Source organism: Vipera berus (assembly GCF_964194415.1).
Source record: "Vipera berus genome assembly, chromosome: Z".
In the NCBI taxonomy this organism is placed as follows: Eukaryota; Metazoa; Chordata; class Lepidosauria; order Squamata; family Viperidae; genus Vipera; species Vipera berus.
Genome location: NC_138205.1, coordinates 26,680,373 through 26,752,461, shown reverse-complemented (window position 1 = coordinate 26,752,461; position 72,089 = coordinate 26,680,373). Strand labels below are relative to the sequence as shown.

The following is a 72,089-nucleotide window of genomic DNA, read 5'->3' as shown; positions in this document are numbered from 1 at the left end:
CATACTACAATTGTCAGTTAGCCAGTTGATCTTGGTTTTTTTCAAGGCCAAGGTGACATCTATAGCCAACCAAGGTAGATCACCACTCTCCCTCTATGACCTTATCAGAGAAAAGGAAAACCTAACCAACAGGTATGGGAGAAGGAGAGACTGACATTCAATGTAGAATTGGGTGTCCAATTCCATAAGGACACTGTAGCACCAACAGTAACTCAGTAGGGCTGCTAGGATCAAAGATCATGAAAACCTGTCACAATTTTTATTTATTCCTACATGGACCTTGGCTTGGGACCTCAGCTTAATGTTCAGCAGCAATCCTGCTTGAAGGTTGGCTGGAGCTTGGCAGCAGTTCTGTCCTGCAGCTTGATATAACATATAATTATTTTTTTTTGCCCAAGATGGCGGCGACCATGGGTGGCATTCGCTGAGCTCCGCGGTGACCCGACACAATGGGTGGCTGGGAGGTTCACGAAAGCCCAGCCGAGGGACATATTCGGAGGGGGGGTGCAGGAACAATAGGCTAGCACCATTTCACGGTGTGGAGCCTTTCCCCCCCAGAGAAGTAGCAGCGGCTGCGGCAGCAGCCAGCCGGCTTGTAACCTGCCGCTGATCAGCTGGTGCTCGGAATCAGTTGTCGGGCGCTCTACTGGCTTGAATCATCTCTCGCTTTAACTGGCCTTGGGCACTAGGGAGCCTCGTCAGATTGGAATGGCTCGGCAGCCTAGGATACTGCTGCGGACCCCTGGATGGACTATCTGGCACCTGAACTTAATTGGAGGGCACTGTTCGCAGCCGCATGGATCTCTCTACCCCTGACTGTTACTCTTGGCCTTTCGGCTTATAAAATGGCTGCGGATCATCATTTTCTAGAGTTTGCTGTTAGGTGCCATTTTGGCGTGGAGGCTATGGGGGAGGCTTTTTTGTCTCCTTTTTCTCAGAGGATGATGGAGATTTGGCTGCTGGAATCTGAACATTTGACATTCATGACTGAGTTCCCTGCTGCCCTAGGGATGGATTTAGCGTGTTTGGATGGCCTCTGCTTTGTTACTTCTCAAGATGGGTTGGAGGCTGGAACAGGATTTGGGACATTTTGAAATTTTCCTGTTCCCATGACCTCCCTGTGATGTCCCGGAAGGAGTCTGGGACAGGTCGTGGCGAGAGGGTGGCCCTGGACTGGCTATCAACCCCCTGCTTGTGTGAGAGACTAGCAGGGGAGATTTTTGCTTCCCCAGCAATGCTGCCCTTACCCACCCCAGGCTGGATCTCATGGCTAGGTGAGAGGACAGTTATGGGCTCTTGTCTGGACCGGCTCAGGTGAGAGCAGAGCCGGATTGCTGGATTGCTGGATGAAGACATGTTCCAGACTCAATGTTTTTACATCTTAACTAACATCTTATAATCTTAATAACATCTGATCCCATTTGTGAACAATGGCTCATACGGACAGTTCCATTTCATGGCTCGAGTACAATATTCTAGATTGGACTTGTACGCCCTCAGGGGGGGTTTCCCTCCTGGATATGACCAGCCTCCCTTTCTAACATTTCCCTTGATGATGGGCCCAATTGTTGGGACCCCGAGAGGTGGCTGAGCTTAACTAGGGGCCTCTGGTGGAGACATATTAAGAGGCCCCTGATACATTTTTAGCTAGGTATTTTAAAGGGTTAGGGAAGGGGAGGGACAGTAGGGTGGGGAGGGAATTTTTAATTAGTACTCAGTCTGGGCCTATGAAGGGTCCCGGCAAGTTTGGGTTGGGGTGGAGACTGTGTGTGCTGGGGTGGGGCTGGGGTGGGGCTGCAAATCCCCACGATGATAGGGAATGGCAGCAGGTGGTTGCCCTTGAGGACCATGCGGAGGCTTCAACTGGTGCAGAATGCAGCTGCGCGAGTTGTTATGGGAGTTTCCCGATACTCCCGTGTAACACCTCTTCTCCGTGAGCTGCATTGGCTTCCGGTTGCCCTCCGGGTGAGATTCAAGGTGCTGGTAATGACCTATAAAGCTCTGAATGGCTTGGGTCCGGATTATCTAAGGGAGCACCTGCTGCCGGCATCAACTTCCCATCGTCCTGTACGCTCCCACAGGGAGGGCCTTCTCAGGGTGCCGACGGTTAAGGAGTGCCGTCGGGTGATCCCCAGGGGGAGGGCATTCTCTGTGGGTGCGCCTGCCCTTTGGAATGATTTACCGGTAGAACTTCAGACCGCCCCCAATCTGCGTACATTTCGCCGGGATCTGAAAACTTGGTTTTTTGATCTATCAGGCCTGGACTGAAGGGGTTTTAGCTTTTAATATTGTTTTAATTGTTGGGCTTATGTAATTTAATCTATTTTAATTTATACTATTTTTATATCATATTTTATGTTGCCCTGTAAACTCCTTCGGGAATAGGGCGGTATAAAAATTTAATTAATTAATTAATGAAATAAATAAATATCAACATCTGGGATTGCGCCCCTGCTGTCTTCGAGCGGTGGCGCGCTCCAACCCTCTGGTTAGCACCCTCTTGCCCGAGGGTCAGGGTGATCAGGTCCCTGAGCTTAGGCTGGTTTATTTTAACCATGCTGATGATACCCAACTTTTTTTCTCCACCCCGAACCAACCCAGTGATGCCCTCACCGTGATGTCCCATTGCCTGGAAGCGGTCCGGGTCTGGATGGGGAGAAACAGGCTTTGTCTCAATCCTGCCAAGACTGAGTGGCTGTGCATACCGGCATCTCGGGTCAACAAGATTATTCCATCTCTAATGATGGGGTTGAGGTGTTACCCCCCGTTGATAGGGCTCGCAACTTGGGCGTCCTCCTGGATTCACGGCTCAATTTTCAAGATCACATAGGAGCCATGACCAGGGGGGCTTTTGCCCAGGTTCACCTGGTGTGCCAGTTGCGACCCTATCTGGACCAAGATGCCCTACGCACAGTCACTCATGCGCTCATGACCTCCCATTTAGATTACTGCAACGCTCTCTACATGGGGCTGCCCTTGAGGACCACCTGGAGGCTTCAGCTGGTGCAGAATGCGGCCGTGCGAGTTGTGATGGGGGCTTCCCGATACTCCCATGTAACACCTCTACTCCGCGAGCTGCATTGGCCTCCGGTTGCCCTTCGGGTGAGATTCAAGGTGCTGGTGATGACCTATAAAGCCCTAAATGGTGAGGGTCCGGGATATCTGAGGGAACACCTGCTGCCAGCATCAAGCTCCCTTCGTCCACTGTGCTCTCACAGGGAGGGTCTTCTCAGGGTGCCGCTGGTTAAAGATTGCCGGCGGGTAACACCCAGGGGTAGGGCCTTCTCAGTGGTTGCGCCTGCCCTTTGGAACCAGCTGCCCACGGAACTTAGGACTGCCCCCGACCTCCGTTCATTCCGCCGGGACCTAAAGACCTGGCTCTTTGAGCTCTCTGGCCCAGGCTGAGAATTTTTTAACTTTAACTGGGGTTTTTATTTTTTCTCAGGGAATGATGTAATCTTTTTAAATTGTTTTTAGCTTTTGTATTGATTTTTTAAAATATCCTGTAAACCGCCCTGAGTCCTTCGGGAAAGGGCGGTATATAAATATAAATAAATAAATAAATAACATCAAGTATTATAAATCTGAAGCTGTACAATATCCTTATTTGGGCAAGAAACTAGGCTATATAACATTTTAAATAGGCAGAAAAAAATTGAGTAAGCCAAAGACCCAAGACTTAGTTTCAGGACTACACCTGTCCAGTATAACTGGGAAACTGAAATTAACCAAGTGCAGGTTGGACAAGTGTAAAAAAAAATACTATAAAGTCTTGTGCATAGCTTCATACAGTTTGTGGCGTGTGTCCAATTTCAATCAAAAGAACCCCATAAGCCCCTTCAGCCTAGTCAGCATTGTTCACTATAAATAACATCCAAAATCTTTTTTTTAATTTATTAAAATGGTCATACCTACAAGAATCCTATTGAAGTATGTATAGCAAATACTTTTTTTTATTAGATTGCCTATAACTGCACATGGTATCCAGAGGCTTTAAAATAGGAATAAATCTAGAGGATAGTAGTTTCAGCATCCCAATTTTCCATCGTCTTTCACTCTTTCTTTCTTAAAGTAAAAATTGTCAGGTGAATCAGGAAAACTAGCCATCAATAAGAGTTTGCTTGTATGTGAGCATGTTTCCATCTCACAGGATTCTTATAACAAGTGTGTCAGAACACACTACTTATTATCTGGAATGAAGTTCCATAACCAATTAGCTTCTCAGGCACAAGGAGGGAAATCGTGTTAAAACAACAGTCTATCATAACTAGTGAAGTTAGCTTCACTATCTGTAGTCTAGATTTCTGCTCTTTCTGATTGATAAAAACCTGCAGTAGGCCAACGGGAACTGCATAAAAGTGGTGGTTAAAGCCACATTGGGTGGCTTTGAAGGAAGGGCTGATTTCCCATCCCTCAAGAGGTCATATCCTGACTCTATAACTTTGGAAATCTATTAGCATTGGTCAACCTGCCCATTGTAGAAGCACTGAGTTTAAATGATCGAGTTTAAATGATCGCAGTAAAAATAGGGGAGGCTAAAAGAAGTGATTTACTTTAGATGCTTTTCTATATAAGAGAAGGAAGAAAAGGAAATAAATATAGATTCTTACCGCAAAGACAACAAACCAGAATTGTGGAGGTTTCATGTCACAGCAAAAGAATTTCCCAGCTTTTAGCTTTTACATATGCTTGCTAAGGCAGAATACATTTTTTTGCATGGAAATAGATAAATAAGAACCATGTTTCTGATTTGAAGAGAAAAGATGAATAAAATGTCCTTATCAGCTTGTGCAGAGTTCTGATTTTGAAGTTCATTGTTACATGGCTCCTCCAATAATTGGAAGGGAAGAAAGGACAAACTTGTTATATATATAGATATTAACCCAATCTGTCATTGTTTACTAAAAAATCAGCCATTAGCAATGCAAATTGGAAATGTGGAGAGGGTATGTGCACCAACTTAGCTTATTTTATTCTGGGGTCCTTGTTATGATTATTTTTATTCCATCCTGTTAGTAAAGCCACTGAATGCAAGATGTGTTTGAAGGAACTTTAGAACATTTCAAATGACACATTCTGATCAACTTCTTCTAAGGCATAAGGGTATCAGTTATGTCTGAAAAAAGGGAAACGTTTCCCTGGAGTTAATGTTTCTTACTTTAATTATAATACTAAGTTTGTTGAGGTCCTGAGCTAAGTCATGGGTACAGTGTAGAATGGGGAGACTGAACATAAATCACATTCAGGCCTGGCCATGGTGCCAAAAATCAAACTGATTATTCTTGTAGATGATTTGTGGCAAGATGAGTATCTACTGAAAATTCTAATTTTGCAAAAATGATCATGTTTGCACATTTTTATCGGAACAATGTTCCTACATTTACATATTGTGTTCCAGTCTCTGTCACAAGTATGCCAGTTTCAAGAAGCAGCTATGCCAATATCTGCCTTCTCCTAACATGAGAATGTTTTCCTGATTTGTGCTGTAATGCAAATCACATTTGGTCTTTGAATCTAGATCTCTACACAACTGTAGTTCTTATTGGATGATATTTGGATACATTTACATGTTTATGAATGTTACTTCTGAAGTATCATTTGTTTGTTTGTTTGTTTGTTTCATACATTTATCAATCTGCCCAACTCAAGAAATGTTAAAAACTAATCAAAATCAATGATTTTGTCATCTTTGTGGCTTTACAGATGTTATAGAAATGAGAGTGTACAGGACACCAAATGTCTTTCCTCAATGGTAATGTTTATTTATTCAGTAATCTATTATATTTATGGCATTCTTGAAATATATAATAGGCATTTGCAAGCTGAGGATTCCAGGTTTAATTTTTCTTTTAACAATGGATAACTTCCTCCTCAATATTTGAGGAGAATGGAGAAAGGTAAAGGCTATCAAACAACTTGCAAAGCCAATCACTATCTTGCCCCCGTTTCGAAAATAGATTAAGATTTAAACTGCTATGACCCCAATTCCCTTTTGACTTACCAGAAAAACTAAGCATAAAGCATCCGTAGCATCCCCAGACTATAAAATATCCACCATAAGAATTAAAAAGGAATAAAATGAACATTATAAATAAACTCCCAAATCAAAACTGTTCCTATATTATAAATATTGGATTAGGCTTAAATAATTATTAGCTGGGAACAATCTCACAATAAATACACAACAACCACAGTCAGTCACCAAAGAATTTCTAGAATAATTTGTTTTTTACTGTTTTTTCATAGATCATCATACCATGACTAATCTAATGTCCATAGGAATGTGTTCTACAATTTGGGGATTATACAGTAACTGAGAAAGGCTGCTCCATGTCTTCACATGTATTCTTTGCCTAAACAGCATTCAGACTTATTAGACTGTAGAGAATTCACTAATAACAGCTAGAAAATTATTACCACTACTTTCCAGGAACTGATGTCTGAGTGGTTTTATTCAGTGCTTTTTTTGTAAAAAAACAAACAAACCAAATAGGGGCCGGAACTCATACACGTCATACAACCTGCCTTGCCTACCTGATAAGGCTTTCCTTTGAAGTTGAAAAAAAAACAACCTACAATTTTTAGTGTATATAAAAGACTAGACCTCATATGTAGGTTATCTTTACATCTGACCAATACATAATTAATATATATTATTATTAATAATATATCCAAATCCCAAGACATTGGCTTTATTCTTATCCTTCCCCTCTACAGTTTGAATATAAAGTATAAAAGACTAAAACAAGATTTTCGTAGACATCTCGGCATTTGAACTACCCAAGGAACCGAAAAGGCAAATTTTTGCTGTTGGGCAAGATTCCACGGCAGCCATCTTTCTTTCCTCTCACTTCGCCTCTTTTTAACCTCACACCCCACCTTCCGTAAGCGATTGCAAAAAGCTCACTCATCCTCTTATTTATTTATTTATTTATTTAATTAAATTTTTATACCGCCCTTCTCCCGAAGGACTCAGGGCGGTGAACAGGGCATATCTTAAAACTACAAAAGTACAAAAGTTAAAAAAGAATTAAATTATTGCCCACAATAAAAACAATAAAAAATATATATAAATATTAAAACCCTAAGTAATTCCCCATCAGGCCAGGCCAGCTTGTTCAAATAAATGGGTCTTTAACCCGCGCCGGAAGGAGCGGAGATCCGGTGCCATCCGGAGCTCAACCGGCAGCTGATTCCACATCTTATGAAAGATGGCCTCCATATTTATGTGTCTCCGACACATAAATTGATGTTTAATTCCTTGCTACATCACTATTTCTTTATACTTCCAGGAAAGAATAAGACAAAACAAAAACAAAACAAAACAAAGAAAAACAACTCTTGAGGTTGTTCTCTTAATGAGGAGTCAATATTGAAATATTTCATAAAAGCCTTCCTATTATTTGTAATCTGTATAATAACCACAGTGATGACTTGGACAATTCAGCACTAAATATCAGCTCATAGGAAATGTGTCATAGATACATTTGGTTTTGAATATTATTATTTTGAACTGAAATATAGTAGGGCTGTAAGTGATATTTTGTATGGAAAAGATCTTGCAGTTTTCATATTACTGAAACCCCATTTGGCAAAGTTAAGAAAGAAGATTACTACTAAGCAAACACTAAGTGGAATATAAGCAAGTAATATTGCTTCATAAGATGGCAGAGACCAGCATGTTTGTTTCTTTCAGTTCTAAGTCACAGTTTATTTACAGATTTTTCTTACTTTTATTTGAATTTATAATGTGCAAGACAAAAATGTGAGACTCCTCTATCAAATTCTCATCAGAGACTGAAGATCCATTAGTCTTCTAGAAAATGTCTTTGTTTTGCCTTAGAAAACATTTTAAGTGTCTTCATATGAGAAAGTTTTTCATCAGATGAAACACATCTGAGAATACTTACATTTAAAAAAATACTTTCATTGCTATTACTGCAGGCTATTTTCCTCTTTTTCTTCTTCTGCCCATTCTGTAATACTGGACCAAATGTCCATAATTGTATTATCTCATTCCTCCACACAAATGAAGGACTAAATAAGTAAAAATGTAAATATATAGGTGACTGATAAAAGTATTATTTTGGTACAAGCTTTGATAAACAGGAAGCTTTTCTTTCTTTCTTTCTTTCTTTCTTTCTTTCTTTCTTTCTTTCTTTCTTTCTTTCTTTCTTTCTTCTGCTCAAGAACTTTGTTGTGTTTAAAATTGTTTAATACTCTTAAAGTATAGGCTGTATACTGTCACCCTGCCTATTTAACTTATATGCAGAGCACATCATGAGAAAGGCAGGGCTAGATGAATCAAAAGTTGGAATTAAGATTGCCGGAAGAAACATCAACAACCTAAGATATGCAGATGATACCACTCTAATGGCAGAAAGTGAAGAAGAACTAAAGAGCCTCTTGTTGCGGGTGAAGAAGGAGAGTGCAAAACTTGAATTGAAATTAAACATTAAGAAAACCAAGATCATGGCATCTGGCCCTCTCAATTCCTGGCAAATAGATGGGGAAGAAATGGAGGTAGTGACAGATTTTATTTTCCTGGGCTCCAAGATCACTGCAGATGGGGACTGTAGCCAAGAAATTAAAAGACGCTTGCTCCTTGGGAGGAAAGCCATGGCAAATCTAGACAGCACACTAAAAAGCAGAGACATCACCCTGTCAACAAAAGTGCGTATAGTCAAGTCTATGGTCTTCCCAGTTGCAACGTATGGCAGTGAAAGTTGGACCATAAGAAAGGCTGAGCGCCAAAGAATTGAAGCCTTTGAACTATGGTACTGGAGAAGACTCCTGAGAGTTCCTTAGACTGCAAGGCGATCAAACCGGTCAGTCCTAGAGGAGATCAACCCTGACTGCTCTTTAGAAGGCCAGATCCTGAAGCTAAAACTCAAATACTTTGGCCACCTAATGAGAAGGAAGGACTCACTGGAGAAGAGCCTAATGCTGGGAAAGATTGAGGGCAATAGAAGAAGGGGACGACAGAGAATGAGGTGGCTGGATGGAGTCACTGAAGCAGTAGGCGTGAGCTTAAATGGACTCCAGAAGATGGTAGAGGACAGGAAGGCCTGGAGGAACATTGTCCATAGGGTCGCGATGGGTCGGACACGACTTCGCAACTAACAACAACAACAACTCTTACTTTTATTTTCATCAAAAAGTACCCTTTTGAACTGAAAACCATTTTGACCACCATTTGAGAGCTGAAAGCTGGAATATAAATATGATAACCAATGAGAGATCAGATGATGTGTTATTATTTCAATACCAATAAATTTATATCCCTCCTGCTTCCGTACTCCAGTGTTTGAGAAAATACCTACCAGATTTTAACAAGAGCCCTGTGTCTGAAACATTTGCTGGCAAAGAAATGACTTCCATCTGTCACACAATTCAAATTACTTTTTTTCCTCCTTTAGGCCCTAATTTACCAGTGGTGGGTTGACCTTTTATCTCATTCATAGTGATGTAATTAGATTTTTGCTTTGGAGGTGATATGAGATGCCAAAATCAAGAACTGGGGGAAGAACCGGTCAAAGATGTCTTTCTACATGTTCTTATTTCTTTATTTTTATATGATTGTTATCAGCATGCAGTCCCACAAAAGACATTTGCCAGTGAAATCCAATTTTTCCCCTATGACCTTTCAACATATTTGTCTAATAAGTATGTTGTGAAATACTAATATGAACAAAAGTGCTGTATGAATGGATTCTTAGAATTCAGTCTAAATTAGTTCAATAATGTGTATAAGGCTGCAGTGAAAGCAGTTCTTTTCTTTATTTCATTTACTAAGATAAGAAGACAAAAATCTTTAGGCACAAAGAACTAAAGTTTATTACCTCATTTCATCCCTATTCCCATCCTATTCTGCTCAATATAGAGAAATACATTACTATGAATAGAATTTGTTAACATCATATAACCTGACATTTGTCCTTAATTTTGAAATTGAAATTATTGTTTAAAATGAAAATAATTATGTATTATTAAATTTAGATCACTTGTTATATTTACTTAAACAAAATTGGTATAAATATGGTGACTTGTTCCCACCATTTCTAAATTTCTCATCTCTTTCTACATGTACTTATTTCTTTATTTTTCTATAATTTAACACTGACTGTTATCGGTATGCAGTCCCACAAAAGACATTTGCCAGCGAAATCCAATTTTCTCCTATGAATTTTCAACATTTTTTTCTACTAAGTACATTGTGGAATACACATATGCAAAAAAATGAAAAGTTATTCTTTTTGCCTGCTGAAATAAATCCATTAGTCACCAGTCTAATGATCATTAATCATGTTCTCAAGACTGAAGCTGCAAAATGTTTTTTTTAGTGCTTCCTTGACATCCTGATTCCTTAAACAATAAATGCATGGATTCAGCATGGGAGTAACAATAGTGTACACAACTGACACAAGCTTATTGATATTGAAAGAAAGGATTCTCCTTGGTCTTGCATACATGAAGAGTGTGGCTGAGTAGAAGATAGTAACCACTGTGAGGTGGGAGGTACAAGTAGAAAAAGCTTTTCTTTTTCCTTGGCTTGTAGGGATATTTAAAATGGTGCCTATGATAAATGCATAGGAGCCCATTGTGACAGAAAGTGGAATTAAAAGGATAAGAAGAGCAAATACAAAGTCAACCATTTCAGCCACAGTTCGGTCAGTACAGGAGAGATTGAGCAAAGGGGAGATGTCACAGAAGAAGTGGTTGATGACATTTGGCCCACAAAAAATCAAATGTGAAATGAAAAAGACTTTGAGCATAGAAATTAGGAAACCAGTGAACCAGGAACCTACTGCGAGCTGCAAGCAAAACTGGGATGTCATGATAACAGGATAGCGTAGTGGGTGACAGATGGCAACATAACGATCATAAGCCATAACAGCCAGCAGGGCACATTCAGTGGAGCCTAGGGATATAAAAAAATACAGCTGAGCCAAGCAGCCTGCATAGGAAATGCTTTTATCTGTTGCTAAGAAGTTAATCAGGAGCTTTGGAACAGTCACAGAAATATACCAAGTCTCAAGGAAAGACAAGTGACTGAGGAAGAGATACATGGGTTTTTGGAGGTGACTATTTGTCCTGATGAGGATGATGATCATACTGTTCTCCACAAGAGTGAGGATGTAGATACAAAGAAATACTACAAATAGTAGTCTCTGAAGTTCTAGAACACTGGGAAAACCCAGAAGGATAAACATCTGGACCTTGGTTTGGTTGTTCACTTCCATGCCTTATACACCAATCTGCAAGATGAAAGGATAACAGAAAAATGATAAATTTACAAGATAAATGAAAAAAAACCTTTTAGGAAGAGAGCTTTCTGGATATATGGTGGGGAAAATTCAGGATATGTGAAAGGATGAATGGAAATGTCAATAAATGGAGCAAAAGTTTTTTGCAGTTATTCATCTCTGAGTCTGCTAAATATTCAAAACATGGATAATGCAGTTACTGGATTCCTGAAAAGGCAATGTTATACTCAATGAAACAAAATCAATATACAAATTATACAATCAGAAATAATAATTATAATTAAGGAGTCAGTTACACTTTTAAATGTGAGGGTATCCTACACTGCCAATCCTAATCTGGTACAGTCTGTCTGCTACAGTTGGAGCTGCCAAATCTATTGATTTTTTAAAATCTTTTGATTGAAAACATGCTAATTTTAAAATGAATACAGCATTTCCTTGGTTGCTGTCATTTATATTGTTTTTTTAATAAGAAATCCAGTGTGAAACATACATATGCTCACAACACACACACACAAAAAAACAAAACCAAATTGGGCTTGTCTGTAAAATGCTTGTGGTCAATTATTTACATTTTTATTCGGGGTTTTGAATAGCCACTTTTTCTCACTCTATCCTACTTTTGTAATTACAATTCTGGACTCTGGATTACTAATATAGAAAATATTACATATTTTGTGGCTGCATTGAATTCTTTATTGTAGAACATTTGACAAATATAAGGCAGGCTGGCAGGAAGGAAGGAAGGAAGGAAGGAAGGAAGGAAGGAAGGAAGGAAGGAAGGAAGGAAGGAAGGAAGGAAGGAAGGAAGGAAGAAAGGAAGGAAGGAAGGAAGGAAGGATGTTTTTTTTTACCTGAACACTTAATGAAGTTCAGGAAAAATATGAAAGATGGTGTATGTATATATATATATTCATGTATCTAGGTCTATATCATGTCTGAATAACCAAGCTGAGTAGTATGCAAAATAAAAGTTAAAATTATAACATTAAATAAAAAATAGTAATAATTATGTAAAAATAATAATAATTAAGAAAGAAGAAAATACAAAGATTTAAATTAAATTTAAATCATTAGAAGGATAAAAATCAATTAAATTCTAACAGGCAGATATTATATTCTGCTATTTCCAAATTACAATGAAAACATATTGAAATAAATCTTACCTGCTTTTCATTCATTTGCATTACATATTTTAGATTAACTAATATGATTGTATATCTTGTTCCCAAACAAATAAACAAAATATAAATCAGGAGGAAAAGTAAATATGCAATATCTAAATATAATCTGTCAGATTCCCATGAATACTAGAAAGTGATCTAAGGAAATAAAAATGTGTATATTAACCATATGAAGAGGAGATAAATTTAGGGAATTTCCCTTCCTAGAATTTATTAAAAAGATATTATTCGCTGAAAGAAAATAGAGAAAGTTCATCAGAAATGAGAAAATCACAAGATTATAGCTTGAAGCTACTTCTAGTCCACTTTTCTTTTATTTTTTTGTTCAGCAAGATCCTTTAATCTTTAGGTTTATTCATCCCATTTAATATGTCACATAGTCCTTAATATGTCCTGTAGTATAGATATGGCTGAGCATCACAGTATGACACATTTATAAACATAATTTTGAAGTCTCAACAGAGCCTTTATTCCTCAGAGCTTCCTTATTCAATCAGATACAGGTTTACATAATTTCTTTAAAAAATACTGCATTAAAGTTTGGAATTTTGTTATTTATTTTTTGAGAATTGAAGTATTTATTTTTCTAAACTTTAATGCAAAATATAGTCCTTACTATGTGAGAAATTCAGCATTTTTTGAGGTGTATTCAAATATTCAGTAACTATTGGAGAAACAGATTTCTATCTATCTAGTCTAATATATTGTGTAATGGAAAATAAAGATATTTCTATGGTTACTGTACAAATCATCTCTCTCTCTCTCTCTCTCACACACACACACACACACACACAAACACACATGCATAAGGATAGGGAGAGAGAGAGGAAAGGAAAATCTGCTATTAGAAACAGTTTCAAGAATCAAATTCAGAAAAGAGAAGTGTGTATAAAAACTCACTTTTGAACCTAAAAGTGGCAACCCCAAATTGCTTATGTGGCAGGTTTACAACCCCCATTTCACAAACTAATAAATTTATTTCCTTTCCCCTCTTTCCCACAAAAAGGGTTGAGTTTTATTATTTTTTTCTTCTTGGCTACAAAACCCAGTGGAAACATTTCTCAATTTTCTTATGTATTAAGAAAAGCAGAATAATTGGTGCAAAACCAGTTCATCTGCACTCATACTACAGTTGTCAGCTAGCCAGTTGATCTTGTTTTTTTCAAGGCCAAGGTGACATCTATAGCCAACCAAGGTAGATAACCACTCTCCCTCTATGACCTTATCAGAGAAAAGGAAAACCAAGAGGCATGGGAGAAGAAGAGATTGACATTGAATGTGGAATTGGGTGTCCAATTCCATAAGGACACTTGCTAAGGGAGAATACATTTTTTTGCATGGGTACCATTTTATTTGGAAATAGATAAATAAGAACCATGTTTCTGATCTGAAGAGAAAAGAAGAATAAAATGTCCTTATCAGCTTGTGCAGACTTCTGGTTTTGAAGTTCGTTGTTACATGGCTCCTCCAATAATTGGAAGGGAGGAAAGGACAAACTTGCTATATATATAGATATTAACCCAATCTGTCATTGTTTTACTAAGAATCAGACATTAGCAATGCAAATTGGAAATGTGGAGAGGGTATGTGCACCAATTTAGCTTATTTTATTCTGGGGTTCTTGTTACTATTATTTTTATTTTTATTCCTTCCTGTTAGTAAAGCCACCGAATGGACTTTAGAACATTTCAAATAACACATGCTGATCAACTTCTTCTAAGGCATAAGGGTATCAGTTATGTCTGAAAAAGGGAAATGTTTCTCTGGAGTTAATGTTTCTGACTTCTTATTTTAATTATAATACTAAGTTTGTTGAAGTCCTGAGGTAAATCATGGGTACAGTGTAGAATGAGGAGAGTGAACATCAATCACATTCAGGCCTCGACATGATGCCAAAAATCAAACTGATTATTCTTGTAGATGATTTATGGCAAGATGAGTGTCTACTGAAAATTCTAATTAGGCAAAAATGATCATGTTTGCACATTTTTTTTATCATAACAATGTTCCTACATTTATATTTTGTGTTCCAGTCTCTGTCACAAGTATGCCAGTTTCAAGAAGCAGCTATGCCAAATATCTGCCTTCTCCTAACATGAGAATGTTTTCCTGATTTGTGCTGTAATGCAAATCACATTTGGTCTTTGAATCTAGATCTCTACACAACTGTAGTTACTATTGGGTGATATTTGGATATAAGGGAAGGCAAAAGGCTCACTCACCCTCTTATGAAACATGGCCTCCATATTTATGTGTCTCCCACCACCACCATTGGCTTCCACGCCACATGGTCCAACCCAGCCAATCAAGACATGCTCTGGCTGTGGTGCTCCGGCGCCTCATGGTTCTTCCTAGAGGAGGCAGACAGTGCTGGAGGGGACCCCGCTTGCACTGTACTGCCAGGAGGGCATTTTCAAAAACAAATCAGGATAGGAAGGGCAAAAAGAGGAAAAGAACACAACTCTGGAAAATCCATTGAAAAAAGGTGCTGAAACTGTTCTGGTACATTCTATGACAAAAAAGCCCTGGTTTTATTTATTCTGTTGGTTCTATTTGAAATACATTAAAATAGGTATTTATTGAATGTATTTTGAGGCAACCTATTATATATTCCACAAAGTTTGGCTGGGTGCTTTTAAAAAATAAAATATGAATAAAAGCAGAAGCAGAATAAAATGGGAAAAATATGGAAGAGAGTGGAAATCGAGTTCTATTTATTTCTGGGCAAGAACAAGAACTGTTCACAGAAAGATTATACACATTGCTTAGTTGATGGGTCAATATGACTTAATTGATATTATGAACCAAATTAGAATTATATAACTGGGGGATTTATGTCCAAATAGTGTTGCATACATCTATTGGGCAAATTGATGTTTGATTCCTTGTTACATCACTATTTCTTTATAGTTCCAGGAAATAATGAGAGAAAACAAAAACAAAACAAAACAAAGAAAAACAACTCTTGAGGTTGTTCTCTTAATGAGGAGTCAACACTTAGATATTGCATAAAAGCCTTCCTATTATTTGTAATCTGCATAATAACTGCAATGATGACTTGGACAATTCAGCACAAAACATCAGCTCACAGGAAATGTGTCATAGATACATCTGTTTTTGAATGTTATAATTTTGAACTGAAATATAGTAGGACTGTAAATTATATTTTGTATGGAAGAGATCTTGCAGTTTTCATATTACTGAAACCCCATTTGGCAAAGTGAAAACAGAAGCTTACTACTAAGCAAACACTAAGGGGAATATAAGCAAGTAATATTGCTTCATAAGGGGGCAGAGACCAGCGTGTTTTTTTTCAGTTATAAGTCCCAGTTTATTTATAGATTTTTCTTACTGTTATTTGAATTTATGATGTGAAAGACTCCTCCATCAAATCTCATCAGAGACTGAAGATCCATCAGTCTTCTAGAAAATGTCTGTCTTGCCTTAGAAAGCATTTTAAGTGTCTTCATATGAGAAAGTTCTTCATCAGATGAAACACATCTGAGAATTCTTAACGTTTTTTAAAAAAAATACTTTCATTACTATTACTGCAAGCTACTTTCCTCTTTTTTTTCTTCCCAAACAGTAATACTGGACCAATTGTCCATAATTTTATTATCTCATTCCTCCACACAAATGAAGGACTAAATAAGTAAGTATGTAATACATAGGTGATTGATAAAAGTATTATTTTGGTACAAGCTTTGGTAAATAGGAAGATTTTCTTTCTTTCTTTCTTTCTTTCTTTCTTTCTTTCTTTCTTTCTTTCTTTCTTTCTTTCTTTCTTCTGTTCAAGAATTTTGTTGTGTTTATTTTCATCAAAAAGTACCCTTTTGAACTGAAAACCATTTTGACCACCATTTGGGAGATGAAAGCTAGAATATAAATATGATAACCAATGAGAGATCAGATGATGTCTCATTATTTCAATACCAATAAATTTATATCCCTCCTTCTTCCGTATTCCAGTGTTTGAGAAAATAGCAACCAGATTTTAACAAGAGCCCTGTGTCTGAAACTTTTGCTGGCAAAGAAATGACTTCCATCTGTCACACAATTCAAATTACTTTTTTCCTCCTTTAGGCCCTAATTTACCAGTGGTGGGTTGACCTTTTATTTCATTCATAGTGATGTAATTAGATTTTTGCTTTGGAGGTGATATGAGATGCCAAAATCAAGAACTGGGGGAAGAACCAATCAAACACACTGAAGTACAAAACCATACACTTTTTAAAGGACAGTCTGCTTTACTTCATAAAATGGTAAGTCACGAGGAATATAGATTCATTCTGATTGTCTTAAGATTTTTCTATTTGAGATTTGTTCATTTTTCTTGGTCCTCTACTCTTATTAGCTATATTTCAAGTACGATTTTTTATTAGTAGTACTTACGTTTAAGTAAGCAAGTCTAGAACTAGGTTTAATATTTTGTTTTAATTAACCACACTTTGTTGTATACACCATGGTTGACTGGTCCACACAACACCTAAAACATGATTTACAAAATACATGAAAAATATATATTTTTTTCAATGAAATTCAAAGCTCTATACAATGTGTCAACCAGTCAGCCAATGTGGTATTTTTCATAGCAGATTTTTATGTATACAGTATACTGTATATTGTCTCAAACATCAATGTAAGCAATCACTATCCAACTCAATAGCACTTGCAGTGTATGTTGCAAGTCTACAAACTTCAACTTACCTAGAATTCTCTATTAATTTTTTTCTCCTTGATTTGGTTTCTTTAGAAAACAACTAGGCTGAATTAGTTGCATTACTAATTGTTCCGGTGGATTCATAGAATAAACTTTCCTTTCATTATATATAGTGTCTTTCCTTTAAAGTGAGATGTATCTCAACTCATGTAAAGATATGTTGACATGCTTTCTCTCCCCCCCCCCAATTGTTTTCAACAGGTGAGAATAAATAAGAGTACAACAAATAGCTTCCTATTGCTGGGATTTTCCAGTTTTCAAAGTCTGGAGGGTTTGTTCTTTACTACTTTCTTTATCATCTATTTCTTGATCCTGATTGGGAATGCCTTCATAATTGTTATAACACTGGCTGATCAGGCACTCCATAGCCCAATGTATTTCTTCCTGAGAAATTTGTCCTGTCTTGAAATTTGCTACACTTCAATCATTATACCTAAGATGCTTGAAAATATTATCTCAGAAGATAAAACCATATCATTTATCAATTGTGCTTTTCAAATGAGTCTCTTTCTTATCACAGGGGCAGCAGAATGCTTTTTTCTGGCTGCTATGGCTTATGACCGCTATGTTGCCATTTGCCAACCCTTGCATTATTCATTCATTATGAACAGCAGAGTCTGCTCTGGGCTAGTGGCAGCTTCCTGGCTAGCTGGAATTCCAGTACAACTTTCCCAGACTTTCCTTGTGTTTGCCTCTTGTTTCTGTAATTCAAATGAGATCAATCATTTCTTCTGTGATATTCCTGCTTTGCTTAGCCTGGTTTGTGGTGATACAACTATAAATGAGCAGGTAGCTCTGTTAGAAGTTATTTTTCTTGCACTGATACCCTTTGCTATGATCTTGATGTCTTATATTTGTATTGCCATTACTATTCTGAAGATACCATCTGTTGAAGGAAGGCACAAGGCCTTTTCAACATGTTCCTCACATCTCATGGTAGTTCTGGGGTTCTATGGTTCTGGAATAATTGTCTATGTGACACCAAAGTCAAGACATTCTTTAGATACAGATAAATATCTGTCACTATTCTATACTGTTCTGTCACCATTGATAAACCCTCTTATTTACAGTTTGAGAAACAGGGAAGTCCAAATTGCTTTAGGGAAAGTCCTTTACCTTTTTGTTCATGTGTGAAATAAATGCATAAAAAATAACTAAAATTCTTTTCTAATAGTTTCTGATATAGATATTAACAAGTTAGCTGTCTTGGTGATTTTATGTATGCTGCCAATGAGTTGAAAGTTCTATTTCCTTTAACCCATAGTTTTACCTTTTTAAAATGTAACATCCTCCTTGTTAATGCAAAATGATTTATATGTGAGATGTTTCTATCATTAAAAAACCTTATAATATGAAAATATAAGACATGAAATTAGGGACTGAGAACAACATTAGCCTTTTTTTCCAATTCTTGTGTTGCTTTGTGCCCTTGTGCCCATCATTCTCTTTATCATCAGGTGAAGATGCAAAAGAAGAACCTATTGCTTTTATTTCCAGCTTACTTTTTCAGAGAGCTTATTGGGTATCTCAACATCTAAAAATGAAACAGTAAAGAAATATGAAAAGTAATTGCCCTATTTTTTCTGAGAAATGGATTATAGTAGTTTCATCAAAATCAGAGACACATAGGTTGGTAGGGGTAATTGAGATTACTGAATCCAAATATTTATTAAGTACAGAAACATCAGCTCAAGATTCATGACAGATAACTCGTCCATAACCTCTGAGTGAAAGAGAAAAAACCTTTTCTCTAGAAAATGGATTTCTAGGTTTTTATAATTTTTCTAACATTGTATATTTATTACTTGGGAGGCTGAATAGAACTGAAGCAACATTTATCTATAGCAAATTACCTTAAACAAACTTTAACTAACAATGTGAACTTTTTAATAATCTATGTTAGAATCTTTCAATAAATTATTTTTCAATGTCTTAACTTCACTACTAACTCACCAGTATTTGTTTATGTTCCTCTTGTTATTACTACTATTACCAGTAATATAGTATATAAAGTTGTACAAAGTAGGGATTTCAGGCAGATTTTAAGAATATTTTAATTTGGAGATAAAAAAGACAATAGTCACAATTAGCACATGTTTTATGATGTCATGTTGTTTCTGAAAGTCTATTTGAGTGTCATATTCTCGCATTTCTATTTAATTTACACTAAGTTCATAAAAGGGATATTACTCAAACTATTGTTATATATAATTTATGTTATTGTTTTACTGGTATTTATCTTATATTGTTTTACTTTTTCTGTTTGGAATAATTCAGTCAATTGCTGTTTTATTATAATGTTTTGAGAACAAATGTGCATGTTGTCTCTCTATATGTCACACACATTTCCACCTTGAATGTGGAAATAAACTTCTGTTTCAAAAATTGTTTGGCAAGGAAAACTTTTCATTGATAATAAATGTTTGACTAAGCAATTTTCCTGTAAGCTTAAATTAGTATTAATATTTCCTTACAACATCATACACAGAAGACCATTACTCCCATGAAGAAACATATTTTCAATAAAGAAAAAAAGTAACCCTGCCTTCTTAGCTATTAAAACTTATAGAGATGCTTGTCTTCAATTAAGCAAGGTCCCTCCTCCTTTAGGGTTTATTTTCAATCACATCTCTAAATGTCCCTGTTGTACATTGGGATCAGTGAGGCATTGAAGAGATGGGAGAGGAAAGTAACACTTCATTTATTCAATCAACACAGAAGCGGCTCTAACAGCCGCTTTGACATCTATTTATATGGAGTGACGCAAGGTGGCAACCAATGAGTTTAAAGCGAACATTCCTGCCCAAAACACAAGCTTGCAAAATAGTAAACAGACAGTTAAGGATTTGAATTAACAACAACAGTTAACCTTTTATAACTGCCCTTATTAAATTATATTCAGGGCTTTTTTTCTCATAGAATGCTCAGAACGACATTCCAGCACCTTTTTTTTTGGGGGGGGGAAAGCTTTTGCACAAGCTGTGCTGCTATTGGCTTTCGAAAGCCTATTGCAGGGGTAGGCAACCTTGGCTCTTATGACTCATGGACTTCAACTCCCAGAATTCCTGAGTCAGCTATGCTATTGGCTTTCGAAAGCCAATAGGAATTGCTGCTGAGTGCACCAAAAGACCTGGCCAGCAAATGTTGCACAGGCAAGTTGCAGTGAAGGCAGAACTTTGCACTCCTCCCTGCTCCCCAACTACGCCATCTCAACTAGGTAAGTAAGATATTATTTGCAAATAAGATATCCAAGTATGACTCACGGGAATTTTCCCTGCATGGAGGGAGTAGTGGTTTGTTTCCCTTTGTTTTACTTTTCAAGTTGCTGTAGGGAAGAAATGACGATTAGAAAAAGGCAGGAAGTAGTTTTTATTAGGAAGAATTCATTTATCCCATGCTAGATCTTTGGGATCTTAGTACCACCAGCACAGAACATTTGCTGTTCTGAAACTTCATTCAAATTCAAATCCTGATAGGGGCATTTGAAAAAAAAATGTTATTTATTAAATTTATATGCTGACTATCTCACCAGGATGAGACTGAAGTCAACTGTGAATCCATGCACAGTGGGGCCATTAAGCCCATTTTTTCCAGTTTATCAAAAAGGAGACTATGATTTACTTTATCAAATCCCTTTAAATTAACTTCAGCCCTTACAATTGCTAGCAACCCTGGCTCTCAATTATTACAATGAGAGCCTATTGTATTGTGAAAAAAAGGAAAAATCTGTGTTGAATTGCTTTAACACACTGCATCTAAAAGTTGATATCTCCAAAAAGAGAAAGAAAAAAAAACCAAAAACCTCACAAAGAAAAATAACAGAAGGAAAAGTCCAAGAAACAGAAATGGTTCATCTAATGGAAAAGTGAATCATACATTAGCTCAGAAGAAATAAAGTTTTGGAAACAAAAACAACAAAGAACAACAGATTTATTCCAGGTTCAAATAAGCCATATTAAAAAAAATGAAAGACACCAACTCAGCCCTAAATGTCAGCTGACGTTATGTGTCATGAAGTGTTCCCAAAACCACATTAAGTCCTTGCATAGATCTTCCATATTCTTCGTACATTTCAGTTAAGAATCTCATCTCTTTTTCTCTCATACTCACTCACTTTTCCCATAATATCTTCTATTTTGAAAATGCTGGAACCATTCATGGCCACACATACATGCACATACATGTAGTTGTGGGTGTGTATGCACTTCTGTGTATTAAGCCTGATAACAACTCTGGCAAGAAATGTTCAGCTTTTCTTCAATTATATAATCCATTTACACTGCTTTATCAACCCTGCTATATCATATTATATCAGCTCAATTACAATTCCAACTTTTTATAAAAAATAATCAACGTTTTCACTTTTTCTGAACAAGCATACCTCTACAAGCATAAAAAAGTCAATGTCAGCTAGATCAGGGCTTTTCATCCTTTTTACCCATTGTACCATTTTTAGGATATGGCAACATCTGAGTACCATCAGTCGCCTAGCAAGGTGTAAAAAACTTGATGACCAAAAAAAAGGGAAAAAAGTGATGAAGTACAGGTAGTCCTCGACTTACAACAGTTTGCTTAGTGACTGTTCAAAGACCCTGGAAATGCTGCAACATTCCAGCTGATTGGCACTTCTTCTGGGCTCAGCAGAAGCACCGGGATCAGCACTGAGCTCCAGCTGGAACCTGGCGCTGATCCTGGTGCTTCCACTCAGTCCTGCAGCTCCAGCCATCTTTCACTCAGGCTTGTGCGGTGCTGCCACCGGTTCAGCTCATTCCCCTCCCCCGCTACTACTTTTCTAGGATGGTCGCATACCACCTGCCAGGTGCCAATGTACTACAGGTGGTACCCGTACCACTGGTTGAAAAGCCCTGAGCTAGATAAAGTTAGTTGTCTAATGCATTAAAATGAAAAGAGGAATGGATGTTCTAGAGGATAGGCTGTCAGATGTTTATACAGATGTATATTCTTAGAAGTTAGAAAGAGGTAGCACATAGACAGAGATCACAGAAGAAAACAATCTAGTTTTAGAATCTGGTATCTCTGGTTGCTAAGCAAGAAAATGCCATTTATAGCTGAATGTCTAAAATCCTTCATGCTTATCCAATTGTCTACCTTAAATTTAAGGCACTTAATTTATAATGCCATAAACAGGCTTTTCAAATGTGGAATTTGAAAATGTGTTCCCAGATACCTAGGAATTCTAGGAATTGCAGTCCCAACATACTTGAAGTATACCAAATTGAGGAAGCTGCAAACATTGAATGAATTAAGGGATAATTTTATTGAGATAACTTACTACTAGGAGTCCCCTCAAGCCTTATTATACTGGAGATTGATGTTTATGTAAGGGATGGATCAAAAATGTTGTGAGAGTACATCAAGACTGTTTATACTCTTAGAAGTCCAGCTAAAGCAAACAGGTACCTATATTGCGTAGCAGAGATACAGAAAGATGTTGGAGGTAGATGGTCACTTTAGTGACAATGGCAAAGACATCAATTCATACTCTATAGGAGAAGGCAGTAGCAAACTGCTCCTCTGTTTTACCTAAAAAAACTACACTCTGACATTGTTTCTGACAAAATTATGATGGATATTGGGCCCTTCAAATAGATGGTTATCAGCAGGGCTTTTTTTCTCATAGAACGCTCAGAACGGTGTTCCGGCACCTTTTTTTTTTTGCACAAGCTGTGCTGCTCTCTCTATTGGCTTTCGAAAGTCCACGAGTCATAAAAGAGCCAAGGTTGCCTAGCCCTGGCCTATTGGCTTTCGAAAGCCAATAGGAATTGCTGCTGAGTGTGCCAAAAGACCCGGCTGGCAAACATTGCACATGCAAGTTGTCTACTGCCCAACTACACCATCTCAACTAGGTAAGTAAGATATTTGCAAATAGGATGGCAATAAACAATTTAGGCTGCATTTACATCAGGGCTTTTCAACCTTTTCAGAAATTGTACCATTTTTAGGACACAACAACATTCAAGTACCACCAGTGCTTAACAAGGTGTCAAAAACTTGATGACTAAAAAAAGGGGGGATGGGTATTTTGGGTTTCATTAGTTAGATTCATTTATTGTTATAGAAATGGCTAGTTTATAATGTTATAGAAAAGTAAAAAGTTGAGGTTCAGTGTTAATGCTTCCTTCTACTCCTGCAACAGAGGAAGTCAGAAGTCAGTGCCTTTTCTTTTTCCCTTCTCCCCCTCACTTTTCCCTTTTTCTCTCACTCTTCACTCACAAAAGCCCCTCCCACTCACTCCCACTTTGCTCACAAAAGCCTCCAGTTGCTCTCACTCCTCCGTCTCTTTCAAAGGCACCTCATTCAGTCTCTCCCCCACTCACTCTGTCTCTTTCAAAGGTCTCTTGCTCACTCGCTCACTTACTGCCCCATTGCTTCCAAATGCTTCCAAATGTCATTTGCTCATTCACGGGGCAGTAAGTGAATGAGTGCCAGGGCTGGAGGCCATCAGCTGTGTGGCACTGGAGATGCTGGGTGGCCTGATGCAGCTCTCCGTGGCTGGGGCGTCTTCAGCTGGTGTCAGGGACATGCCGGAGGCCATCAGGTTCAGCGCCAGAGACCGCTGCCACAAGGAACACAGCTCTGTGTTGGGGTTCAGAGCAGTTCTGGGTGGGGGTTCAGCATGGGCTGTGGTGTGGCAACTGCAGGGAGGGGAATCCCCACAGCGGCTGTACAGAGGGGAATCCCTGCGGCCTGTGGCTCAAAGCCACAGGGGCGGGGGTGTAAAGGACATCTGGTGATGCCGTAGCAAGAGGGGGTTCTTACAGACACCGACATCACTCCCAGTGACAACACCTCTGAGTTCCAGCACCGTTTTTTTAGAAGAAAAGCACTGATTATATTAATACACAACACCCCTTCCCCCTAGATAACTCACACATTAAAAAAATGACATAGTCTTGTAAATAGGCAGGCGGCTTCGTGGCCATTCTGATCACCGCATTACTGCTGGAGGTTCCCAGTCTGCCAGCCCCCTTGACTGGCTGAGTAGTCTGGGGCTCTTTGACCCATTTGCTTTGGGTAGACTGGTGTCTTTTTGGCTGAGTTAGTCTGGTAGGCCTGTGCTTATGTCCAGGTATCCTGGAATGTCAAAGTCTCTTTCACAAACAGCCTCTGCTGTAAGTCTCTGTTTCTCAGGCCACATACCAGTCGGTCCCTGAGCCGATCTTCTAAGTCTCGGAATTCACAGAGTCTGGACACCTGTATCAGGGCAGCCACAAATTCAGCAGCTGACTCCCTTGGCTGCTGTTCTCTCTGCTCAAACGCGTGTCTTCAGGCAATGATGGACAGTCTCGGTTCGAAGTGCTCTTTAAGTTTCCTTTTCAGTTCAGGGTAGGTAACTGACTCCAAATTGGCTGGGGTGACTAGATTTTATGCTATGTCAAAAGTCGCCTGGCTGCAAATGCACAGTAACATGGCAGTCTTTAGACTGTCTTCCCTGACCTGGTTTGATCTCAAGTAATTTTCAACCCGGGAGATGTAAGAGCTCCATCACTCTGGGTGCGATACATTGAATTCAGATAGCTTGCTCACCTTGGCCATAGCTGACTGTTATGAAGTCTCCCAATGCCTTATGCTGCTAAGCGCTTCTGTGCGAATCCTAGGGATGGGTCCCTTGGGATAGTGATGCCTCCAGCGTGGCTTGCTGGCAGGCAGAGAGGGGAATGCTGTTCCTACCAGGGCGCTGATGCCTGGTCTTACCCCTAGTGACTCTTAGCTCTTAGACCTGCAGCTGTTTCTTTCTTAGCAGCATATCCCACCTTTGTTGCCACTGTTGTAAACTGAGGCATTGAACAGTTGGGAGAGGAAAGTAAGATTTCAGTTATTCAATCAACACAGAAGCGGCTGTAACAGCCGTTTTGACATCTATTTATACGGACCGCCGCAAAGCGGCAATCAATGAGTTTAAAACATTCCTGCCCAAAACACAAACTTGCAAAATAGTAGACAGACAGTTAAGGATTTGAATTAACAACAACAGTTGACCTTTTATAACAGCCCTTATGAAATTATATTAATACACAATAGTCTCTGTAATGAAATCTTTTTTTTAAAAAAATATTGTTATTTTTTAATCTCTACATACATATGTTAGTTTTTCAAACAACATGCGAACTGGGTTCATAACACACTAATACATAGTCAGATCCTACTCTTTGTTTCTCTCTTCTAACCATTTATAAAATAAATTCCAGCTTTGATAATATTCTGATTCTTCTTTGTCTTTTAGTCTCATAGTCAACCTATGCATCTCTGTGCATTCCAATATCTTCTTTATTACCTCTTCTTCTGACGGTATTGGTTCATTTTTCCAGCACTGCGCATAGCTTATTCTTGCTGCAGTTACAATATGTAAAACCAAGTATATATTTTGTTTATTAGTCTTTTCTGGTACTATACCTAATAAAAAATATTCAGGATTAAATGCTACATGTTCTCCTAATATTTTTTCTAGCCAAGCATGTATTTTTTTCCAATAAGCCTTTATCACATGTCCACCAATTATGATAGTATGTACCTAAGTTATGTTTATATTTCCAACATTTACGTGATACATTTTTAATCATTTTTTCTAATCTAGCTGGAGGTAAATGCCATCTATAAAACATTTTATACAAATTTTCTTTATATGCAGTTGACATTGTCAATTTATAATTTCTCTCCCACAATTTTTGCCATTCTTCTAATTCTATATTATAACCAAAGTTTTCCGCCCAACTTGTCATTGTCCCTTTAATTTGTTCACTTTCCATATCTAGAGTTAACAAAAAGTTATACAATTTTTAAATTTCTCATCAGAAGTTAATAATATCTTATCAAACACATCTTGTTCTTTATAAAATCCATATATTTTCATATTTTTTCATATCTATTTTGTATTTGTAAGCATACCCACCATGACATGTTGATGCCCTGATGTTCCAGCTCTTGTTTAGATTTTAATGTCCCATCAATATTTAAAATGTCTCTCTCTATACATCCATTTTTTTTCAAAGTCTAACAGGTTTATGTGTGAAAAAGCTTCAATTGTTGATAACCACCCTGGAATTTTTACATATATTTTCATTTTTTTTCCATACTGTTATCAAAGCATTTCTAATACAGTGATTTTGAAAATATCCATGAATTTTGTTTTTCCCATACCACAAAAACGCGTGCCATCCCAGCTGTAAATCATGTCCCTCCAAATATAACAACCTTTTATTCCTAAGCATTATCCATTCTTTCACCCATGTTAATACCGATGCTTGATAGTAAAAAGCCCACTCAGGTACCCAAAGCCTCCATTTTCCTTAGTATCTTGCAAAGATTTTATCTTTATTCTAGCTTTTTTCCCTTGCCATATAAACTTCAAAACTAAAGAATTCAACTCTTGAAAAAAAATTCTCCCAGTTTTATCGGAATTGTCTGAAACAAAAATAAAACCTTAGGCAATATATTCATTTTGACTGTAGCTATCCTTCCTAAAAGTGACTATTTTAAATTCTTCCATTTTTCCAAGTCTAACTTTATGTCAGAATCCATTTATATCATATTCATAAATGTATGTTTAAAACATTATTCCATGGATCCTGCCATCTCCCGAGGAAGAGGGAACAAATGTGTATTGAGCCTGTATTAGGCATTTCAAAGGAAAAGAGAAGCCTTTTGAACTAGGGAAACAAAAGGGGGGGTTAGGGTAGGAGCATCTGGCTTGTGTCACGGAAGAGAGCAATAAACATAAAAGGTCCTAAGTTCCTTTTTCCCATGAGAGGGATGATATGAGGTAAATGATGGGGGACTGACAAAATGGGGTTAAGGGGGGGGGGTTGAAGCGGGAACTCTTTATAAGGGTTTAGTTTGTAGAACAATATTAAGTCCTGTCTTGTATTCCTACAACCAAGCATGTCATAGTAAAGATTTCTTTTGGACTAAGATTTGGCTCCAAGAGTTTTGTCTTCCTAAGACATGGTTTGGGGTGGGTCCTGACATTAGACAGGACTTGCACTGAAAGTCAACCTGGAAGGAGAAACCTTACCGGGGGACTTTGCAAATAAATATGATGTCTGATGATGAAGCAAGAGAGGAGGGAAGCCCCACGGAGAAGGAGTCTTCCTCCCACCCGAATTCCCAGAAACAGTGGGAAGCTGAAGCCTCATATTCCTCCTGGGAGGAAACAGTGGAGCAGCATGAACGAAAACCCCGGTGGTCGATGGGCATTGGAAGGAAAAGTGAGTGGGAAAAGGCTTCGGGAGAAGTGACCCTGAGACAGAGCGACCACCAACCGGAATGGAAACAAGAGATGGAGAGCTCCCTGAATGCCAGTGAGGAAGAGTGGATTCTGGAAAAAGCTATTGACTTGATGAAAGCAACCCTGAGCTCACTAAGGGAGGAGAGAGCTGGAAACCGCAACCGATGCAACACCTGGGGTCACAACTGGAGGGGTAATGGAAGGGATCCAACACCTGAAACCCCAGGGCCATCCAATGATACAGGAGTTGCTGACTCAGCGGTACCCCCCCAGACCCACAGACGAGGATCAAGATGAGGAGCGATACCCTCTGCGGCACAGACAATGCTCCAGTCAAACATTCCCACCCCTGGAAGCAAAGTTCAAGGGGGAGCCATCACGACTGGGATTTTTCCTAACCCAAGTCCTCAGCTACATGGAAGAATATGGACGGGACATCCCCAGTGAGAAAACCCACATCTGAATTGTGCAATGCGCCCTGGACAGGATGGCTGCAGACTGGGTGGTGAACCTGCATGACTCCAAAGCCCCAGAACTCAACGACTTCAACCGATTCATGTCATCCTTGAGGCGACGGTTTGAGGACCCTTTGGCTGACTGGAAGGCCTGGGAGAGAATCAAAACGGTGAGGCAGGGCAGGTGAACAGTGGTCGAATATACCCAAGAATTCCGAGCCATTGCTAGCAAGCTGAACTGGCCAGAAGACATCCTCCTCAGCCATTTCAAAGATGGTCTAAACTATGATCTGTATGATGCTTGCCTGCCTCGAGGAGACCCCTACCATCTCGACGACTGGTATGTCCTGGCAGAGGAAGTGGAAATAGACCTATTGAAGAGACAACGCAGAGGAAAACCATGGGGCCACCTGCCACTCGAGCAAACACGTGAGGGGAAAAACCCACCGGCCACAGCTAAAAAATCAAAGGGATGTTTCAATTGTGGGAGAGAGGGCCACCATGCTGCAGAATGTTGTTCGAAAGCTCCTCCATGCAAAACAGAGGCATCATCTTCCAAAAAGCTGGAGAAGCCTCAAGGCAACCCAAAAGAATCTTCCATGAAGGGGACAGAGGCTGTAGAGTCCACAATTCCTGCCAAAACCTGGGATTGGACTCCGGCCTACACCGCAGGGGCAGTGGACACCTCGGAAGACAGCTCAGAGGGAGAACCATTGGTAAGTGGACCCCTTCCACCCATACTTAAGACAGTGACTATATTAGCTTCCTCTATACTTAAAGCCATCAAAATAAAAGCTCTGATAGACTCTGGCTGCATCCGCTGCCTCATCAGCCCAACACTGGTGGAGGAACTGAGCATCCCAGTGAGGAGGCTAAAACAACCAATCTCCTTCAGTCAATTAGATGGATCTATAGCAGGGGGGGACCAGCTACCCTAGCCACTTTACCAATCCACATATCCCTGGGGTGTCATGAGGAAGACATAACGTTTATAGTGGCCCCAGGCATGGAATGCCCAATGATTTTGGGACTGGAATGGCTGAAGAAATGTTACCCCAAGATAAACTGGAGGACAGCAGAACTCAACTTCCCAAAAGGGGAGCAGGCAAACGTAAAACCCCAAAACACCCTCCCCAACCCAAAGAGAGGAGACAGCAGCAGTGGGGAAAGAGAAGGGGTTACCAGAGATTCCAGAGGAATACAGGGACTTTGCTGAGGTTTTCAGTGAGGAGAGGGCAGATGAGCTTCCCCCCCACCGCCCCACAGACTGCACCATAGAATTCAAACCTGGAGCAAAGCTCCCAAAACCCAGGATGTATGCTATGAGCCCAAGGGAAATGGCAGAAATGGAAAGATTCATAAAGAAAAACTTATAAAGAGGATTTATTGAGCCGTCAAAACCCAAAGTGGCCGCCCCAGTTCTGTTCAGGGAGAAGAAAGATGGTTCTTTTCGCTTGTGTGTGGACTACCGTAATCTGAACACAATTAGTGAATGTAATCTGTACCTCCTTCCCCTAATGAAGGATATGCTATCCCACCTATCGAAAGGAAGGATTTTTACCAAACTAGACCTGAGGGAATCATACTACCATATTAGGATTAAGGAAGGAGACGAATGGAAGACTGCATTCAACTGTCCAATGGGGTGCTACCAATTCAAAGTATTGCCATTCGGACTGCAAGGGGCCCCCGCAGTCTTTATGCAATTAATTAATGATGTACTAAGGGAGCACCTATATAAGGGGGTCCTGGTTTACCTGGATGACATTCTAATCTTCACAGAAACCAAAGAGGAACATATCAAACTAGTCAGAACAGTCCTGAAAAAGTTGCGAGCTGCCCATTTATATGCTAAATTATCAAAGTGTAAATTCCATCAGGAAAAAATTGACTACCTGGGATATCGCATATCTCCAGAGGGCATCGAAATGGACCCTGAGAAGGTCAGGGCAGTATTAGAGTGGGCACCCCCCCACACAAGGAAGCAATTACAAAGTTTCCTGGGGTTTGCAAATTTCTACTGCCAATTCATCCCCGCATTTGGCCAAATAGCCATGCCCCTCACAAATTTGTTGAAAACGAAGGGGGGGTCCCCCGTGAAACCCAGCCAGCCTCTAAAATGGACAATGGAATGTCAAGCAGCATTTGAGAGGCTAAAGAGACTCTTTTCTGCTGAACCTGTACTTAAACACCCAGATCCCAAGAAACCTTTTGTAATACAGGCATATGCGAGCAACGTAGCAGTCGGAGCTGTATTACTACAGGAAAATGATGAGGGGGTGTTGCAACCTTGTGCATATACACCCAGGAAACTTACGGAAACTGAACAACGATGGCCAATATGGGAGAAGGAAGCATTCTCATTAAGGTGGTCATTCTTAACATGGCGCCAATTTTTGGAAGGAAATAAAATACCTTTCCAGGTCTGGACAGACCACAAAAATTTAGAAGCACTAAAAATGCCCAGGAAACTCACTCCTAAGCAAGCCCGCTGGTCCCAACACTTTCACCGATTCAATTTCTCTCTCGAACATTTGCCGGGGTGGAAGAACTTCCTGGCAGACGCATTATCTCGCATGCCCCAATTTTTATCCCTGTTAGGAACTACCCAAGGACTGACATCTAGTTATCATCCTCAGGGGAATGGGCAATGTGAATGGTCTAATGCAGTACTTGAGCAATATTTAAGATGTTATATAAGTTTCCAACAGATGGACTGGGCAGACCTACTGCCTTTCGCAGAAGTGGCATATAACAATGCAGTTCACTCCAGCACAGGTTACACTCCTTTTCAAGTAGCTACAGGCCAAAGTTTCAACCCTATACCTGATCTAACCCCAAAAGAACCGGTAATTCCAGAACTAAAGGAATGGATTGCTCAGTTACAATACACCTGGCCTATTGTCAGAAAAGCGTTAACAGAGGCTAGATTAGCACACAAGACACAGGCAGACAAGGAAAGAGCCGATACCACACCGTTCAAGGTGGGAGAGATGGTATATCTGTCTACAAAATACCTTAAGTCTCTCCAACCCTGTAAAAAACTAGAACCAAAATACATTGGACCTTTTCCAATTAAAAGAATCATAAACCCAGTAACAGTTGAATTAGGACTACCTAAAAATCTTAGACGAATACACCCAATCTTTTGCTGCAGTCTAATAAAGAGAGAACAACAATCTTCCCTATGAACAAAAATCCCACCACCACCACCTCCCATCATGGTGGAAGGGGAACAACATTTTGAGTCTCTCCGCCATTATTGAAGTAAAAAATTTATAATCCACATTAAGCAATGAGATCGGTCTATAATTCTTGATCTGGGTGAAATCTGAGTCATCTTTTGGTATTAAGGTAATATTTGCTTCAATCCATGTCATCGGGATTTTAGCTTCTAGTAGAAGTCCATTACAAACATCTTTCAATGGGTCATTTAATATCTCTTGTAAACTTTTGTATAGCTCTGCTGGAAATCCATCTGGACCAGGAGTTTTTCCATTTTTTAGTCTCTTTATAGCCTCTGTTATTTCCATCATTGTAACTCCTTCATCTAACATATTTTTAAATGTTTCTGAAATCTTCAGAAGATTACTATCTTTCAAGTATTTTTATCATTCAATCAACACAGAAGCGGCTCTAACAGCCGCTTTGACGTCTATTTATACGCACCGCCGCAAAGTGGCAATCAATGAGTTTAAAATGAACATTCCTGCCCAAAACACAAGCTTGCAAAATAGTAGACAGAGAGTTAAGGATTTGAATTAACAACAACAGTTGACCTTTTATAACTGCCCTTATGAAATTATATTAATACACAGCAGTCTCTGTAATGAAATGTTGGCAAGGAAACAACCAAGCTCTCTACAGTTTAACTCTTAGCTACATATATTCTCTTCTACTGAAATTTCAAAGCAGTTTGACAGTAATTTGGTTTCTAGAATGTTCTGTTTAAGCACTTAAAATAATGTGCTTTAAAATGTGTAAAATTAAAATGCTTATTTTTGCAAAGATATTATCTATGATGATGATTAAAAAAAACCCTCTCTTTTCCTTTTCCTTAGGCCAAAAAGGGATTCTTCATTTCTGTTCAGAACTAAATTTTCCATGGCCTACTTTTAATTTGTCTTTTCTCCCAAAGATCTTAAAGCTGTGAACTTTATCCTCAGTTTTGAATTGCAAGGAAGAGATATGCTGATCAGGTGTAGGATCTAAAATATCTTCTAAATCTACAATCCTTATGAGGGAAGCAATCATTTTCAAACTTAGTCCCTTAATCCCTTGGTACAGAGATGAGATTATAAATAGACAGTCTTATATCAGTGGAAGAATCCATCTCCATTAGAAGAGCCAAAACCAACTGAACTGAATGTATATTAAGGTGAAAATCTTCTTTTCTTTAGAACTTCATGAATGGCGTCTGATTGCATTTTAAAAGTATTTAAAGCTTAAATATGAGGAAGGGAAGGGAATGGTACTAAAAGACCTCAGCCTTTGGAAAGTGGGGGAGTTGTAAATCATATATAAAATCTTTATCAATAAAGTGGGATGACAGGGTAATAAGAAGATTATTACTATGCTGGTACTCCTTTCTCAGATGCAGGCATTAAGATTCATACCCTTAAATAGAGATTAAAATAGGGTAAGCAGTGCCAGTAAATTTAACTTTTTCACCTAAGGAATAAGATATGTGCATGCTGGATTTCAAATATAAGAGATTGCTTTTTATCTCCGTAATTCAAGATGCTACATGAAATAATTACAGCACAATATAGCAATCTAATTTGAATGTTTGCTATGTTCCTTTACATTGCATTTTAGTACTGTGAAAAAGCATGTACCCCATTTTATTTAGCATTTGTTAGGGCAACAACTGGTAGTTTTATTTTTGTTTTATTTTTAGATAGATAGATAGATGATAGATAGATAGATAGATAGATAGATAGATAGATAGATAGATAGATAGATAGATAGATAGATAGATAGATAGATAGATAGATAGATGACAGAGAACAAATTAGAGGGAGGATCATGGGATGCTGACATTGAAAATAATGTATGCCTTGTAGTTTTTTATGTAACTTTTATAGGTGCTATATCTGGTGATCTATCTATCTATCTATCTATCTATCTATCTATCTATCTATCTATCTATCTATCTATCTATCTATCTATCTATCATCTATCTATCTAGCTTTTTTAAAATATTGCTTGTTTATACCTTTTCTATTATGTAGTTAAAAGCCAGTAATATGAGAAAACCTACAATATGAGAAGAATTTTTTTCTACAACCTTAGATTCCATTCCCTATTTTTATAAATACATTTAAAAATCAATTAATTATATTAACCACAAAATAACTACCACATTAAGCATTCCTCATTATTAAACAAAAAGAGGATCAATTCTCTAACTACACTTAATGTTGGAGGGGATGTGAAGTGAATCTGATTATTCTGTCTTTAGTGTCTGATTTGTGACTTTTCACTTGATCACAGGTTAATACTGAGGAAGATAGAGCTAGCTAGCTAGCTAGATAAGTCACCAGATATAGTCACCAGATATAGCACCTATAAAAGTTACATCAAAAACTATAAGGCATACATTATTTTCAATGTCAGCATCCCATGATCCTCCCTCTAATTTCTTAACTATCAAAAACTGGGGCAGAAAATTGAAAATTAAGTTTTATTTGCAATTCTTCAAACATGAGTAGAACTCTACTGAATTCTGGCTTCTTTGGAAGGAAGGAATTCATCTAGTGGAATGTTAACTGGATTTATCACATTATTTCCTCAATATTTTGTGCCAAAGAAAAAAGACACAAGGGAGATAATCTTCATCCAGCATTCTGAAGAAAATTATGAAATAGAAAAACAAAATGTCATCCACTTCAGAGGAAGACTAAAGCTCTGCTGATACATTTTCCTGAATGGATGGAATCCTGAAAGTGTAAAGAGAATGGAACTGTCATGATCTCCATTGCACATTTGGATATTTAAGCAGCATATACTAGTATGACATCTACTTTTACCTTCCAAATGTAAGGACAGTAGTAGACATATCTAAGAATCCAATAAAGCAAATGTAAGTAGTGCTCACTTTTAGAAGTTTTGCCAGAAAAAAAAATATGAGATCTTGGAAACTCAAGAGCAACAAGTAACTTAAATCTCATTTCTTCAATCCCATTGAAGCCCTCACATGTCAAGTAATAGGTGAACCTGTATGTTTAAGAATACAGCATCAGTAATTACTCTCTCTCTCTCTCTCTCTCTCTCTCTCTCTCTCTCTCTCTCTCTCTCTCTCTCTCTCTCTCTCTCTCCATCCATCATCTATCTCATATGATTATTATAAAGCCTTTATATTTTTAAAACATTATTTCAAATTATTTTATTGTCATTCTATCATATTAATTATAATATTAAAATGATTTAAATCATAATTGTTTCAAAAATGTTTTGAAATAAAAAGAGTAAGCTAGAATTATCATTTATGGATTTTTTTGTATTCTACTTCAAAAATGTGGATATAAGTGATCACAAATTAATTGATGTTGCTTCATATCTCTTCTATCTCTTTCAAATCACAGATTCTGCTTTGAATGGAAGACACCAACCAGACAAATGTCAGCTACTTCATCCTTTTGGGATTCTCTACCAATGCAGAGCTTCAGGTTCTCTTCTTTGTCCTCTTCCTCTTTGCTTATCTGATGATCGTGATGGAGAATATCATAATCCTTGTAGTTATTCGGGTCAATAGTAACCTTCATAAGCCCATGTACCTGTTTTTATGTAACCTTTCTTTCCTTGAAGTCTGGTATATTACTACTATTGTCCCTAAAATGCTGGAAGATTTTCTATCACAAGAAAAACAAATCTCCTTTCAAGGCTGCCTAACACAACTATATTTCTTTGTCAGTTTTATGTGTAGTGAATTTGTTCTTCTAGCTGTTATGTCCTATGACCGTTATTTGGCTATATGCTATCCACTTCATTACCCAGTCCTCATGAACAATAATTTCTGTGCTTGGCTTTCAGCAGGATGCTGGATGTGTGGTTTTGTCACTTCCATGATCAAGCTTAGCTTTATTGGTCGACTGAAGTATTGTAGCATTTACAAGATCAATCACTATTTCTGTGATATTTCACCCCTCTTGAATGTTTCTTGCACTGATTCTTCCATAGCTGAACTGGTAGACTTCATCCTGGCTCTAATGGTTATCATGGTTCCCCTCTGTATGGTTGTTACATCATACATCTATATCATTTCAACAGTCCTGAAGATTCCTTCAGCTCAGGGAAGAAAGAAGGCTTTCTCTACATGCAGTTCTCACCTCACAGTGGTTGTACTCTTTTACTCCACCACACTCTTCACCTATGCACGGCCCAAAGCTATGTATGCCTACAACGCTAACAAAGTTGTGTCAGTGCTCTACACTGTGATAGTTCCTCTCTTGAATCCTCTAATATATTGTCTCAGAAATAAAGAGATAAATTGTGCCTTGAGGAAGACATTTTCGCGCTAAGGAAATATTTAGAAAAGCTGTTTATCATCATAGGAAATAGAACAATATTAAAAAATTATTTTTTACTTCTCTTTCATTTATCCCTCTTTTTCCCAAACACAACTCAGGTATATTTGTATTCTTATGTATTTATGTAACTCATTATAAAATAAAACTCAAAAGAAACATCTGGTTTCACTTTTTGAGTAACTATAATTCTATATCCATAAAACCATAGAGACATAAACTTGATAGAGGCAAACTATTCTTATTGTTAGAAAGTGATTTTTGTTTGTATTTCAGACTTTTTCATTTTCTTGAATTAAATTTTTTGATACCATTGGGACATTGGCTAAAAGGTGACACAATTAGAACATTTCCTTCACAGACATAGACACACACACATACATTCACACAGAGACAGGCAGATAGAGATACTGTCCATCCGTCCATTATCTATCAATCTATCCACAAATATATATACACACACATTATATATCTACACTGTCTATCTAACCTCTATTGAAAAGCAATTATTTTGATGAAGTGTTTTCAACATTTCATTTGATTAGTATCACAACTCACACACCAATACTTGTTGCTGTTTGTTGCAATAGTAGTAGCAAAGTAGAACGAAATAACAAGTACTTGTTTAAATACCCTTAATTTATCAGTAAACAAGACCTCTGTCAGGGATAGGCCTGCCTTGATATCTCAGTTGCAAAAAAAAAAAAATTCTTGAGGAATTTTTGAATGCAATGCTCAAGCTATCTTTCTTCATGATTGTCATTATAGCTCTGCTAATATGTATAAATAACATTTCTAACTCTAGAAGATTGAAGATACTTGTTAACGGTGCTATTATTTTTATAGTGGATAATTATAGTAATTATAGTAATTTATAGTAATTCTGTGAATCATTCCTGCTTCTCTGATGTTGTAGTAACTTATCTAATGTTTTATATAAAAAAGGAGATCGTCAAAGTGGTGTTAAGATAGTCAAATGTTGTTAAATTAACCAATTACCTTTGTAACAAATGCACTTTATCAAGAAAAATAAATTGTCAATACAACCATAAAAGCATAAAGGCTTCAGACACAAAGGCTTAAAACACTAGGGGATAACATCAGTTCAGGTGAACACGTTTGCTGAGATATAACTCTTAGCAATTTAACATCAGCAGTAACTCATATTCAAACAACACAGCCTTTGTCTAATCCAATAAACTATGGTGTCTATTGTTGTGTAGTGTGTTCTTTAGAGGCAAAAAGCAAGACGAGAGGTTTAAAACAGGAACATTGCTTTGTTGAGGCAAACAGAAACAGAACTGAACCAGAGGCTTCTGCATAGCTACTTATATGGCTGGCCACTAGACAGTGGCCAATAGGTTTAAAGAACCCATTCCCGCCCCAAATCATCCAATGATCTTCTTGGAGACTGCATGTCTGGCTAGTCAGCGACCATTACACAGACACCTCGATTCAGCAACCTTAAGCAACATTCAAAAGACACATGAAAGCAGTTCAAGTAAAATCCCAATTCACTTCACCCCTCCCCCCTAGAATGTACACACATTCTTAATATTATTTGAGAAAAAAGTCTTGCAAATATGGTGGTGGTCTGCATGACCTTGCAGACCACCTGGGGGATCCAGGCAACTCCCGGTCAACCAGCTTACCTGCCAGGCTGGGTAGACCAGGACTCATGAGTTCACGAGAGTCAGATTGACTCAAGTCCCTTTGGCCGGCCATTCCAGGTCGGCTCAGACTAAACTCCAAGGAAGAAGCAGAGTTAGCAGAGCATCTGTCTTGTTTGGGTTGACTTTCCCTATCAGAGGACCCATGTTGTGGCTGTTCTGCAAACTGCTTCTGCAGCTGATCAATATGGTGGCAAACAACTCCCCCCCCCATTCAGAGCCAACTCATATAAAAGAGGGCCCGAGATTTTGACAATTTTTCCAGCCACCCACAAATTCCCATGCCCATAGTTTTGCACCCACACCCCATCAACCACTTGCAACCACCCTGGAGCCTTAGGGCATGAGGTGTCTGCTGCCACCTGGTCAGGATGCAACCTGTCCAGTTTTGTGATGAGCCTTCTTCCCCAGTGAAGCTCTGCTTGGCTCTTGTGTAGTGGGCTGGCAAAGCAAGAAATCAGCCAGCCTATGGTGCTAATCTCTGGTCACTAGGTGCTTGAGTGACTCCTTTGTAGTGAGCACCATACGTTTGGCCTGCCCATTAGTAACAGGATGAAAGGGAGGCGATGTTGCATGCTTTATGAGGTTAGTCCTCAAGAAGGCTTGAAACTCTGCCACTGTGATCTGGGCCCCGTTGTCTGAGATTGCGACTTCTGGCAGTCCATGTGTGGCAAAAAGCTTTCTAAGCACCTGGATGGTCCTAGCAGTAATCATAGTTGCAATAGGAATTACTTCCAACCATTTAGAGTGGCTGTTGACAAGTATCAAAACTAGCTGTCCCTGAAAGGGCTCAGCGAAGTCTATGTGAATTCTTGACCATGGTAAATGAGTTTCCTCCCATCTGTGAACAGAAGCATGTGGCATTTCTGGTCTGGACTATTGACACGTGTAACACCCATGTACTTGGGCCTCGATAGCCTTATCTAATCCTGCCACCATAGGTCAGCTTCGTGCCAATTCATCCGGACTATGCCCGGATGTCCCTCATGAGGAGACTGAAGTACACGATTCCTTAATGGACTGGGGACAATAACCCTGTTCCCCCATAAGATGAATCCATGACAAGTCACTGCTTAAAACCTTGTCTGCAGCAGTTTCTGCAGCCACATGCCCAGCATGGAGGGGAAATTCAGGCAAATCCTGAACTGACAAAATGAGAGCTGCTGGAGCCATATCTGGCTCTACCTGAGGCAATGGCCACCTGCTAAGGCTGCTCTGTGTGGCCGATGTCTTTGCCAGGTTCGTGAATCTGCCTGTAGCTGTAGGCTGACATAAAAATGGACCATCGTAACATCCTAGGGGAAAGTAATTGAGGCATCTGTCTATCTGTAGTAAATAACCCCAACAGTGGGTTCTGGTCAGTGAAGATGGTGAATTCCCTGCCATACAAGTAATCATGGAATTTCTTCACCCCGGCCACAATGGCCAAGGCTTCTTTGTCAATTTGAGCATAATTGCGCTCAGCTGAGGACAATGTCCTTGAATAATAGGCAATTGTTGGGGGCAATAAGCTGACTTTGTAATAATGCTGCTGGGGGAGCCGAGAGCCCTAATAAGCAGGCATATACATAGAATGAAGGCTATTGCTAAGCACATTGATTTGTGCTTAGATTGTAAGCCGCCCTGAGTCTTCGGAGAAGGGCGGGATATAAATGGGATTATAAAAGAAAAAACTTGCCAAATGGCTTAAAATAGCCCCCACCCCATAAGGGGATGTGTCACATGCAATGTATACATGCAATGATTGTTTAAAGTGTGTAAGCACTGAATTGGAGGACAGTAGTGATTTTACTGCCTTAAAGCTGTTTCTGTGAACCTTGGTCCATTTCTGTGGGGAGTTTTTGTCTAAGAGCTGATGTAGTGGCTCTGCCACTGTGGCCTTGTTAGGAAGGAATGGATGGTAAAAATTAAGGAAACTCAGGAATGCCTGAAGCTCTCCTTTTGACCTGGGGCTAGGTGCCAGCTGAATTACCTTTAGTTTGGACTCAGAAGGGTGGATGCCTTCAGCATCAATACGGAATCCCAGGAACTCAGTAGAACAGACCACAATGTTGCACTTATTTCTTTTCAATTTAAGGCCTGCTTCATGCAACCATTGAAGGATGGCTTTGAGCCTCCTTGCAAGCACCTCAGTGGACTCACTGGCAATGAGCACATCATCGAAGTAGGGGCAAACCCCTGGAATGCCCTTGAGCGTACACTCCATGACACCCTGGAAAATTCCTGGGGCCACGCTAACCGTGAATTGAAGGCGTTTGACTTTAAAAGCCCCCCTGTGTGTTACAACAGTTTGTGCAGCTGCTGTGGCCTCATCCACAAGTAACTGCTGATAGGCCTATGCCAAATCTAATTTAGCAAACACAGTGCCCCCTTGCAGCAATGCCAAGATATGGCTGACAACTGGCACCAGGTACGCATGCTGTTTAAGTGCCCTATTTATGGTGCACTTGCAATCAATGCAATTTCTGACCTCCCCATTGGCCTTAAGTGGCATTACAATTGGGGTTTTCCATTCACCCCATCTACAGGCTGTAGTACCCCCTGGCTGACCAGCTTCTCCATCTCTGCATCTATTTTATGTCTAAGCGCAAATGGCAATCTACAAGGTTTGATCCTAATAGGCATTATGGCAGGATGAATTTTTTTTGGCTATCAAAGGGCCCTTGTACTCTCCCAGGCTTGTGTCAAAAACATCTGAAAACTTCTCTCATACTAATGCCAAGTTTGCTGGTGACTTGGATGCCCAGAGCATCAAACCAATCAAGCCATATTAAGCTCATTCTCTGGCTCTCCACCACAATCACATTCAGGGCCCCCGAAAATCCCTTGAACTTGACGGTCAAGGTGGCCTCGCCTTTGACAGCAACTAGGGAGTTTTGTAAGTCAGTCAGAATGATGTTGGATGGCCTAGGTTTGGCCCACCTCTTCTTACGGTTGCAGACAAACTGGAAAGTCTCCAGGGAAATGATGGACACTGCTGAACCCGTGTCCAGTTCCATCCTGCAAGGAATGCCTTTCAGGTCGACTTGAAGCCGAAGTTTGGGCTTAAGGGGACGGCTGAAGCGAAACCCTACAATATGTGCCCCTGGGCCCTCAGTACTTCTCCTGATCGAAATGTCTGATTGGCGGTCCTTCTGGAGACCTCTGCAGACTGAGGTGATGTGGCCAGTTTTCCTGCAGGCCTGACACATGGCTGTCTGGAACCTGCAGTACACTTGTTGATGGCAGCCGCCACAGCCCAAACACCGAGGGAAGGCAATTGCCTTGTAAGGAGTCTTCAGTTCCTTATTGTGGTGCCGTTGGATCTTGTCAACTTCTTGGTCAGAGTCGACATTTTCTGGAAGTTCATCGTCCTCATGGTGGATGGCTTCCTCGTGCTGAGTGCTTTTGGCAAGCTGCATGACTTTCATGCCTCCACCGCTGGCTTCATCTGCCATGACTTCTTTTAAGGCTTCCTGAAGTGAGAGAGTCTCTTTTGCAAAAGGTTTCTGTTGTAGCTCTCTTCTCCATAGTCCATAGACAAGTCAGTCTTGAAGCCTTTCTTCCAAGTCTGAAAATTGGCACAGGCGCAAAGCTTGTCTCAACACCATGATACATTCCATGGCTGTCTCTCCAGATTGTTGAACTCATTGTTTGAAGGCATGCCTCCATGCAATCACCAAGAGCTTTGGCTGGAAATGGTCACTGAGCTGTTTCTTCAGGTCTGTGAAAGTAACAGACTCCAGCTGTGCTGGTGCGACTAAGTTTTCTGCGATGTTGATTGTTGCAGGCCCACAGACACAGAGGAGTGTTGCAGCCTTCAGGCCATCTTCAGTGACTTGGTTGGCGCAGAGGTAGTTTTCTACTCTTGAGATGTAGGATGACCATCTCTCAGTGAGTAACATCAAATTCCTCAAGCTTTCCGACCTTTGCCATCTTCGGGAAGTGTTCACGGCTCGGGTCTCTCGTTGCCTCATTTTGCTTCTTCTGTAGGCCCTGGAACTGGTCCGCAAGGTGGGGTGGTCGCTAGCATGGCTTGCTAGGCTGACCAAGGGGGGGAATGCATTCCCTGTCAGGCACTTTGCTTGCCTCACCCCCTAGTGACTTTCACTCTTCCAAAAAAGCAGGATCTTCCCTTCATCGCCAGTGTTGTGTATTGAGTTCTTTGGAGGCAGGAAGCAAGACGAGAGGTTTCAAACTGGAACATTGCTTTATCGAGGCAAACAGGAACAGAACTGAATCAGAGGCTTCTGCGCAGCTACTTATATGGTTGGCCACTAGGCGGCAGCCAATAGGTTTAAATGAACCCATTCCCACCCCAAATCATCCAATGATCTTCTTGGAGCCTGCCTGTCTGGCTAGTCAGCGACTGTTACACAGACACCTCAGTTCAGCAACCTTAAGCAGCATTCAAAAGACATGTGAAAGCAGTTCAAGTAAAATCCCAATACATTACATCTATATTTCCTCATGCTATTCTCATTGACTTTCCTGATGTATTACCAAATGAAAACAAATACTTTCTTCCTTTAGCCAGTCAGATGTATATTCAGATTTGCATGAAACCATGTTGTGGGTTTGCATCCTTACCTCTTTTCAGCTTTAATTTAGCTGATTCCAGTATTGTAAATAAACACTTTATACTTCAGTGTAAGAATATATTTCATACCAATTACTAAGAAAATGCTAGAAATTTTTCCCATATCATCTTGGCTATAAATGTTGTGTTGTGTAATGAGAACAGTATTCCTCTTAAGTGAATATAATTGTAGCATCACCCCCTCAGAGACTGCCAAAGCCCAGGCCCTCCGAGCCCCTCTCCCCTCTGTCATGCTCTGTAGCTGCGCTCTCAAGGTGTTCGTAAAGTGTTTTTTCTAGCAGAAGCTCATATGAAATGAGTAGGTGGCAGACTCTCGTTGACAAAGTGGGGCTTTCAGGAACAAAGGTGACCAACCACTAGCCCCGATAGTCAAAGACTGATGGTGTTTAAAAGCCCCAGGAAGTCATAGCAGCAATAGTCAATTTCTGCAGCCACATCCCCTGCATGTAGAGGGAACTCAGGCAAACCTTGGATTGACAAGATGTGAGAGGCTGGAGCCAGATCTGACTCCACATGAGGCAATGGTAACCTACTTAGGTCATCAGCATGGCCCATGTCCTTTCCAGGTTTAAATGTCAACCTAAAGTTATAGGCAGATAGGGAAATGGACCACCTTAGCATTCTGTGTAAGAGGATTTGAGGGGTCTGTCTGTCAGTAGTAAACAGCCCCAATAATGGCTTGTGATCAGTGAATATTGTGAATTCCCTGCCATACAAGTAATCGTGGATTTTTTTCACCCCAGCCATAATGGCCAGAGCCTCTTTGTCAATTTGAGCATAATTTTGCTCAGCAGCTGACAGGGTGCATGAGTAGTATGCATTTGGGACTTGAGTCCCATCCCTGGACAAATGGCTTAGAACAGCCCCCACCCCATAAGGGGATGCATCACAGGCCAGGCAGACTGGCAATTTCTCATTGAAATGCGTGAGCACTGAATTAGAAGCCAGTATTGCCTTTACTACCTTGAAACTGCTTTCGTGGACCTTGGTCCACTTCCATGGGACATTCTTATCCAAGAGCCAGTGTAACGGCTCTGCCACTGTGGCCTTGTTAGGTAGGAATTCATGGTAAAAATTCAGGAGGCCCAGAAATGCCTGGAGCTCTCCTTTTGACTTGGGGGAAGGTGTCATCTGAATGGCTCTCAATTTGGATTTGGCAGGGTGGATGCCATCAGCATTGATGTGGAAACCCAGAAACTCAGTAGAAGGGACCCCAATTTTACACTTGTCCCTTCTAAGTTTAAGTCTCACAGAGCGGAACCATTGGAGGACAGCCTTTAGCCTCCCAGCAAGCACCTCAGTGGACTCACTGGCAATGAGCATATTGTCAAAATAGGTGCAAACCCCTGGAATGCCCTTTAACATGTGCTCCATGGCTCCTTGGAATATTCCTGGGGCCGTGCTAACCCCAAACTGGAGGCATTTGACTTTAAACACCCCCCTATCTGTTATGATTGTTTTCACGGCTGCGGTGGCCTCATCAACCGGTAGCTATTGATAAGCCTGAGCCAAATCTAATTTTGCAAACATGGTACCCCCTTGCAGTGATACCAGAATGTATCACCGGGTTCAAGTGCTGATGCAAGGCCCTGTTAAGGGTACATTTGTAATCAGCACAGATTCTGATTTCCCCGTTGGCCTTAAGTGGCATGCCAATGGGAGTTTCCCACTCCCCCCCATCTACGGGCTGTAAGATTCCAGGGCTTACTAGCTTGTCCAGCTCTGCATCGATTTTATGCTTACGTGTGAATGGCACTCTGCGGGGCTTGATCTTTATGGGCGTTACAGCAGGATCAAGCTTGAAGGCTATCGGAGGACCCTTGTACTGACCCAGGCTAGTGTCAAACACGTCCGCGAACTCCTCGCATACTGACACCAAGTTTGCCGCTTGTGTCCTGTTGATCCCTGTAACTTGGATTCCCAGGGCATCAAACCAATCAAGGCCTATGAGAATTGTTCTCTGGCCCTCCACCACGACCACGTCCAGGGCTCCTGAAAACCCCTTGAACGTGACGGCCAATCTGGCCTCACCCTTGATGGTGACTGGGGAATTCTGGAAGCCAGTAAGGAGTATGTCGGATGGCCTGAGCTTGGACCACTGCTTGCTACAACTGCAGACTTGTCTGAAGGTATTCAAAGAAATAATTGACACCGCCAACCTGGTATCCAGCTCCATTCTGCAAGGGATGCCTTGCAGTTCAACCTGAAGTCAGCATTTAGGTTTGAAGGGCCTATGAGCTCCTGTGCGGCAGACACTTCTGCAACTGGAGCAGAACCCTACTCTGAATTGTCCCGGGGCCCCGGTACCTCTCCTTGGACCGTTGTGCTGCTTGTGGTCCTGTTGGCAACCCTGACAGACGGATGCAATGTGGCCTGTCATCCCACAGGCCTGACACGTGGCAGTTCGGAATTTGCAGTTCGCTTGAAGATGGCGGCCTCTGCAGCCCAGGCACTGAAGAGGGGGAACTGCCTCATCACAAGTGCTCATGTCCTTGCTGTGGTGCTTCTGGACCTTGTCGACTTCTTGGTTGAAGTCATCTTCTTCCCATAGTTCGGCGTCCTCATAGTGGGCTGCTTCCTCGTCCATTGCACTTTTGGCGGGCTGCATGGCCTTTACAGCACCTCTGGTGGCTTCGTCCACCATGACTTCTTTGAGAGCTTCTTGGAGCGAGAGAGTTTCTTTGGCAAAGAGTTTCAGTTGCAACTCTCTGCTCCGAATGCCGTAAATGAGCCTGCCCGAAGCCTCTCCTCCAGGTTTCGAAAATTGGCACAGCCGCGAAGCTTGTCTCAACACCGTGATGAATTCGGTGGCTGTTTCACCTGGTTGCTGAACACGCTGTTCAAATGCGTGTCGCTATGCTATCACTGATAGCTTTGGCTGCAGGTGCTCACTAAGTCTTTTCTTCAAGTCCATGATTGCTACGGACTCTATCTAGGCTGGCGCAATGAGATTCTCCACAATATCGAAGGTGGCTGGACCGCAGATGCAAAGGAAGGTTGCGGCCTTGAGGCCATCTTTGGAAACCTGGTTTGCTCTCAAGTAATTCTCGACCTGTGCGATGTATGACGACCATCTCTCTGGGTGAGTGATGTCAAATTCTTCTAGTTTTCCAACCTTGGCCATTCCAGAAGGTCTTCGTGACTAGAGAGTCATTTCTTCTGTCCTGCTTCCCAGTTGGCCCTGGAGCTGGTCCACAGGGCTGCATGGTTGCTAGAATTGGGACTAGCCAACCGGAGGGTGGGGAACCACATTCCCAGCCAGGCACGTCACTGGCCTCACCCTAGTGACTCATTGCAGCTCTTCGTGGGATGCAGGATCCCACCTTCATTGCCAGTGTTATGTATTGCATTGGTTAGTAGCACGAGGTGAGACGAGCAGGTGAAAACAGGAACATGCTTTATTGAGCTGCTGGAACAGAAGAGAGCTGTGTGTGTGTCCACACCACTATTTATCATGATGGCCAGTAGGTGGCAGCCAATAGGTTTAAAGTATTACAGTCCCCACATCAATCAGCCAATGGCTGAGCAGGAGACTGGCTAAAACCCCCAAGCTGTTACACAGGCAACCATTAGCAGCAATCACAGACACGTGAACTTTGCACACAAGAAAACCCCAATACATTACAATGAAAGCCAACTGGGTGGCTTCAGACCAGTCACTCTCTCACAGGTTTACTGTTGTGAGGAAAATAGGGTGAGGAAAAATTATTAAGCATGTTTGATACCTTGAGTTATTTATAACAATAATAAAGGCAAAGTAAAAATAAATTCAATAAATAAGTAACTTTTTAAAATATGCATATTTGGAGAATTTACTCAGATTGGTCAAATAATCCTTTATACACAGCTATATCTTTTACGTGTGAAGGAAAAAAAGTGGCCTACATTACTATATCCTTGTCAGTCTTCTATGGTATTACTAAATATTTCTGGGCTCAAAAGTGCACTCACAAGGGTTTGTGGTTGATACTGACAAAAGGTGGCATATATGAGTGGCATATATTTAATTTTAAATTTAGTTTATTACATTTATAGTCCAAGTTCAAACAATGAGTTGTGTGGATATACATATCAAAGGAACTGTTGACAATGAAATAGCAGGATAAAACAAGTACTATTGGTAGGTAATAGCTGTAAATCTTTATTTTAGGAATAATGACTGCAGAACAAAGAGAGGAATTTAGGCACTTTATATATGTTTGTGTGTGTGTGTGTGTGTGTGTATAGAGAGCCAGTGGCCTAAAGGCTAGAACAATTGCCTAAGGTGCAATCGGCCCAGGTTCTGACCTCAGAAGGGTATGGCTGACTGATGAGAACAAATAAGTTTGAAATGCATATCAGTCTCCCTTTAATTCTTTCTTAGCAAACCAAAAAATTTACACAAATATGAGCTGTCACTCCTGTGACTACTGCCTGTTGATGGCCTTGGGTTAGGCTGAAACAGGAAATAAGATTTGTCCCATGTTTGGGGCCTAGCAAGGTAATCTAAATACTTAACAAACATTTAACATATATATAATGTTTTGAGTGTTTTTGAGCACTTTGTCAACCCAAATATGGGCAAAATCCTTTGCCTGTATCAGCCCAAACTAGGGCCATCCACAGGCAGTCACAACTGCGACAATTGTTTATATTAAATAAATTTGGATTGCTGAAAAAGAATTAAAGGGAGACTGATATAGGGTGGTATATAAATTAAATTAATAAATAAATAAATAAATAAATAAAGCTTCTTTGCTCTCATCAGTCAGCCACACCCTTCTGAGATTCGAACCTGGGCTGCTTGCATGTTAGGCAGTTGTTTTAATGTCTAGGCCTGTGGGTGGCCCTAGTTTGGGCTGATACAGGCAAAAGATTTGGCTCAGAGCTGGGTCGACGAGGTGCTCAAAACACTCAAGACATATCTCCTCCCCTCATCTCTTCCCTCCCTAATGTAGCTGACAAAAGTGAGAAAGAGCCTGTTGCCTAGAGTTTAAAACAACTGCTTAACATCAGTCTCCCCTTTAATTCTTTGTCAGCAATCCAAATATATCCAAAGGGGTGAAGGAATTAAAATATATTCTGAGGCAACAATCCTTGGGAGAATTGTAATAATTATCATGGTTAGTCCCAAGGAGGAGAGATGAGAAAATAAAAAGCATTATTATAGAAACAGGAAAAAAAAATCCACTCCATAAAATGACAGAAAAAAAAGAAGAAAAAAAAAGAAAACTAGCCTGGCTAAATCTGAGGTGACTATCCTTATTTCTTTTCTATACAATTTTGCAATTGGCATTCAGCTGAACAGATAATATAATGAATTTTGATATACAGAAAATAAACTGGTGTTATAATATTCTTAAGGAGGTCTAAAGGAAGTTGTAGTACTAAATTGCAATCAAATAGAATTCCTTTGGCATTCACATGTATGTAATGAGATGAATGAAAGCATTGAATTGTGAATTTTACCGACAATTCCTTCATGGGTATTTCATGGAAGCTAAAAATTGGTGAATATATTTGCACTTTATTTTCCATTTAGCTTGGGAAAGCATTATATTTTCTTTAATTAACTGTATCTAATATTCAAGAATAAACTTTAATTCCAAGGACAGTCTATCCTATGAGAATAAATATCTGTCTCTTAGCTACATAAACAGATAGAAATGTTACAATTAATTTAAATATCACTGCTTTAATACAGTTTATGCCCTTGAATCTGGTACATTTCATTATGCATATTTAAAAGCTGTAGCATAGGTTTGTTAGGAATTAATTTTGAATATGTAGGGAGAAAAATATGGTATACTTTTCTTTTTAAAAAATAAAATGTTTTTCACTGCCTTATTGTTCATCCTTTATATTTTCAATCCTTTATATTTCAAATGAATTATAGTAAAGAAGAATGAGGTAGATTTATCACATAGATATTTTTTGTCCTGAACTTCAACAATGGAAAAGAAATGTAAGTGCTCACAGGATAATTGATGTTGCATTACATCTTTTGTCTTTCATTCTTGTAAATCCCATAATCTACACAGCATGGAAGAAGCCAACCAGACAAATGTCAGCTACTTCATCCTGCTGGGATTCACTACCACTGCAGAGCTTCAGATTCTCCTCTTTGTCCTCTTCCTCACTGCATACCTGATGACTCTCATGGAGAATTTGATAATCATTGTAGTCATTTGGGTCAATAATAATCTTCATAAGCCCATGTACCTCTTCTTGTGTAACCTCTCCTTTCTTGAAGTCTGGTACATCACAGTCATTGTTCCTAAAATGTTGGGAGATTTTCTATCACAAGACAAACACATCTCCTTCCAAGGTTGTCTAACACAGCTATATTTTTTTGTCACTTTTGTGTGCAGTGAATATATTCTTCTAGCTGTGATGGCATATGATCGGTACTTAGCTATATGCTATCCACTTCGTTACCAAGTCCTCATGAATAATAATTTCTGTGTTCAGCTTTCAGCAGGATGCTGGATATGTGGTTTACTTACCTCCATGATCAAACTTAGCTTTATTGGCCAGCTGAAATACTGTAGAACTTACAAGATCAATCACTATTTCTGTGATATTTCACCCCTCTTGAATGTTTCTTGCACTGATTCTTCCATAGCTGAACTGGTAGACTTCATCCTGGCTCTAATGGTTATCGTGGTTCCCCTCTGTATGGTTGTTACATCATACATCTATATCATTTCAACAGTCCTGAAGATTCCTTCAGCTCAGGGAAGAAAGAAGGCTTTCTCTACATGCAGTTCTCACCTCACGGTGGTTGTACTCTTTTACTCCACCACACTCTTCACCTATGCACGGCCCAAAGCTATGTATGCCTACAACGCTAACAAAGTTGTGTCAGTGCTCTACACTGTGATAGTTCCTCTTTTGAACCCTCTAATATATTGTCTCAGAAATAAAGAGATAAATTGTGCCTTGAGGAAGACATTTTTTGGCTAATACTTATGCAAAATTGTTACTTAGTGTCACAGAATAATTCTAAAATTATAAACAAAATTTAAATAAATATACCATTGTGGTCACTGTATCTTAATTTACAAAGCAGTTTCATTTTATCTGATAGTTTGCACAGAAATTATTTCAGGTGTCAATTTTGTCTTGGGATATTCACTGATATACTATTTTTTAAAGAAATTACAATGAATATACATGCAAAGGATATTGATACTTTTAAAATTGCAAAATAGATTCAGTATATCACTCTTTATTTTGGTCATGCATCAATGTAAAATATATGGAATTATATCCAACCAAGAACAATAAATGAAATAAAATAAGATATTGATAATGTAGTTATAGAGATTACTAACATTGAATTGTAGAACTTTTTAACACTAAGATCTATCTATAAGAATTTACATTCTGTTCTATTGTATTCTGTTCTGTTCTATTCTATTGAAAGAAAATAGTATAGACTGTTGTCTTAACTTTTTAAATATATATTTTCATTCATTGATAGTTTATTTCTTGCTTTTCAGTGAAAACCATAAATTGTACACATGTGAAACAAATCTAATGTTTTCAATTACACATTTCCATCAGACAGTCATGCTTCATATCATGACACAGCCTTCCCCTATACTGCATGTCATTCTCTGTTGATGGTTAAAATTTTGAGACTCTGGAGAAAATAAAATTCATCAGTGATCTACGCCTTACATTTCTTCATGCTGCATCCCATGTTGGTCTGGATTTGTATGTGTGTAGACAGAAGCAGATATATTGTAGCTAGATTATCATCCCAGATCAGTCTACTGAAGTACAAAAGCTGTTTGCTGAAGACTATAAGTTGTGATCTACCACCAGTGCTTTTTTTGTAAAAGAAAAAGGTGCCGGAACTCACACATGTCATACAACCCGCCTTGCCTACCCTACAAGGTTCCATCCAAAAAAGGTGCCGGAACTCTGTTCTGAACGTTCTATGAGAAAAAAAGCCCTGTCTACCACACTGCTTCATTGCTCATTGATAAGTAGTTATTTTTCAACTACTCAGTTTACGATTGAACTAGAGCAACTGGCTTAAAGTTATCCAGTTGGTGTGCTTGCTTAAGGGAGGACTGGAACTTGGTTTTCTTTTTCCTAATCCAGTGTTTTAACCTCTTCGTCACTCTTGTGTATATATATTCTCTTCATTGGTTTTCTTCAAAAGAAGTCTATGATCTGATAAATAAGGGAGGAATACACAAAATACCGAACTATTAGGGTTTATATTTTAACTTGTTTGTTTTACTAGCTTAGATGGAAAACATTTATTATACATTTTTTAATGGTTCCCCTCAGTATAATCTGGAAATGATCAGATTCCCCCCCCCTCTTTTTCTTAGCAAACATAAAACTGGTCACTGTGTTCTTTAAAACAATTGCATTCCCAAATATTTATCACTTTGTTTGGTCTGCTGGTTATTTAATTCAAAATTCATTTTTTTAAAGTAGATGTTTAGTGACTATATTTGATAATCACAAGCAATATAGGTTGCTTTGTGTTCTTAGATAGATAGATAGATAGATAGATAGATAGATAGATAGATAGATAGATAGATAGATAGATACCTTCTATTTGTATTCTCCATCTCCATCTCTGTGTAACTGTTTTTGTGTATAATATATGACACTCACTTCACCAAAATTCAGATTTCTCATAATAATAAAACTTCATTAAAATAACTTTAAAATAGTAAGAACCTCATTAACAATAAAATAATTAAAACAAACTTTTGCTGCTGAAATATTATTAAGAAATATCTAACATTCCCATTAAAGTTGTATATACTTATGAAAAGGACATGAAAAGGATTACATAGAGTAATTCCACATCCTGGGTCAAGGAAGATAAATCTTCTGAAGCTCTACTTTTCTTTATTCAGAAGAATAAAGAAATTTGTTAGACTGACTACCAATAGATTTACCCCTCATATTCAAACTGCTGCCAAAAACTCACAAAGCTTTGTATGACATAAAAGTTGGTTGCATCAGATAGTATTTTGTCAGTAATGAATCTATCTGTCTAGAGAGAGAAAAAAAAAACAACAATCTTGGGTAGGTATGTCAGAGTCCTCCTAACATCATGGGTTAGAGAGAAAGTGATTAAAATTGCAGGTATTTGCTAAGGCAGTCCACATACCGTACTTTGGAATTCCTTACTCCTAAATTGTTATAAAGGTTCTCCCACAATGGTATTTAAAGAATAATTAAAGACAGTTTTATTTCACTGACTCTTAACATTTTGTTGTTGTTGTTGTGGATATTTAAATTAAGGTGTAGTGACTCTTTCATTTCTGGAGAGCTATAAAACTTAAAATGAATAAATAAATAAGCCAAATTAACACCATAAGAAACATATCTAAAGTAATATCTCAGTTGTGGTTTCATGTGGCTTAAGTATTCTATCTGTTTTCAGAGATGGATGGATTTATGTATCAGACATTGTCCGGGAGCATTATTTTAGGGAGGAGTAAGAAAGGTTTCAGTGAGCATATAACCAGTATACATGTTCAATATATGCATAACATATTTAGTGCATGGAATCAGGGTAACAGTAATTTTCTCAGAACTACTTTCTAAGACCAGCCTAGAGTTGTTTGGTGAGATGGCCAATTATAGAAATCAATCAATCAATCTCAATCAATCAATCAAACAAACAAACAAACAACAAATGGAGTAGAAGCTAAGTCTTCTGGTTTAAAATCAAAATATTGCATCTTAAAAAACTGCAATAAATGAACAAACGTAAGTTTCTGGGACTATAACTAGTCTTGAAAAACAAATTATGTATATACATTATTTACAGTTAAGAAATCTGCCTCTCCATTAGATCCACAGCTCTAGGGGATATAATTAAAATGAGCAATTACTATTTTTAAAGAGAGAGAATTATTGTGGAAAGAGATAACAATGCTTATTTAGTGATTGTTGATGGAGATATATGGACTATATTGCTTTGAGAAACTCTGATCCATTTCAGCAGAAATTTTATACAATTATGAATGGAATCTGTGCAGTGGCTTGAGGTAGTCTTCATATAGTAATAAGGTGAAAGATCATTCCTTTCAATGTATCATACCAGAAGGAAAAAAAAATCTTTCATATTTGTGGAACTTTTTTATTCCATTAGTCAATATATTTTGATGTACAAAGTTGTGTTCTATTATTTTGAACTTTTGATCCTTGTGTTAAGAAACAGAACCTTAAAAACAAATTATTGGGGCATGCTTCTGCTACTGTCAGATACTAAGGAAAATCAATATCTCCTGTTCATGGTGGGGAATAACAATGTGGATAACTCCCTGGAAAAATGGTCTCCACACATTTGTGTCTGTGTAAGAATGAAAACCACTTCTGAGCTAATATGAATAAAACAAATGGACTTTGACTTGAGTGAAAGACTTCCTTCCTTCCTTCCTTCCTTCCTTCCTTCCTTCCTTCCTTCCTTCCTTCCTTCCTTCCTTCCTTCCTTCCTTCCTTCCTTCCTTCTCTCCCACCCTTTCTTCCCCTCTTTTTCTCCACCAGATAATGGTGGAAAAGTAGTTTTCCTAGCTTTCCCCCAAATAAATTTGCCTTTCTAGTTGACTCCTTTTCTATGAAATCTTTCAAAATCCTGAGTTTTATTGCACTCATTTTAATCTAAAAATGGGATATTTCATTGGATATGTGGCAAAATGACAGACTTTCTAAGATGACATTGATAGCATTCCTCTCCTATCAAATGTTTGAATATGTTGAATGGAGCACCACAGAGGAGTGTGAGTCAACATTCTCTGAGTGTGTTTATTTTTGCACAATTTTTATTTACTGAAAATAATTATGAATAATATTTATATGTTTTCTGCTAATGATGATTTTTTGATATCTCATTGACCATAACATATTTTAGCATAGGTTTAAGTATGGGGCAAGGGGAAATCTCTTAAAAATGGCATCAGATTTCAGTAACAGAATGCAGCAGAGCACAAAAGGAAAAAGTTAATAATTTCTAGCCAGACATTTTTATAACATGGCTCTACTTTGGGAATGATGAAATTTAAGGTAGTTTTCATAAGAAAACTTCTTCATTTTACAGTTGTTTTCTATATTTGTGGGCGTGAATGCAGATTGCTTGTGTTTGGAATTTATTATATCTGGATATAAGAAATAATAATAATAATAATAATAATAATAATAATAATAATAATAATAATAATAATAATAATAATAATAATAATAATAATAATAATAGTAATAATAATAATAATAATAGGAATTTTTCAAGTTGAAAATTGAAATATGAAATCTTTCACATAAATTGATCTGACTATTATTATTTTTCTTAAACATTTGGGAAATGAATCTTGGTTCAGGGTGGTTGAATCTAAAATATTTAAATGCAATAATTGCCACCCAGTACATGATGCATTATGCAAATATGTAAGACAAGGATCTATATTTTTTGCCTTCAGGATTAAAGTTATTTATGAACTTGTATTTTAAAAGTTTATTTTTTGGTATCTGAAGAAATCCATAATGTCAATCTCAGCAATAAATATGATCAAAGCTGATTTACTTTTTCAGGGTTGAATGATATCAAGCAAGATAACAACTGTTTTATTGCATTCATCCATTATTCAAGTACAAATAAAAATGGATTGCAGTGAGAAGTGGCAGAACATTTATGAACCTTGAACTGATAACTTATTGTCTTTTGAGTCAGACTATATAAAAGGTCACTATTACATTATTATTTATTATTTTTTTATCTCACAAATCTTTTAGAAAACAAAATGGGAAACCATTCCAGAATTGAACAATTTGTTTTGGAAGGATTTTCAGGCCCCCTAGAGCTACAGCTGGGTTTGTCTTTTCTTTTCATGCTACTGTACATCGTAACATTGATGGGAAATATTGGAATGATCATTATTATTACTCTTGATCCTCAGCTCCAAAGTCCTATGTACTTCTTCCTGAAGAATTTATCCTTCTTGGATACCTGCTATTCTTCTGTTATAACTCCCAGAGCCATGGTGAACTTTGCAACAGGGCAGAAAGGCATTTTTTATAATGCATGTGCCATACAAATGTTCTTTTTCTCTCTTTTTGGAACAACTGAATGTTTCCTCTTAGCTGTAATGGCATACGACCGATTTACTGCCATCTGTAATCCCCTGCTTTATAATGTCATCATGTCCAGGAAAACCTGTATACTTCTAATAACAGTTTGCTATTTCTTTGGTTTCCTCAACTGTTGCACACAGACAAGCCTTACCTTCAGCTTATCCTATTGTGAACCAGGAGAAATTAACCAGTTTTTCTGTGATGTCCCAGCTGTCATGAAAGCAGCCTGCTCAGACACTTTTGTAAATGAGATTGTGCTCTTAGCACTGTGTGGGTTTATCATAGTGATAACATCCATTATAGTTTTGGTTTCCTATGTCTATATTGTGGCCACAATTCTCCACATGCCTTCTGTAGAGGGAAGACACAAAGCTTTTTCAACCTGCACTTCCCATATCATGGCTGTTAGCTTGTTCTTTGGAACAGCTTTCTTCATGTATGGTCAACCTGGAGCTATGGCTTCTCCGAATCAAGGCAAAATTGTTTCTGTTTTTTATACTGTTGTAATTCCTATGTTGAATCCATTAATTTACAGCCTAAGGAACAAAGAGGTCAAAGATGCATTAGGAAGACAGCTAAAAAGGGTGGCTTTATTCAAATGAGCACCAACTCTTATAAATATAAAGTTATGAATACTTTTAGCTTGAAGCATTCATAAATTGACCATAAAATTGAAATCAGAAGCTTTTCTTATAGATCTGAAGAACAAACTGATTTTTTCTTTAAAAAGGAAAGAAAAACAAAGCATGGAATTTTGCTCTTATCTAGGACAGCAGCAGCAAGGGTCCTCTATATTATTATTATTATTATTATTATTATTATTATTATTATTATTATTATTATTATTATTATTATTATTATTATTATTATTATTATTATTTATTATTATTATTATTATTATTATTATTATTATTATTATTATTATTATTATTATTATTATTATTATTATTATTATTATTTCGGTTTATATACCGCCCTACTCCCGAAGGACTCAGGGAGGTTTACAAGGCAAAATTTAAAAACAATACAATATAAAATTAAAATAAAATTAAATTAAGTCTAGCCCCAAAAAATTAAAATCACAATTTAAAAACATTAAAACCCCTCAGTCCAGACCAGATAGCTCAAAGATAGCCAGGTTTTTAGGTCCCGGCGAAATGAACGAAGGTCGGGGGCAGTCTGGAGTTCCGTTGGCAGTTGATTCCATAGGGCAGGCGCACCCACAGAGAACGTCCTCTCCCTGGGGATCGCCTGTCGGCAATCCTTGACCGGCGGTACCCTGAGGAGGCCCTCCCTGTGGGAGCGCACAGGATGATGGGAAATTGATGCTGGCAGCAGGTGCTCCCTCAGATAATATGGATCCATGCCATATATGCAGAAGTGGAAGGACTTATATGTATTCACAATGGAGGAATGGGGAGTAAAATTAATGCAGTTTGTGGAGAAGGTCAAATTGACTTCTTTGATAAAAAATATTTAATATTGTTTCTATTTGGAAATCACTCCTCAAGTTTGTGTTTGAAATTTTAAAAAAATGAATTTTTAATCTTGAATTTCAGTTATTAGACTTGTTTGTGATGATAGAAAACTGTTGGTTATTTTAGTTCAAAGGGTCATTGATTTTTATGCTTTTATATGTATCAAAGAAAGTGAGAAGTTACTTTTTTCTATATTTTTCTCCTTTTTGTTTGCCCTTTCCAGTTTTGCTTTTGCCCTACCCTTTATTCTTTCTTTTCAACTCTTTTTATTTGCTTTTTTGTATTTTATATATACATTTTTTTAAAAATAATGTTTTTTTTAAAAAAGTGCTATGTATGATTGTATGAAAAAGTTATAATTTATAAATCAAGATGCAGGAAATGGATATCATACCCCACTATTTTATGATGTAAATCAATTTTATGCAGATCTATGCATACATTTGGAAGTGAAAGCATATACATTTATAATACAAATAAGAACATTTACTTTTTGCAAAACAGTTTTTACTGTGCTAGGGAATATTTTGATAGGAAAAGTAAAAATACCTACCACTGCAAAATTTATTGTCATTAAAAATGCAGAATTCTTACTGACATTATGTAAGAATTACAATGTATTAATATCTATTGATAATAAAACATCCTCATATGGAATATTGGTAGAAATTATATCTTGAGACCTATTTTTGTTCCTTTATTTTTCCTATATGTGTGGAGAAGCACACATCTTTCTAGTCAGTTACACCTACAGTAGATTTTGTCTTAGAAACTAAATACATGTGTCAGATTCACAAAATAAGGGACTAAGTATCATTATCCACTTCCATATGTACATATACCAATAATAATAATAATAATAATAATAATAATAATAATAATAATAATAATAATAATAATAATAATAATAATAATAATAATAATAATAATAATAATAATAATAATAAAGTTGGAAGGGACCTTGGAGGTCATCTAGTCCAACCCCCTGCTCAGGGAGGAAACCTTATACCATTTCAGGCAAATGGCTGTCCAGTCTCTTCTTAAAAACCTCCAGTGTTGGAGCATTCACAGCTTCTGGAGGAAGGTTGTTCCACTGGTTAATTGTTCTAACTGTCAGGAAGTTTCTCCTTAGTTCTAGGTTGCTTCTCTCCTTGACTAGTTTCCATCCGTTGCTTCTTGTCCTGCTTTCAGGTGCTTTGGAGAATAGCTTGACTCCCTCTTCTTTGTGGCAGCCCCTGAGATATTGGAACACTGCTATCATGTCACCCCTCACCCTTCTCTTCATTAAACTGCACATACCCAATTCCAGCAACTGTTCCCTATATGTTTTAGCCTCCAGCCCCCTAATCATCTTTGTTGCTCTTCTCTGTACCCTTTCTAGAGTCTTGACATCTTTTTTACATCGTGGTGACCAAAACTGGATGCAGTATTCCAGGTGTGGCCTTACCAAAGCATTGTAGAGTGGTATTAGTACTTCACTTGATCTTGATTCTATCCCTCTGTTAATGCAGCCTAGCACTGTGTTGGCTTTTTTGGCAGCTGCAGCACACTGTTGGCTCATATTGAAGTGATTGTCTACTAAGACTCCGAGATCCCTCTCACAGTTACTACTATTGAGCAAGGTACCACCTATACCACAGGTCTGCAACCCGCGGCTCCGGAGCCACATGCGGCTCTTTCAGCCGTCTCCTGCGGCTCCCAGTCTTCTGCCATGTGCAGTCCAAAAAACAAAAAAGTGGGACTAAAAAAGTTCAACCAATCAATTCAAATATGCAGGGTAGGTGCATATCTCACCTTGGCTCCACTCTTCAGTCAAACCCTGCTCTGCACATGTGTGCATGTACGCGCATGCGCACACATTTTTTTGCGGCTCCCAGTTTTTCCTTTTGTGAGGGAACTGGTTCTGAGTGGCTCTCTCACTGTTTCAGGTTGCTGACCCCTGACCTATACTATACCTATGCATTTGATTTTTCCTGCCTAAGTGTAGAACCTTACTTTTTTCACCATTGAATTTCATTTTGTTAGATAGTGCCCAGTGCCTATATCAAAGTTAAGGCTGTTGCTGACATTTTAAACAAATGCAACTTTTACAGAAGAACAGGGATCTATAATGTATGTTTTCTCACATCATAACTTTTTACTTTGCATGGTTAAGGGTGAGTAGAAGAGAAATTCTTCTACAAATGGTTGTTCACCCTGACACTTAAAATGTAATTTTTAAGTCATCTGCATCATGCAAACTAAATCCCTGCTGCTCAGTTGCCATGTACATGAATGGGTCCACAACAATAACAGTAGTAGTAGTAGGAACATAACTCATCTACAAAAAATAGTCATGCTAAAGAATAGCAGAAAAAAATATTTAGAATCTTTCATAAGTAGAGTACAGAATTCAGCCTGCGAGAGGTCATAAACTTGCAAGTTTCAAGTTATTCTTCAGCAGCCTAACAACATTTAATCTATTTTGTTCTATCATCAAAGATTATAAACCATATGTTTATTTTTTTCTGTTCTTTTTCATGCAAAAAAGTCTATAAGTCTTTTCTGATCAAATAAGTCAGTTTGGCAATAGCAAGTTCTACCATTATACCAATGATTCCTTCATTGAGGGCAATGCTGAATCTTTCCCTCTTTGTGGGGAAGCTGTGGAAAGCAAAGCTCTATGGATGTTTTTTTTTAACCAACTGCTTTTCCTTCACTCCCAGGAGAAAAGCATTTGATTTTTATTGTATATTGATTTTTTTTTAAACTGTATATGTTTTTGAGGCCACAGTTTTCTAGCTCTGTTTACCTGTTCACCAAACATGATATGTTTCCATAAAAATGCCTTTATACAATTTAGAAAATTTATCTGGTGATATATACTAACAGTACATCATATTATATATTTTTTCCTTAAGATTATAATGTAAATTTCAAACCTTATAGTGACATACTTTCCTATTGTTCCTTCTGCATACAACTACATCCTCTCTGCCACCAGTTTGTTGTTTTGTGTGTTGCCACAGTCTTTCTATTTCCATTTGCAGGCCTTTTGTTTTATTATTTTTTATGTTTCCCCCCCCTCTTTCTTCTGCTGTCCCCAGCTACTGCAATGACCTTCATGCAGACTTCAAAGCTGCTTGCCAGTTTGAACTCTAATGTCCCACAGCAATTTACCTTCCTCAATTTGTATTATTTTGCTATTTTGACACCCACCAATATTTTTTGTGAGCCTTTTATTAAGAGTACTATGTTTTGTAAAGTTAAAAACATAAGCCATATTTAAAATTTTGTGAAGTATATATATGAAACATCCATTAGGGGGGTTGTGTGTATGTGTGTGGGGGGGCAATATTATAACTGTAGTTCAATATTTAACATTTTATCCAATAAAACAAAAAAGTTAAAATATAAATCCCAAAGTTAATAAATTGGATATTCTTCCCAAATTTATTGAGTCATTAATTTCATCTGATATGCAACAATGAGAATCTCTCTATATATTAATCTAATCCAATCTAATTATACACACATAAACACATATATTCACATGAATAGAATGTAATGTGAGGAAACTGCAGGATAAAGGGAATCAAATGAATGTTATAAGTACATCAGTTATCCTAGGACCTAGGATTAAGCATCCTCTTTAGAACTGAAGTTACTCCAAAGCTCCAATATCAATACCAGTAGACATTGAATGATTCAAGTACATAGTTTTCTGTTTTTTGTTGTTTCTGTACATTTTAATGTAATTTTTATCTATTTTTATGTTATACTGTATGTGATCCACTTTACAAAACTGCATATCTAGCAATAATGAAACATAATAAATTAAGATTAAAAATGTAAAGCCCTCATTAAAAATAAACCAATAAAAATAGAACAAAGTTGTCTGTTGTTGAAACATCATTGAGTATTATCTATAATTCTGGTGTTTCCCCTTCAGGCTGTGTATCCTTAGGAACCATCTATGGAAGGATTACATAATTCCACAAGACCTTGGATGCAGGAAAGTTAAATCTTCTGAGGCCCTGTTCTTCTTTGTTTCTTTTCAGTGGTGGTCCATCAGTGGAACTAGATTATCTGGATTAGATCACTTTAACAGCATGCAAAGTTTTGTGTAGTGAATTCTTCGGAGACAGTAAGCAAGACGAGATGCTGCAAACAGGAACATTGCTTTATTGAGGCAAACAGGAACAGAACTGAATCAGAGGCTTCTGCGCAGCTACTTATATGGTTGGCCACTAGGCGGCGGCCAATAGGTTTAAAAGAACCCATTCCCGCCCCAAATCATCCAATGATCTTCTTGGAGACTGCATGTCTGGCTAGTCAGCAACCCTTACACAGACACCTCAACTGAGCAACCTTAAGCAGCATTCAAAAGACACGTGAAAACAATTCAAGTAAAATCACAATGCATTACACCTCTCCCCACTAGAATGTACACACATTCTTAATATTATTTGAGAATAAAGTCTTGCAAATATGGTGGTGGTCTGTGCAACCTTGCAGACCACCTGGGGATCCAGACAACTCCCGGTTCACCAGCTTGCCCGCCAGGCTGGATAGACCAGGACTCATGAGTTCACAAGAGTCAGATTGACTCGAGTCCCTTTGTCTGGCCATTCCAGTTTGGCCCAGACCAAAGTCCAAGGAAGAAGCAGAGTTAGCACAGTGGCTGTCTTGTTCAGGTTGACTTTCCCCATCAAGGGATCCATGTTGCATTCCCAGGCTTTGCCCATCTACGACCACCTTCCTGTTGTACTGACTGGTTGAATCCTCAGAGCATGTGAACTGCCCTCCTTGGCTGCCAGTTTCTGGCTTTATTTGCGGACCTGCCATGAGGTCCTTGCTTAGTGCCTGTTCTGCAAAACACTTCTGCAGCTGATCAATATGGCAGTGAATGACTCGCCCCCCATCCAGGGCCACCTCATATGAGAGGAGGCCTGAGACTTTGACAATTTTACTCGGCACTCACAAATTTCCATGCCCATAATTTCAGGCCTACACCCCATCACCCATTTGCACTTGGAGCCTTTGGGCGAGAGGTGTCTGCTGCCACCCAGTCAGGATGCAACCTGTCCAGTTTCGTGATGAGCCTTCTTCCCCAGTGAAGTTATGCTGGGCTCTTGCCTGTTATGGTACAAGGTGTAGTGTGCTGGCAAAGCAAGAAATCAGCCAATCTATGGTGCCAATCTCCGGTCACTATGCACTTGAGTGACTTCTTTGTTGTGCACACCATACGTTTGGCCTGCCTGTTAGTTGAGAGGTGAAAGGGAGCCGATGTCTGAGACTATGACATCTGATAGCCTGTGAGTGGCAAAAAGCTTTCTAAGCACTTGGATAGTCCTAGCAGTAGTCATAGTTGCAATAGGAATTACTTCCAACTATTTAGAGTGGCTATCAACCACTATCAAAAATAGCTGTCCCTGAAAGGGCCCAGTGAAGTCAGTGTGAATTCTTGACCACAGTGTATGAGTTTCCTCCCATCTGTGGACAGGAGCATGTGGCATTTCTGGTCTGGACTGTTGATACATGTAACACCCATGTACTTGGGCCTCAATAGCTTTATTTAACCCTGGCCACCATAGGTAGCTTCATGCTAATACCTTCATCCAGACTGTGCCTGGATGTCCCTCATACAGAGAGTGAAGCACACGGTTCCTTAATGAACTGGGGACAATAATCCTGCTCTCCCATAAGATGCAACCCTTGTGAGCTGAAAATTCATGTCTATGTGTGAAGTAGCTTTGGAACTCTGGTCCAGGGCTGTTTTCTAGCCACCTGGACAAGACACTGACAAGACACTGCTTAAAACCTTCTCTGCAGCAGTTTCTGCAGCCACATCCCCAGCATGGAGGGGAAATTCAGGCAAATCTTGAATTGACAAAATGCGAGCTGCTGGAACCGGATCTGGCTCTAACTGTGGCAATGGCAATCTGCTAAGGTCATCTGTGTGGCCCATGTCTTTGTTGGGTGTTTTTATGTAGCTGTAGGCTGACATAAAGATGGACCATCTTAACATCCTAGGGGATGTTTTTGTCTAAGAGCCAGTGTAATGGCTCTGCCACTGTGGCCTTGTTAGGAAGGAACACATGGTGAAAATTAAGGAGACCCAGGAATGCCTGAAGCTCTCCTTTTGACCTGGGGCTAGGTGCCAGTTGAATGACCTTTAGTTTGGACTCAGAAGGGTGTATGCCTTCAGCATCAATACGGAATCCCAGGAACTCAGTAGAAGAACTCCAATATTACACTTATTCCTTTTCAATTTAATGCTCGCTTAGCAGAACCATTGAAGATGGCTTTGAGCCTCCTTGCAAGCACCTCAGTGGACTCACCAGCGATGAGCAGATCATCAAAGTAGGGGCAAACCCCTGGAATGCCCTTGAGTGTACGCTCCATGACACCTTGGAAAAATCCTGGGGCCACGCTAACCGTGAATTGAAGGTGTTTGACTTTAAAAGCCCCCCTGTTGGTTACAATAATTTGTGCATCTGCTGTGGCCTTGTCCACAGGTAACTGCTGATAGGCCTGTGCCAAATCTAATTTAGGAAACACAGTGCCCCTTGCAGTGATGCCAAGATGTGGTGCACTTGTAATCGGTGCAAATTCTGACCTCCCTGTTGGCCTTAAGTGGCATTACAATTGGGGTTTCCCATTCACCCCCATCTATGGGCTGCAGTACCCCCTGGCTGACTAGCTTGTCCAGCTCTGCATCAATTTTATGTTTAAGTGCAAATGGCACTCTACGGGGTTTGACCCTAATAGGCATTATGGCAGGATCAAGTTTAAAGGCTATCAGAGGGCCCTTGTGTCCGGTGGATTCCAGTGAGTTGGATGCCCAGAGCATCAAACCAATCAAGCGCTATTAAGCTTATTGTCTGGCCCTCCACCACAATCACATCCAGGGCCCCTGAAAACTCCTTGAACTTGACAGCAAAGGTGGCCTCACCTTTGATGGTAACTTGGGAGTTTTGGAAGTCAGTCAGAATGATGTCGGATGGCCTAAGCTTGGCCCACCTTGTGCTATGGTTGCAGACAAACCAGAAAGTCTCAAGGGAAATGATGGACATTGTGGAACCTGTGTCCAGTTCCATCCTGCAAGGGACATCTTCCAGTTTGACTTGAAGCTGAAGTTTGGGCTTAAGGGGACAGCAAGGTCCTGTGCAGTAAACGCTCTGATGGCTGGAGCAAAACCCTACACTATGCTGCCCCGGGGCCCCGGTACCTCTCCTTATCGGAATGTCTGATTGGCGGTCCTTCTGGTGACCTCTGCAGACTGAAGCGATGTGGCCGGTTTTCCTGCAGGCCCAACACGTGGCTATACAGAACCTGCCATCCACTCGTTGGTGGCGGCCGCCACAGCCCAAACACCAAGGGAATGGAACTGCCTTGTAAAGAGTCTTCAATTCCTTGTCATGGTGCCATTGGATCTTGTCAACTTTGTGCTCTGAATCAACATCTTCTGGAAGTTGGGCATCCTCGTGGTGGACAGCCTCCTTGTGCTGAGTGCTTTTGGCAGGCTGCATGGCCTTCATGGCTCCACTGGTGGCTTCGTCTTTGGTAACTTTGTTGGTGTGGAGGTAGTTTTGTACTCTTGAGATGTAGGATGACCATCTCTCAGGGTGAGTAACATCAAATTCCTCAAGCTTTCTGACTTTCACCATCTTTGGGAAGTCTTCACGGCTCGGGTGTCTCGTTGCCTCATCCTGTTCCTTTTGTAGGCCCTGGGACTGGTCCACAGGGTGGGGTGGTTGCTAGCGTGGCTTGCTAGGCTGACCAAGGGGGGGGACGCGTTCCCTGCCAGGTGCTTGCTGGCCTCACCCCCTAGTGACTTTCAGCTCTTCTGAAGAAGCAGGATCCCACCTTTGTCACCAGTGTTGTGTAGTGAGATCCTCGGAGGCAGTAAGTGAGATGAGATGTTGCAAATAGGGACATTGCTTTATTGAGGCAAACAGGAACAGAATTGAATCAGAGGCTTCTGCGCAGTTACATATATGGTTGGCCACTAGGCAGTGGCCACTAGGTTTAAAGGAACCCATTCCCGCCCCAAATCATCCAATGATCTTCTTGGAGACTTCATGTCTGACTAGTCAGTGACCGTTACACATACACCTCAATTGTGCAACCTTAAGTAGCATTCAAAAGACACGTGAAAACAGTTCAGATAAAATCCCAGTACATTACACAAAGCATCTCTCCTGTCATCAGGATATTAAAGTGGCATCTCAATATTACATGTCCATCTTTAAGTGTAATGCCATGATGTATATAGAAGAGTGTGTGGGGATTGTCACAATGTCCCCCCCTCCACACTTGCAAATGCCCCTAGCACACTTAGCTATAAATTTCATCTTTGATTTCACTTTAGTAGAGCAATTGTCAAATACCAGCTCCACAATTATTCCATTTTGAAATGGAGATACTATTCATCTATAGAAAGTGTGTGTACATACCATGAGGATTAGAACAGAGATCAAACTAAAGCAACTAAAACCACTTGGGTGCCAACCCATTCTGTCTCTTACAGTTGCTTTTCCAATCTCACCTTTTGTACCAATGGCTAACCAATTTTGCAACTGATGATGGAAAACAAATGGTGCAATAAGCTAAGCAAAAAAAAAGTTTGTCTATCTGAGGCATTAAAATAGGAGTAAGACGAGCTGTTTAAACAATGAGAGCAAGAAATTATCTGATAAGGAAATAAGAGAATATCTATATCTATCTATCTATCTATCTATCTATCTATCTATCTATCTATCTATCTATCTATCTATCTATATATATGTATCTATATCTATATCTATATCTATATCTATATCTATATCTATATCTATATCTATATCTATATCTATATCTATATCTATATCTATCTATCTATCTATCTATCTATCTATCTATCTATCTATCTATCTATCTATCTATCTATCTATCTATCTATCTATCTATCTATCTATCTATCTATATCTATATCTATCTATCTATCTATCTATCTATTTATCTATCTATCTATCTATCTATCTATCTATCTATCTATCTATCTATCTATCTATCTATATATCTATATCTATATATATCTATATCTATATCTATATATATATCTATATCTATATCTATATCTATATCTATATCTATATATCTATCTATCTATCTATCTATATATATATATATATATATATATATATATATATATATATATATATATATATATATATATATATATATATATATATATATATATATATATATATATATATATATATATATATATATATATATAAGTCTCCCTTTATTCTTTGTTAGCAAGCCAAAAAATTTACACAACTATGAGCTGCCACTGCTGTGGCTACTGCCTGTAGATGGCCTTGGGCTAGGCTGAAACAGAAAATAAGATTTGTCCCATGTCTGGGACTAAGCAAGTGTATTCTGAATGCTTAACAAACATTTAAAATTGTTGAAATAGATAAATTGCTAAATAAATTTCATTTTTTGCTAAATTTGAAAAATGATTATTTTAAAATATTAAATAAATGCTAGTTTGAAGATCAGAAGCCTCCCTTCTTATGGGAAGAACTATAAAAAAATCCATACTAGAAGCTTTACAAGAATATGCTCTTTTTCAAAATACATAAATTAATAATTTCCATTTGGACTAGTGTACCTTAAAAATAGATTATACTCACGAGATCATACTTATGTCTAACATTGGGCCTCAGGTGTAATGTGATTGTTCATAAATGTGTTAAATTTGAACACAGAAAAATATTTTTAAAAAGATAGGTAGAATGTGTTTCATAGACAGGTGAAGAAATAATGTTAAACACAAAAACAACATTGCAAGTTTGTTCCATTTCCAGTTCTAATGAGTAGGAAAATGAGAGGTGAGTAGAAACGCTGAAGCTGAAATTTGCTCTTAAGGAGCTGATAGGAGTTTCTAGATGAGTTCATTTAGTTCAGTAATTCAATATCCAAAACTTATGCAGAAAGATTTTTGTGGCACTTCAAAAACTTCTCACTCGAGATGAAGGACTTTGACATTGGATTTATTTTTTTTTATTTTTATTTTTTATTTTAATTCCATTTATATCCCGCCCTTCTCCGAAGACTCAGGGCAGCTTACAAGCTTAGCAGTAGCCTTCATTCTATGTATATGCCTACTTATTAGGGCTTTCACACACACACCCGGCGGCATTATTACAGAGTCAGCTTATTGCCCCCAACAATCTGGGTATTTATTGAGTTTATATCCATTACTTTCAGTACATTGTAACTCAAATGCTTTACAATCAAAATGTATAAAACAGGAAAGACCGTTTCAATAAATTAAAAGATGAAATCAATAACTTAGCAAAAATTGAGTACAGGAATGAAATAATCATCAGTCACTGAAAATAAGCAGCGGCAGCAACAAGAAAAAATCCAGCAAAGATACAGTGATGTTGGTTTTCTCTACAATAACAGAGGATTGGCAACTGACTCCTACTTCACTAAATTAGCAGCAAAAGAGAATGTTAGGATGGCAGTTATGTATATTTTTCTTTCTGCTAGCCTCCCAGTTGTGATGACTATGATCTTCCTAAGGACCTGAGGTTAACAGATGTTGTTGTTTGAAGGTATCTTTTCAGGAGGTAAACTGTTCCAAACAAAAGGCATGTTTACCTGGAGCGGCTTGCATCCTTTTGATGATACTTTTAACACTTTAAGTTTTATATTATTCCTTTTAAATAGTATATCTCCCTTCTAACTCATTGGTGTAGCCATTTGTTCTTTTGTGATTTACATCCTAGTAATACAGTCTGCTCACTTGGCTATACCCTTTTTTCATTTTTCATTTAGATTTTCTAACATTGTCACAGCTATATTTTTGTGTTCTAAGAAATTCTAAAAAAAAAAGTTTAATTATTTTTTTCTTTCCTACCCTGGAGGCATATTTTGTTAGAATTCGATAAGGAAATCCTTGTATTTATCTGTATAGCACTTTTAATTTCAAGTAATTTGTATCTATTCTTGTTCTATATCTTTACCAAGATTTCTGTGCTATTCAGTTCCGGAAGACTTTGAATGACTTGGATGCCACCAAAACATTAATGGGATATGATCCTTATTGATGGATCTCTTTTACATTATTAGTTCTCAGATTCTCATGCATTATGGTCTATAATGACAATAGTACTAATAATATTAGTATTAATTATTATGTATCTTTTTTTAGGTTTCTGCTTGCAGAATTTTACAAACAGCTTTTATTTCACATGCACGCTAACAATAACCTCTTCTAACTTTCACAAAAATATTTGTAGGTGTCTATTTTTCCTGACAACTCGTCTAACCATAAATAAGTGATGGAAAATCATACTGAAGTGACAGAATTTATATTAATTGGCTTTAAGGATCAACCAAAGGTGCACATATCTCTCTTCTTTCTCTTTTTGGTAATGTACATCATCACCTTAGGGGGGAATATGGGCCTGATCATAATTACAACTGCTGATGCCCAACTTCATAGCCCTATGTATTTTTTTCTGAAAAACCTGTCCTTTTTGGATATTTGCTACTCTTCGGTCATCACTCCAAAAGCAATGTTGTGTTTTATAACTGGAAATAAGACCATTTCCTACAGTGGCTGTGCAGCTCAGATGTTTTTCTTTTCTCTGTTTGGAACCACAGAAGCTTTTTTCTTGGCTGTAATGGCTTATGACCGGTTCATTGCCATCTGTAGTCCACTGCTGTATCATATCATCATGTCACAGAAAAGGTGTGCTTGCCTTCTATCCATCTCTTACGTTTTTGGCTGTATCAACTGCTGCATCCAGACTGGTTTTACGTTCAGTCTGTCATTTTGTGACTCACTTATAATTGATCACTTCTTTTGTGATGTCCCAGCAGTCATGAAGATCTCCTGCTCGGTCACTTTTATGAATGAACTTGTGCTCCTTTCAGTGTGTGGCTTTATCATTGTGGCCACAGCTATAGTAGTCATAGTATCCTATGTTTATATTATTAGTACTATAATAAATATACCTTCTGTCAAAGGAAAACAAAAAGCTTTCTCAACTTGTACCTCCCATTTGATGGCAGTTAGCTTATTTTTTGGGACAGTTTTTTTTATGTATGCACAACCTGGGGCTTTGTCTTCTCCCAATCAAGGAAAAGTTGTATCACTTTTTTATACAATTGTCATCCCAATGTTGAACCCCATAATCTATAGCTTAAGAAACAGAGAGGTTAAAGAAGCTCTGAACCGACAATTAAGGAAAATTGCTGCCTAGCTTCTAATATATCTTTGTTAATTACTGATATTTGAATTGCTGTTGAAGTTTATATCTATATGTATGACATTATTTCATTTCATTTATCAGATGTTGATTTCTCTGAAATAATTACTAGACAGGAGCACACATACACATCAAACATGTATTTCAATAAAACTTAATTCTGAGTTTCATTCAAAAGAAGTAAGTCTGATAGACCTCCAAGGTTATTTTCAGTTGATGTGGATTGTGAGTGAGAAGTTGGACCTACAATCCTAGCTTTGCATACTTCTTTAGGGTCCAATGCTTTCTCCACCCCTGTTTAACAGGAAGCTGCTGTGATAATTTGTCACCAATGAATGCAATATTATCAGTGTGCTGATGATACTCGAGTCTGCTTCTCTAATCATGGTGAGTTAAGTGATGCCGTGATGCTTCGAGGCTGCTGAGGTCTGAATGGGGAAAATATGAGGAAAATGAACCTGGCAAGTTGGAGTGGTTCTGGATTAGAGACTCTTTGGTTTGAGTTCTGCACTCATTCCAGGTTGTTGCAGAGCTGATCAAGTGGATGGCTTGAATGCACATTTTGCCTTTGTGGAAGTGGGGGATTTATGGGCTTTTGTACTAAGGATTTTTAATTTTCTAAACTTCTCCAAGTCATTGTGTGTAAGTTGGACAGCCATATAAATTTGTTTAATAAATAATTAAATAAAATAAAACAAACGTCTCCTGAATACTCATGGAAAGATATAGAAAGCACTGGAGCAGGTATAAAAGAGACATATTCTGGGAGGCACACAAAAACAAACAAAAAAAAAACAGATGTTTGTCTGACTAATTGTCTGACCTCCCGTTTGGACTACTGCAATGCTCTCTACATGGGGCTGCCCTTGAGGACCACTCGGAGGCTTCAACTGGTGCAGAATGCAGCCACGCGAGTTGTGATGGGGGTCTCCCGATACTCCCATGTAACACCTCTACTCCGCGAGCTGCATTGGCTTCCGGTTGCCCTCTGGGTGAAATTCAAGGTGCTGGTAATGACCTATAAAGCCCTACATGGCTTGGGTCCGGGATATCTGAGGGAACACCTGCTGCCGGCATCAAGTTCCCTTCATCCAGTGCGCTCCCACAGGGAGGGTCTTCTCAGGGTGCCACCGGTAAGAGATTGCCGGTGGGTAACACCCAGGGATAGGGCCTTCTCAGTGGGGGCGCCTGCCCTTTGGAACCAGCTGCCAGTGGAGCTGAGGACTGCCCCCGACCTCCGTTCATTCCGCTGGGGCCTGAAGACCTGGCTCTTCGAGCTCTCTGGCCCAGGCTGAGGATTAATTTATTTTAATTGGGGTTTTATTTATACAGGGATAAATTTAATCTTTTTTAAACTTGGTTTTTAACTTTTGTATTTTTGGTTTTCAATTACCCTGTAAACCGCCCTGAGTCCTCCGGGAAAGGGCATGGAATTTACAACTTTGTAGATTTTAAAATATTTTTAAAAATATAATCTAAGAGGACCAGAAAATAACCATGCTGCTGTGACTGTTCTTTATATTGTAATAAAAAAATAATAACAACAATAACAACAACAACAACAACAACAACAACAATAACTCCAGCAAAGCTACAAAACATTGTGCTTCTCGGAACATCTTACATTTTAAGGAGATACCTGGTTGATACCTAGGATGCTGGCAGCAACCCATGCCAACCATTAGTGCCAGTCAATTTGAGTGTTCAGTTGACTGAGGTTCATGTTTAATGAATAAATGTTTTTTATAATAATGGAAGAAACCTTGGAGGTTATCTAGTCCAACCCCCTGCTCAGGCAGGGAACCCTATACCATTTCAGACAAATGGCTGTCTAGTCTCTTCTTAATAACTATTCTCTAATCTTAAACTATACTATGAAGCTGCTGCTTTATAAGCGATAAGTGATTGGATTAATTTAACACAAGTGAGATTATTAAATCTTGAAGGCCATGATTTGTTATTTGGTTGGCATGCATATTTATTGTATGATAAGAAGGTGGATAATGTGTTCAAGGTACATATTTTAAGACATGCTCTGTTGCGAGTTTGGAAAAAGTATAGACATAAGTTAAATTATAAGATACCTATATGGGCAATACCGAAACATGCAATAGAAAATATAAGTGTTGGGTTTAAACATGATGTGACTACATATAAGGAAATTTTAAGTTTGGAAAGGAATGTATGGCATTTGAAGCCGTATAATATCTTAAGAGAAGAAAAGATTGTACAAACTTGGTTTCAGTATGGGCAATTACAGGCCAGGTGGAAAGAAGACCAGAAAATTGGTTTTTCAATGACTGATGAAAATCTGGTAAAGCAAATTAGAGATCAAGGTCAAGCACATATTAAAAGGATATATCTTGCATTGATAGAAATTGATTCAGAGACAGAACTTGTTAAAGACTGTATGATAAAGTGGGCTCAGAATTTTCAAGAAGTCATTACAATGGATACTTGGGAAAAGATTTGGGTGAGAAATGTAAAATTTACGCAAGCTCAAAACTTAAGAGAGAACTTTTATAAAATGTTTTATAAGTGGCACTTAGATCCTAAAAAAATAGCAAGTATGTATCCGAACTGCCAGGCTAAATGTTGGAGGTGTGGTGGTGAAGATGCAATGTATTTTCATATATGGTGGACCTGTAAAAAAGTTAAAGCTTTTTGGATTAAAATCTGGTGGAATATGCAAAAGATATTTAAGAAAAGGATAAAGTTTTGTCCGCAATTGTTTTTACTGGGCATTATTACTGATACTACTGTTGTGGACACTAAGTTGATGTTGAATTTAATTACGGCAGCAAGACTTTTAGTAGGGAAATACTGGAAGAAGGAAGAACTGCCGACTATAGAAGAATGGACTTTAAAAGTTTCCAACCTGGCAGAAATGGCAAAGATTTCAGCGTACTTGAAAGACCATTCGCAACAGAGATATATTGTGGAGTGGGAAAAAATGGATTGATTATATTCAGAATAAATATGGGACTAAAAAGTTTCATTTAGCATTTGAATAAGTATTTATATTATATTTATATTGAATAAGTATTTATGTTATATTTATATTGCTTGTAGTTATTTTATAAGAGTTAAAGTGCGATAGATTTAATAGTTTATTGTTGTTTGCATAAGGTAGATTATGATTGTTTGTATTTTTATACCTTGTATTTAGCTCTGGGAAGTCGGGGAGAGGGGACGGGGAAGGGAGGGAGGTGTTGGGGAGGGTTGGGGAGAGGGGAGTGGGTTGGGAGGGGTTTTGTTTTGTTAAAAAATGTATTGTAAAACTTTTCAATAAAAAAAAGATGTCAAAGACTTCTTGTCATCATTTGGTGGCATCTTCTTACATATGTGGTTGTGCCAATGGTATAATACAGACTACTGTTTCTTTCCATCTCAGATTTTGCAATCACAGCAAGATCAACCATTTCTTCTGTGATGTTCCTGCTGTCATGAATGCTGGTATGACAAATATATACATCAATGAAGCTGTGATGTTCTCTCTCTGTAATGTTATCATTGCTCTTACTACAGGGGTAATATTCACCTCCTATGTTTACATTCTCTCCGCTATCCTCATGATGCATTCAGTAGATGGCAGGCAGAAAGCTTTTTCTACCTGTGCATCTCACACAACAGCTGTAGTCATCTTTTATGGGACTGTTTTCTTCATTTATGCTCAGCCAGCAGCCATATCCTACCCTTTTCAGAGTAAAATTGTGTCAGTGTTCTACACTTTAGTTACCCCAATGTTGAATCCCCTCCTCTATAGCCTTAGAAACAAAGATGTCAAAAAAGCTCTGAGAAGGACTTTGGGCAGAGGAAATTTTGTTTTCATGAGTTGATATAAGCTGAACAAGCTCTCTAGCTTTGAAACTGCTTTTCACTTTCTATGTGGCTTTTGGAAAGGGAAATTAAGAAAATTGTCTTTTTCTTTTATCAAATCTAGAATTCTCAAGAATCGTTCAAGTGTTCTCTGTATACCAATGGCATAGTAAAAGATGTATTAATTATTTGGACATTGAAAATTGCCTTTGGTTTCTCCAGACATTTAGTATCTGTGTTTCTTTTTTTTCCAAATTTTAGTAAAAAGGAAGTATTGTTTTGAGTCTTTTTTTCCTGTGGATTACTTAAGAAAATAACTTTATTATTTTGTCCATATTTTTCTTGTACATTGTATTTACAATCAAATGTTTGTTCTACAATCAAGCAGGAATTTCCCTATAAAATTGTAATGAAATATAACCTGGCTCAGGCTCTGTCACCTGGAAAATCCTGTTTAATAGACATTCCTCCTTTGAATCCCTGACATACTTGACACATTACCATTTGATCTATTAAAGTGACACTATGAAACAAAAGAAGGTCTAGTGGTGTGCATTACTTTCATGTGCATTGTTTTTGGTTTTATATTAACACTGGTTCTATATTTCCTTTTCTTCTTGTGTTTTGTGGAATGCAATTTCTATGTTATTTCCCTGTTTTTTTGAGCTAAATATTTTTTTAAAAAAATATTCTAGGCTAATTGACTAGCTTTGATCATTCTCGTTCTTCTCGAACAATTGTTTCTCATTTTTACATCATCTCCACAATTCTCCACATTCCTTCAGCCAAAGG

At 38.5% G+C, this 72,089-nt stretch overlaps 5 protein-coding genes across 5 annotated transcripts; 4 read left to right on the top strand and 1 right to left on the bottom strand.

The window, feature by feature from the left end:
• Window positions 1-10,289: 10,289 nt before the first annotated feature.
• LOC308678870 (olfactory receptor 6B1-like) lies at window positions 10,290-11,243 on the bottom strand (the record flags this gene model as incomplete). Its single annotated transcript, XM_081346103.1, has 1 exon — window positions 10,290-11,243. One exon carries the CDS (start codon window positions 11,241-11,243, stop codon window positions 10,290-10,292), a length of 954 nt encoding a protein of 317 aa, XP_081202229.1.
• Window positions 11,244-16,611: 5,368 nt separating this feature from the next.
• On the top strand, window positions 16,612-18,305 carry LOC308678869 (olfactory receptor 10A2-like; the record flags this gene model as incomplete). The annotated part of the gene is made up of 2 exons (XM_081346102.1): window positions 16,612-16,713; window positions 17,373-18,305. 2 exons carry the CDS (start codon window positions 16,612-16,614, stop codon window positions 18,303-18,305), a joined length of 1,035 nt encoding a protein of 344 aa, XP_081202228.1.
• Window positions 18,306-34,471: 16,166 nt separating this feature from the next.
• On the top strand, window positions 34,472-54,342 carry LOC308678868 (olfactory receptor 6B3-like; the record flags this gene model as incomplete). Its single annotated transcript, XM_081346101.1, has 2 exons — window positions 34,472-35,390; window positions 53,402-54,342. The coding sequence occupies 2 exons, from the start codon at window positions 34,472-34,474 to the stop codon at window positions 54,340-54,342; spliced, it is 1,860 nt and encodes a 619-aa protein (XP_081202227.1).
• Window positions 47,672-48,595, top strand: LOC308677210 (olfactory receptor 6Y1-like; the record flags this gene model as incomplete). The annotated part of the gene is made up of 1 exon (XM_081343426.1): window positions 47,672-48,595. The coding sequence occupies one exon, from the start codon at window positions 47,672-47,674 to the stop codon at window positions 48,593-48,595; it is 924 nt and encodes a 307-aa protein (XP_081199552.1).
• A 12,323-nt stretch (window positions 54,343-66,665) lies between the features above and the next one.
• LOC308678867 (olfactory receptor 9S13-like) lies at window positions 66,666-71,317 on the top strand (the record flags this gene model as incomplete). Its single annotated transcript, XM_081346100.1, has 2 exons — window positions 66,666-66,944; window positions 70,778-71,317. The coding sequence occupies 2 exons, from the start codon at window positions 66,666-66,668 to the stop codon at window positions 71,315-71,317; spliced, it is 819 nt and encodes a 272-aa protein (XP_081202226.1).
• Window positions 71,318-72,089: the final 772 nt, after the last annotated feature.